Source organism: Cynocephalus volans, chromosome 10, assembly GCF_027409185.1.
Source record: "Cynocephalus volans isolate mCynVol1 chromosome 10, mCynVol1.pri, whole genome shotgun sequence".
Taxonomy (NCBI): Eukaryota; Metazoa; Chordata; class Mammalia; order Dermoptera; family Cynocephalidae; genus Cynocephalus; species Cynocephalus volans.
The window spans coordinates 102370887-102429079 of NC_084469.1; the positions used below are offsets into that span (position 1 = coordinate 102370887).

The 58193-nt window shown below is 41.3% G+C and overlaps 1 protein-coding gene across 5 annotated transcripts; it reads right to left on the reverse strand.

Moving 5' to 3' along the window:
• Window positions 1–13537: 13537 nt before the first annotated feature.
• LOC134388499 (zinc finger protein 778-like) lies at window positions 13538–44652 on the reverse strand. Of its 5 annotated transcripts, XM_063111581.1 has the most exons (11): window positions 44604–44652; window positions 44250–44364; window positions 30974–31054; window positions 21775–21857; window positions 21300–21391; window positions 20577–20703; window positions 19900–19980; window positions 19343–19419; window positions 17139–18834; window positions 16071–16183; window positions 13538–15831 (listed from the first exon to the last, which is right to left on the reverse strand). In XM_063111581.1, the coding sequence occupies exons 4-11, from the start codon at window positions 21797–21799 to the stop codon at window positions 15652–15654; spliced, it is 2391 nt and encodes a 796-aa protein (XP_062967651.1). In that variant the 5' UTR covers window positions 21800–21857; window positions 30974–31054; window positions 44250–44364; window positions 44604–44652; the 3' UTR covers window positions 13538–15651. The 5 variants fall into 5 exon arrangements, with proteins under 5 accessions (XP_062967651.1, XP_062967652.1, XP_062967649.1 ...); XM_063111582.1 differs by having other exon boundaries at window positions 15748–16183; XM_063111579.1 differs by lacking the exon at window positions 13538–15831 and having other exon boundaries at window positions 16092–18834.
• Window positions 44653–58193: the final 13541 nt, after the last annotated feature.

Genomic DNA, 58193 nt, shown 5'->3' on the forward strand with positions numbered 1-58193 from the left:
AGGCACAGACATTTTTGAAGAATCAAATAAACAAATGTAGAATTATAGCTGTGAAGGGACAAATTAGAGGACAATGGTATTTTGAGTATTTGCAATAAGGAGATTTTGACTTAGGTAGGACTGGAGAGGTTTTGGACTGAAAATATTGGACTGAACCTTGGTGCAAGATCTGATGCCTTTTACAAAGAAGGGAGGGAAACACTCAAAGCAGAGGAAATAATGTGTGCAGAGGCTGAAGAATATCTGAGGAGTTTGAGCTAAGGACACTTAATCTCTAATCCTAGAAAAAACAGCTTTATTGAGATATAAGGGTACTTTAAAAAGTTCATGGAAAAATGGAATTAAAAGATAATACAAATCTTTCCGTGAACTTTTTGAAGACCTCGTATAATTCATTTACCATATACTTAACCCATTTAAAGTGTACAAGTCAATGATTTTTTTGGTATATTACATTATTGACTTTTTAGGATTTTGGTAAACTATACATAGGTTCTGGCCAGTTAGCTTAGTTGGTTATGGCGTGGTGCTGATAACAAGGTCCAGGGCTCAATCCATTTTGGCCAGCTGCCAAAATGAAATATAATGAAATATATGTAGCATAAATATTGTCATTGTAACTATTTTTAAGGGAACAATTCAGTGGCATTAATTTACATTCTTAACGTTGTGCAGCCAACACCACTATCTCCAAAACTTTTTCATCACCCCAAACAGAAATTTTGTAACCATCAAGCAAGCAACAATTTCCTATTCTTCTCCCCCAAGCCCGTGGCAACCTCTAATCTACTTTGTCTGTTTCAACCATTTTACATTGGGTGAGGTATGGAGAGGACAGACACAGATCAAGAGACACATCTGCAGCAGAGGGCTGAGCCATGCCTAAAGGGAGGATGGGACTGGGTAAGAGCTAGACCCAATAGAGGGTCCAGACAGCAGACTGATGATGTAAGACTGCTGCAAGTGTTCCCCCTGCCCCCAAAGAATGGAAGTCTTGTATTTAGTCCTTAGGAAGGATGAGGACACATAGGCACTGATGATGCAAGTAATTTACCCAAGTTCACTGAGACAAGTAAAAAGGCATCTCTGGGGCCGGCCCGTGGCTCACTCGGGAGAGTGTGGTGCTGATAACACCAAGGCCCCGGGTTCGGATCCCATATACGAATGGCCGGTTCGCTCACTGGCTGAGCGTGGTGCTGACAACACCAAGTCAAGGGTTAAGATCCCCTTACCGGTCATCTTTAAAAAAAAAAAAAAAAAAAAAAAAAAAAAAGGCATCTCTGGAACTAGACTATATAGTTTGATGCCTTATAGTGTTCTCTTAGAGGCAAAGGAAAAAATAAGGTCTAGCTGGTTAGCTCAGTTGGTTAGAGTGCAACCTGATGACACGAAGGTCTTGGGTTCAGATCCCCTTACCGGCCAGCCACTGGGAAAAAAAATACATATATACAGAAAAATGTGAAAGTCCTTTCATGCTATGGTTGTTGTTACGTTGTGACACCCAAACCAGGGACTTTTTACATCTCAAAAATCCCCCCTATGGGACTGGCCTGTGGCTCACTTGGGAGAGTGTGATGCTGATGACACCAAGTCAAGGGTTAAGATCCCCTTACTGGTCATCTTTAAAAAAAAAAAAAAGTGAATGGGTATAAACATAGAATTACCATATGACAGCAATTCCATTTCTGAGTATATACCCAACAGCAACGAAAGCAGGAATATGAACACATATTTGCACACTCACATTCATAGCAGCGTTATTCACAATATTCAAGAGGTAGAAGCAACTGAAGTATTCATGCACAGATAAATGGATAAGCAAAAGGTGGCATACATACAATGGAATGTTATTCAGTTTTAAAAAGGAAGAAATTTCTGACACATGCTACAGTATGGATGAAACTTAAGAACATTATGCTCAGTGAAATAAGCCAGTCACAAAAAGACAAATACTGTATACACATATGAAATATCTATAGCAGTGAGATTAATAGAGACAGGAAATAAAAGGGTCGTTGCTGGGGCCTGGGTGGAGTGGGGAAAGGGAATTAGTGTTTAAAGGGTACAGAGTTTCTGTTTTAGGAAGGTGGAAAAGTTCTGGAGATGGATAGTGATGTTTGCACAACAATGTGAGTGTACAATAATGCCACTGAACTATACACTTAAAATGATAAATTTTATGTATATTTAACCACAGTAAAAAATACACGTAGTGGGAACTGTCATTAGTTTTAATTAATGAAGATGCCCAGATCCAGAGTAAGAGAAATTCAAAACCAGCTTTGCTCATCGAAAAACCGCCAAGACCAGGGTAGGAGGAAAAGGCTTTATTACTTGCAAGTAAGGAGAACACTGGGGATCACTCCCAAAGGAGTGTCTCCCCAAACAAGGGAAAGGGGTCATCTTATATAGCTAAAATTCCTGCCTAATTTCCCTCCCAAGTTCTCATTTAGGTCCTCTTGTAAACGAAGGACACAAGCTTGTTCAATTTGGATTGGCTGACTATGGGATATAGTTCACTGGTTAGTTCTGAAGCCAGATTTCTATTTGGACACCGGAAGGAATGTGACGTTTGGACAACAGCAGGACCTCAGGAATTTGTCACATGGGATAAACCTTGAGCCCTCAGCTAATACAGGTTACAGTCCATACGTGGCTAAGTGAGACTTCCCATTGTGGCTGACCTATGACATAAAACAGGGACAGGTAGGTGTGGAGATCCCAGCTCCTTCTTGGGCAAAGATTCACAAGTTTACCTCTGAAGGGACCGAATTTCATTTTCAGCTGATATATTGAGGGCAGTCTAGTATTTCATGGTTCATGACTTCCTGCTGCCTCCTGCAACAACAGAAACTCAGAACAAAGAGTTACGACCAGTTCACTTTCTGTTTCAGACTTTTTAGCTGCTAGGCATTTAGGGCACCCTGGACCCTAGGTTACACTCACAGAGAACCTACTCAATAAAATGCTCACCCATAAATAGAAGGACCTTAGGGTTTTATTAAGAGTAAATTTATACATTAAACTGTGCGCTTATAACATATTTTCAATCAATTGGAAAAATAAGAAGTTAGAGTTTAAAAGAGCTAAATTTTTAAATTACTACTAAATTCAGATCATGCACAGAGGAATTTACCGTGTTGAAAGAATAAAAAGGAAAAACAAAACCGCTCAGCCGACCTTTCACAAAATAAAACTCAATAAAACACCAAGCACAAAACACTTTAAAATGCCCACGTCCTGGGTCACACCTGCAGGTTCCAAGCACCGGGCAGATCTCTGTGGTCTAGGAGGCTCTGGAAGGCGGACCAAACAGCTACAGCTGCAGACAGACGTCAGCGTGGGCCAATAGCTGCTGGGGGAAGGCGGGCATTGGCACAAATTAGCCAACAGGAAATTCTTCAAAGAATAAAGATTCGCACGAGAAGATGTTCTGTCTTCCCATTGCTGGCAAGACCTGGAGCTCCAGGACTCGAGCTTGCAGAGATTTCGCCTCCGATCTGCGTGGCCTGGGGAGCAGTCACATGGCCATCCAGGCCTGCCCTGGGACCATGTACTCCAAGTCACCATGAGATGAACACAGCCCCAAACCGGAGAAGGGTGTGGTTGTCTAAATACGTTTATTGACCAAGGACTCTGTGCTTCACTCTAGAGACCAAGTCGAGATATGTTGAGGCAGAAGCCCCCACAGTCCCCTTCACGTTGCCATCACCTCTGCACCAGGCACCGTGGATTCATTATAACCCTTACAGCCACTTGTGTTCAGAGGAAATGTCCCTTTGGCACGATTAAGGGTGCAGAGACAGGCTGCTGGTCATTGGAATACTGCCCGAGAAAAGGATGATGAATTTGATTCCACTGATGGAATCCATTTCATTTTTAATTGATGGAGGCTGGGGAAAAGAGTTACATTCCAGTAGATCAGAATTCAAGTAAGGGGCTGCTGGTTGCTCAGTTGGTTAGAGCGTGGTGCTGATAATACCAAGGTCCAGGGTTCCATCCCTGTACCCGCCAGCTGCCAAAAACAAAGAAATAGTTCAGCAGGTCAAAGAGTGAGTTTCCTCTGTAGTGAGTGCTTAAATTTTTTTTTTTTTTTTGTCTTTTTCGTGACCGGCACTCAGCCAGTGAGTGCACTGGCCATTCCTATATAGGATCAGAACCCGCAGCGGGAGCGTCGCTGCACTCCCAGCGCCGCACTCTCCTGAGTGCGCCACGGGCTCGGCCCAGTGCTTAAAATTGTATGTTGCCTCAGCATCCATTTTTATGTATATTTAATTTTCTCATATCAGAAGCAGGGCTCAGTCACCCTTGACCCAGTTTCCAATACTATACCCCCACTCAAATGGTTCCAGCTGGTGGCCAGAGCTAAAGACTTACAGGCATCTCTCCAGCCTAGCAAGCTGGGCCCCTTGTTTCCTGAAGTTCTTTAAACTGACTATTCAAAAAAAAAAAAAAAAAAAGATTAACTGACTATTTGGACATGTCAAAGAACAAAATTACAACAAATTTAGATGAAATTCTCAAGTGGTTTTATTGTGATTCTAGGATCACACAACACAGTACTCCATAGGACAGAATAAGTGTTCCAATGAGCCAAGCACAGGAGGTCGGTTTTACAGACAGAAAAAAATGCTAAAGAAAGCAGACACAAAGAATAAAAAGTGGATTGGTCATTTCAAAGTTACTTTCCTTGTAAGGTGGAGACAGGAAGACAGAATAATAGAAAAATAACAGGTCATTTCAGGCTATCTCTTTTGTGTAAGGATTAAAGCAGAGGAAACTTCATTATCATTACTATTGAAGATTTAAACTGGCCTGTTATCTTTCTCATGACTTCTCTGAAGGTCAGACCATAGCATAAATGACATGGAACTCAGGGGTGACTCCATTTTGATTTTTAGTCTGGACTTTTGGGACATAGAGCAGAAACTTAGTCCAAAACAGCAGTCTCCTATAATTTTTATTTAACAGACATTTGCCCTCAAACTTAAAGTGACCTTTCAGTCACAGCGTGACCTCCCGGAACTAGTGCCAGCTTGCTTCAAACCCACCAATTAAAGCTCTCCACAGGAAATGTTTGGACAACACCCTGGACTTAGTAAAGGTCCACAGGTCCCCTTGCTCTCTCTGCCTGTGCTCCCTGACCTCATGTATGTGGCCCCCTCCCTCTTCCAGGCATGCCATGTACCCCCCAGGGTCTCTAAGTACTGAAAACGTTCACATTGTGGTTGTGTCATTGAAGCTGTGCCTACTATCTGACCACTGAAGGTGGGTGATATAGATTGAATTGTGTCCCCCATCTTTTATGTATCAGAAGCTTGATCCCCACTGTGACTGTTAAAAGGGTGGGAAATCTTATTATGGTCATTGAAAGGTGGAGCTTTCAAGAGGTGATTGGATTGTGAGGGCTGTACCCTTATGAATGGATTGGTCCATTCTTGGAATAATGGGAGTGGTTCTGGTGGCTTTAAAGGGAGAGTAACTGAGGAGGTTAGTCTCTTTCTACTTCACCATCTTCTACCATGTGAGACCCCTGTGTTGCTGTAAAGCCACCACCAAAGAGACCCACACCAGATGTGTTTCCTGGACTTTGGACTTCCCAGCCTCTGAAACTGTATGCAATAAGTTTTGTTTTTTACAAATCACCAAGTTCAAGGTATTGTGTTATAAGCTACAAAAATGGACCAATACAGTGGGGGAAAGCCCAAAGGGTAGTTCCCTTGCTGGTGCCCTTTGTCCAGGCCTCTCATCTGCTGGGGATAGTAGTTACCAGCTAAGTTGATAGAGTTTCATTCAAAGTGCCCTCTCCTTTCCTTTTTTATTTGCAAACATGACCTGACCCTGCTCTATTCCTTTTTTTTTTTTTTTGAACTTGGTGTTATAACACCACACCCTAACCAACTGAGCTAACTGGCCAGCCCTCTTCACTTCTGATAAAGAACACTGGGCCTCACCTCAAGGCACTTATACACAAGGGTTGCTGCCTTCTGTGAAAGATGCACTTCTGGTGGGCAATAGTTTGCTGTGTCCCCACAGAGGGACCTATAGGCCACCCTTCATGAGAGGAGTGTCAGAGGGGGTGGGGAAGGAGGTAGGATGGGAGGAAGGCTGCTGGCTCTGACAAAGGCAGGTCACGGCTGTAAGTGAAGAGGCCAGAGTGGGATTGAAGGGGTCTGAATAAGCCAATGGCCAATCAGAAGCTCACTGGTGGCACCACTGGGGCTAAGGGCATCAGCTAGGATCAAGGACATCAGGGACAGAAAAGGCCAACATGAAAGCTGTATGCCCCAGGCCAGGCTGTGAAATAGGCCTGTCCCCATCACCATTACTAACCCTTGTTCACAGCAGGGCAAATATGCAGTCTCCCCTGCTGCATCCCCTCCATTTTTATCCTACAGTAGTGCATTCAGTGTGACAGACAATGCCAGGCATTTGCCCACAGAGGTACCCAAATCCCTGTGAGACATATCCTCTCCGAGGAGGGAAAACTCTGCCATGCTCAGGGGAATGGTTCTGGGCTAAGTGGAAGGCAGATAAAATCCTGTACTGTGGCCAAACAGAGAATGCAGTGGGGAAGGGATGGCAGCCTCGTCCCCAGGCCAGTCCATTCTCTGGGTCTTGGGAACTCTGGGAGATATTGGGATCACTATTTTTGGGTGGAGTGAGTCATTCTGGTAGCTTCCAATCCACCCATCCCTCCTCAGCCCCTCCTACAGGTTCAGGGGCCAGTGGAAGGAATCTGAGAGGCTGGAGGTTTCCCTCTAATGGTGGATGGGGAATCACTGAAATAGCTCCTGGGTCTTGGCCTTCCCCTAACCCCTAGCAATCCATCTGCTTCTTGTCCCATCTATAATTGTTCTGCTTAGCCCCCAGTCATACTTACTGCCCTGGAGCCCTAAAGCACAGGAAGATGAGCTCAACTCTTCACTTCTTCATGTCATGTCACAGTCTCCCTGCATGTCTGCTTGCAGAATCCCTCACTGCTAACAAGAGTGAGTCAGAGTCTGGAGTCTCCCCCAATTTGTCACTGAGGTGCCACAGTTTATCAGCTTGTGTGCCACAGGGTATGTGCATCAGACAGCTTCACTGTGTACAAACAACCCCAAAACGTAGTAGCTGAATACGGCAATCTTTTGTCAGCAGAATTGTCTTGAGGACAAATGTGCACAGCTCAGTTCTGCTGGTTTCTAGTGATCAAAGCAATCACAAGACTGGCTCAGACACAAGGGAATGAAAACAGACTCCACCTTCTGATGGAAGGAGTTTCAAATAATTTGTGGTCATTTTTAGTTTATCATGAGATAGTACTGGGTCTGACTGTATCACGAGGCCTGTTCTTTTTGCCTCCTGGGCTTGTTTAGTGGCTTGTCTGATTTTGGGCTTCTTTTCTGAGTATTTCTGCCAATGTCCTGCTCAGGAAATGAATAATGGGAATTACTGTATTCAAAAGTTCTAGTACGTTTTATAAGAGCAAAAAAGTGTTAAGTAAGACCTAAAGGGTAGCAACTAAAATTAAAATAATTGAGTATATAAATTTCAAACATCAAGAATAATATCATTTAGATGAAAAAAATGTGAGAAACACAAAGGAAGGAGAATGTTCATTCAGGACCATCAGATCTTTTAAGTTAAACAAAGGGCAAAATGGTCAAGGACACACAGGAGACTGAAACACAGACTAGAACTATTACCCATTTACAGATACATATTATTATTATTATTATTATTATTTATTTATTTATTTTTTTTTTGTCGTTTTTTCATGACCGGCACTCAGCCAGTGAGTGCACCGGTCAGTCCTATATAGGATCCGAACCCGCGGCGGGAGCGTCGCCGCGCTGCCAGCGCAGCACTCTACCAAGTGCGCCACGGGCTCGGCCCCCAGATACATATTATTTTTAAAGATTTTGTTCAGACTGTGAAAAAGGAGCCTTCTGCTCTATTAAGGTCTTTACCATAAAGTCCAAACTTTGGTTTTCAGCTAAGGAAATGAAACAAACGCTGAATAGGCATAATGTGATGCTTCAGAATTCATAACATTTTAGGGGATACTCAAGTTTTCTATACTCAATTTTTGTATAAAACAGGAGGGCCTCCTACACATGCTGTCCCTCCTCCTTACCCCCAAATAAGAGAAGGCATGTGCTGAGGAAGAGATAGAGGAAGTTGAGGAGAAAATCAGTTCATCTCTGAGTAGGGTCATTTCTGTTACTGCAAAGTATATTTACTGCAAGGGAAAAAGATCATTCCACCATTGCTGTTAATGACTGTAAAGTGGATACCCGTTGGAAACCTAATGAGGAAGCTCATACCCTCCTCTATAAAAATGGGACAGGTCTATCATGGTGCTGATCCACTGGACCCCAACAACCCATAGTTCACTTGTTTTATTTTCTTTTTTTCTTTTTTATAAGATGACCAGTAAGGGGATCTTAACCCTTGACTTGGTGTTGTCAGCACCACGCTCTCCCAAGTGAGCCATGGGCCGGCCCTACCCACAGTTCACTTCTAACCTTGAAGCCACTCAATTGGAGTTGATGAGACCATGGAATTGTTCTCTGGGTCCCACCCTTAGGGCTTCATTTTAACTTAATCACCTCTTTAAAAGTCTTATCTTGAAATATAATTTCATTACAAGGCACTAGGGATAAGGTCTTCAACATATGAATTTGGGGGTTGGGGAACCATAATCCAGGCTATACCACTTATATACATAAGGTTATTCTCCAGCATAAGGTCGCATGGGCATTTAAAGGCTGTGGAATAGAAAATAATTTTCCAAATTTCTTATGTTCTTAGGGTTTCTCTCCAGTGTGAGTTCTGGTGTGTAAGTTATGAGCATTTAATGAAGACGTTACCACCTTTCCTATATACATAAAGTTGTTAGTGAAGTTGTTCCCACATTCCTAACATTAAGAAGGCTACTTTCCAATATGAATTCTTTTATGTTTTGAAGTGAATCAAGCAATTCAGAAATTTCCCACATTCTTTACACTGCTAGAGTAGAGATTCCAAAAGGCACGAGACGAAAAAGTTTCTGAGAACACTAATGCAAGTGCCTGTTCACTTTAAATTGTAAGTAAGTTTTGCAAAATACGTTCTTACCAGACCACAAAAAAAACTAAAAGAAGTCCAATTTATGTGTCATTAATAAGTGTGTCAAATGAATCTCCCTGGGAGATATCCTGTCTGTGGACCTGAAGAAAGGTGCATATCAACACAATCTTATCTGAAAACTTGTGTGATGACAAAGCTGTTGAGACACTCCACAGGTACCTGGGAAAAGTGTATTGTGTCCCTTCAGACACAACACAGAACAAAATATTTACCAGTTGTTGATTGGTTAGAATCAGTAGTTATAATAATATTGGGTACAGAGCCTTGACAAATGGGTCTAGACCATGAAGGTAACTGATCAAGGGGATTCATTCACTCATTTCAATTATTCAATCATTCATTTTCATATTTAACAACAGGTAAAACAGGCATGTCAAATGAAGGAGCAGGAATAATCACACCTATATACATTAGGTTTTACACAATAAGTCGTAGTCATTGAAGGCCCTATTTCAATTTTTGGTTCATATTAATCATTTTAACTAGGGGCTCATGGGGTTTCACATATTAAGCCAAGTTGTAAATATCAAAAACTTACTTTAATTTTAATTTGTTATTTGTTGTATCAGAGCATCTATACCCAATATGAAATATTTCAGGGCAATCATCATTGTGGCTTTGAGAAATTTAAGCAAAGATGCAGTTAAAGTGAAGCAGGCCCATTTTCCCTCCATTGTATTTTATTTATTTATTTATTTATTTATCGAATCATAATTGATTATACATATTTTGGGGGTTCATTGTTGACATATGTTGATCAAATCAATATTACTAGTATATATATTGTTACAAATTGTACTTATTCTTTATGCCCCTTGTCCAATCTCTGCCTCTCCCATCTCACAGATAATCCTAGATTTCTTCTCTCCTTCTGAAAGAGTAATGGTTACTCTGTTGATTTGTTGCCTAGATGATCTGTCCAATGCTAAGTGATGTGTTCAGGTCCCCCAATATTATCACAGAGCACATGTTTCTTCTGTCACTCTAAAATGGGTTTTGTGGAGAGAGACATCCTCTCCTTTTCTCTGGTCTCTGGTGGTGACTCTCCTTGCGTCAATGCATTCCAGCGGCTGGACCATCTGTGTGGTGGTTGTGACATCTAGCCACTTTCGCAGCAGCTGTGGTTACTGTGGTGTCTGTGGTAGGCCACCCACATGGACGTGATGTTTTGGGCATGCTCCATGACACTGGCAGTGTTCCTGGTTGTGGGAGGGGGATCTGGTCCTCAGTTCCATGCTTCAGGTCTCTGGGCAGGCCCCAAGGAGCTGACGGTGTGCCTGATTGTGGGAGGGGGGCTCCGGTCTCCGGCTCCATGCCTCAGACCAGGGTGAGCCCTGAGGTACTGGTCGTGTGCCTGGTTGTGGGCTGGGGGTCCAGTCCCCACTCCATGTCTCGGGTCCACAGGTGGGCCTGGAGGCACTGGTGGTGTGCCTGGTTGTGGGCAGGGGTCCAGTCACCAGCTCCATGCCTCAAGTCCCCTGCTGAGCCCGAGGAGCTGGTGGTGTGCCTGGGCCAGAACTAATTTTTTGTCCTTTGTTTACTTCTAAAATGGGGGAACTTCCTGTGTGAACCAGTACTTGAGCTGTGTGGTTGAGCTAAATTGCTGCTTTGCTGCTGTCTCCCTAGGGAAGGCTTTTTGTACAGCTCAGGGTTTAATGGTTGTCTTTATAGGTATGTCCAGCTCTCCAGAAACCCAGTGCACCTGGGTCGTGTAGAAACTCTGATTTGGGCCTGAGTCTTTTCATCAAACTATACCCCATGCAATTCTATATTCCTGACAAGTCTCCTCTGAGTGGTCCTGTGCTGACTGGGGGGAGGATCGGTTGTCTTTGCTCTGTTCCAGTGTTCTCTCAGTGAGCCCGTCTCCCCCACTGCCTGTGCTCCAAACACTTTCTATGGGATGGGCCATGCGCCAGTCCCTTGTGATAACTCATTGGCCTCTAAAAGGCTTTTTCTCAGTTGTTGTGTGTTGTGTTTTCCTTGCTCCTGTGTGTGTCCATGGGAACCCTATTAGTGGTCTTGCTGTCCTGGAGGCCACCAAGGCCCTCCTCTCCCCTGCTGCCTCCAAGCAACTCCATCCAAAGGACACAGCTGCAGCTTTATTTATTTCTTACAGTTCTGGGGGGTGGGACTGAAAGTTGGGAAGTCCAAGATCAGGGCCCTAGCAAATCTGGTGTCTGTTGAAGACTTGCTCACTGCTTCCAAGATGGGGCCTCTTGCTGAATCATATGACAGAAGGTGAGAAAAAGGATGAACACTGTGTCCTCACAGTGGGGAAGAGATAAAAGGGGTGGAAAGGTCGATGGATGTCTCCTCACATGGCAGAGGAGATGGAAGGCTCTCAGAAGACTCTTACAAGGGTGTTAATCCCATTCATGAGGGTGAAGCTCTCATGACTCAATCACTTCCCCAAATGCCCCACCTCTCATACCGCAATGGAGATTAAGTTCCAACATGAATTTTGGAGGGACACAAACATTTGAACCATAGGAAGCAGCAAGGAATGTAGGAGAGAAGGAGCCACTGCCCTGGCAGCTTTGCCCCATAAGAGGCATCATGAAGGGATCCACAAGGAAGGGGAAAACCCCCAGTGTGAAAAGGGAGGAGAATTCTTTCTCCCAAGTGCCATTCAATGAGACCTGTATCAGTTTCTGGACCCTCCTTTGCCAGTAATATACTTATTTATGCCAATATCAATACCACCCTCCTTGATTCCAACAGTATTATATCAAATGTTAATACTACATACTAAAAATATAATGTTAGCTAATGTATATTGCATCTTACTACTCTAGGTACTCCATCAATACTTAATTTTTCACGGACATGATACAGGTACTTTCATTTTTTTGTTTGCTTTTTGGAACAGCTTTTTTGAGGTATGATTCACATAACATACAATCAATCCATTTATAACTATACAATTTAATCTTTTTTAGTATATTCAGAGTTGTGCAACTATCTGGAAACTTTTCATCACCCCAAAAAGAACACTTGGGCTATCACAACCTCCAGTTCCCCCCTTCCCTAACCTCTAGGCAACCACAAATCTACTCTTTCTCTGTAGATTTGCCTTTTGCAGACATCTCACGAGTGAAATCATACAATCCTTTGTGAATAATTTCTTCCACTGAGCATATTTTTCAAGGTTCCTCCCTGCTGCAACGTATGTAACTCTGTGATATGGATATATTTTATTTATCTATTCATCAGTTAATGAAGATATAGGTTTACACTTTTGTGATATTATGAGTAATGCTGCTATGGAAATTCAAATTTATCTTTTTGTGTATATAGATCTTTATTTTTATTTATTTATTTATTTTTTAAAGATGACCGGTAAGAGGATCTTAACCCTTGACTTGGTGTTGTCAGCACCACGCCCTCCCAAGTGAGCTAACCGGCCATCCCTATATAGGGATCCAAACCCGTGGCCTTGGTGTTATCAGCACCACATTCTCCCAAGTAAGCCACCAGCTGGCCCTTATACAGGTCTTTATTTATCTTCGGTATATGCTGAGGAGTAGAAATGCTGGGTTAATAAGTATCTCTATGTTTAACATTTTGAAGAACTACCAGACTGTTTCGCAAAGGGGATTTACCATGTTACATTCCCACCCAAAATGTCTGAGAGTTCCAATTTCTTCACCACCTTGCTAACACTTGCTATTTTCATCTTTTCCATATTAGCAATCCCAGTGTTATGAAGTGATATTCTGACTTCATAAAGGTGACTTGGTGACTACATGGAGAGGTTCATGTCATTAAAAGAAAAGTTTATTACTCACAGTATCAATAAAGGAGGATGCCACGCCATGCAAGGAGACATGGAGGAAAAGACTTGGTCAGGAGGCAGAACAATGAGCAAGGGGAAAGCACAGGCCACAGTTTTTATTGCGGTTTCCACCAGAAAGGTAAGGCAGGGCAGAATAAAACGTTTCGTATTGGCTAGTGTGAATAATGTTGGCAGGCACAGGGACATAGATGTACATAATTATCTAGTGCCTTGCCCTGGACAAGGGAAATATTGGCTTGGTATGTTGAAGTTGGATAGAGGAAGTAATTGGGTACAGAGGCTTTGAATTGGTTGGTATATATGAATGGGTGATTCCAAGCAAGTTGTTCGCTATAATTAGGAATTACCCAACCCTGGTAGGGGCACTCCTCCCCCAGCTAGCAAGACCCCCAGGATGTCTTTGTATCCTAAAATACAGAAAATTAAAACCATGATTAATATAATTGGTCCTCCAATGGTTTGATATCACACTAGGAACATTGGTACAATGAGAGTAAAGATTTTCAGACTGTAGAGCATATGTTGCCCTAAACATCACAGAAAACAGTTTAAAAATAAAGTGAAAAATAAGTGAAATATAAGTATTCCTGCCCATAATCAAGTTTTCCATTATATGAGGGTACTTCAAAAACTTTGTGGAAAAATAGAATTAAAAGATAATATGGGGCCAGCCTTGTGGCTCACTCAGGAGAGTGCGGCACTGGTAGCGCCGAGGCCGCGGGTTCGGATCCTATACAGGGATGGCCGGTGCGCTCACTGGCTGAGCCTGGTGCAGACCACACTGTGCCAAGGGTTGCGATCCCCTTACCAGTCAAAAAAAAAGATAATATGAATCTTTCCATGAACTTTTTGAAATTCCCTCATATATGGCATTGCTCAAGAAAATAAATTTGAAATTTTGAAAGTGTCAATAATCTCATATGTTTTTTGTTTTTGTTTTTGTTTGGGAGAGGTTGGCCAGTATAGGCATCTGAACCCTTGACCTTGGTGATATCAGCACCATGCTCTAACCTACTGAGCAAACCAGCCAGCCCCGTAAAAAAATTTATTTATTTATTTATTTTTTTGGTGGCTGGCTGGTATGGGGACCTGAGCCCTTTGGATTGGTGTTATCAGCACTAAACTCTGCTAGATGAACTAACTGGCCAACCCTTGAAAGGTCAGTAATATCTCTGTGGAGTTGTAAAGTATGTTAAAAGTATGAGTTTGACAATAATTAAGGTTGCATGTCTGGAGTTATGTTGTTGGAGAGTATGAACTGATAAATTAGTAAAACATGCAAAGGTTAGTGGTTTTCTGTGCAAACAAGGAGACAGAGTAAGGAGATCAAGATAAAAAGTGTAGGGGGGTAGTAAGCACCAGGAAGACCCCTCAGGGGGTCACGGGTTGACTGATATGAGGCAGGTGCCTCCTGGGGAATCCAAAGATCTTTTATCAGTTTTCAAAACAGCACAGATAGGAGTAACCTCTAACAGATTTCCTATAGGCATGGGGTGTATTGCTGAATGTTTCAGCTGAAATTTCCCAGGATCATAGGTTGAAACAACACCTAGCTCAGGCACGTATCAGATTCTCAAATGTCAAACAAAGGAAATCAAAAATGTTTTGTGTCAAATTTGTGTCTTAGGAGCCCCAGTCTATGGGCATCAAGACAGCCAAGGTTCAGGGGAATTGGGTGAATTCATCTCCAATGGTGTGGTCTTGGGCTGGGGTGATGTCTTGGCCAGCAGTGAGCTCCTGGGGCAGGGTCATATCTGGGTGGTGAGACTGAGATATCACTTATTAATGATACTAACACTAGGAGTCCAAGCACATATATGAAATCAACCTGTGTTACGGATGTCACCCATGACCCAGAAGGGCCCAGACTCAAACTGTGAACAAGTTTCAAGGGGATCCTATAGGACTTATTTCAGACAATCATGATGACATCTAAGACCAGACTATGAGCCATCTCAAACCACACGAGGCAGACAACACTAATTGATTTTTACAGGATTATTGCTGACAATTCAAGGTGGGAACAGATAAGCTACAAGAAACACTCCTACCCACAAGAGAACCATTCAACGACCCACTCCTCTCCAAGTACAAACATATAACACAAAGATACATTCAAGATTTATTGTTTAGCTTGTTTTGTATAACCATAATGATGGCTGGATTAAGTGCCACAGAGTCATAAGGCAGTTGTAGCTATGATGGTCATACACGGTATAACCCAAGGTTGCCTAAGCATCAAAAGTATATAAATTTGGATCACTCCAAGTGAAATCTGGTTGGGTTGGTCTATGTGTCTGTACCCAAGGGCCACAGTAAAGCACCAGTGATGGTGTCAAGCACAGGGGACCATCATGATTAGTCATGTTGACAGGAGTTTTTCTGATTTCACAGCACATGGACGGAATGACAAACACAGAGGCAGGTCATGTTCCTAGCTCCAACTATTGCTTGACTCAGGCATATGACATGATTGTTCTGCCAAGCTGTGAAGTGGACCTAGGGGTTAAAGAGAACATTCAGGGTTCTCAACCCCTCCTTTCACTGCCTGACAATACCAAACTTCCCACCCTCCCCAGATGCAAGGGCTATGGCTCTCCCTCCATGGTTATGAATTTGGGGTACCTCACATTACTAGCTATTACTTCACCCTTTCTCCACCGAGCCAATTTTTTCATGCTGCCTTTTTATCTGAAAGGATAAGGTGTGAGAGAGGAACACAAGAAGTTTTACAACATTTACAGCAGTATTAGATCCCTACCTTGGCTGGTATGAACTACTGTAGGTGGACCATGTATAAGACCATGAAAAGCCAACCAGAGAATATAGTGGTAAAATAGGATTAAGTCTGAATCCTGAAGGCCCACTTTGCCAGTTTCCAACCTGGAACATGAAGCAACTAGAAAAGACTGGTGTTGCTGGAGAAAAAAGAAAGATATATTACTCCAGGAAGGATCAGGACAGACTCACAAATGCTCAGAATAAATCTCCAGAACCACCCAGAAAGCCCTGTCTCTGTCAGCATGTAAGATGGCATCACACAGAAAAGCAATTCCTATATTCCATACATTCATGGTTTCTCTTCAGGTGAATCACCATGTTTAGTAAAGTTTAAGCAATAAGCTGATGTAAAAAATGACTTTCCAACATTTCTTACCTTTATGAAGTTCTTTTCCACTGTGAGATCATGAGTGAGCATCAAGCTACTTAAGAGAACTACAACTTTTCCACGTCTTACATCACTAGGTTTTCTCTCCAAATCAGTAAGACCTGAGAAAAAGAGTGAAGGCTCTCTGTGTTTCCTACATTGTATGACTCGTACATGCTGGACTGTGATCAGATTTCAATGGTATTCCCACATTCCTTAAATTCATGGGGCACCTTAAGAATTTTATCATGTCTTCTAAATGTAGTGGCATAATTGAGAGCTTTCTCAAATTTCCTGTATTAATAAGGTTTCTCGCCAGCGTGAGTTCAAATGTCATAACTAACGTATAAGGAAGTATTACAGGATTCTCCCCATTCCTTGCATTCAAAGGGTTTCTCTTCAGCATGAATTTTAAAATGTTCAGTTAGTGAATGAAACCTATTGTAGGCTTTCCCACATTCCTTACATTTATAGGGTTTCTCTCCAGTGTGAGTTCTTATATGTACAATAAGGTATGAGGACGTAGTAAAGGATTTTCCACATTCCTTACATTTATAAGGCTTCTCTCCAGTGTGAGTTTTTTTTTTTGTTTTGTTTTGTTTTAAAAAAGATGACCGGTAAGGGGATCTTAACCCCTGACTTGGTGTTGTCAGCACCATGCTCACCCAATGAGCAAACCGGCCATCCCTATATGGGATCCGAACCCGGGGCCTTGGTGTTATCAGCACCGCACTCTCCCGAGTGAGCCACGGGCCGGCCCAGTGTGAGTTCTTAAATGTTTAGTTAGGCTTGAAGAAACGGTAAAGGCTTTTCCACATTCCTTACATTTATACGGTTTCTCTCCAGTATGAATTCTTATATGTTTATGCAGGTGTGAGGAAGCACGGAAGGCTTTCCCACATTCCTTACATATATAGGGTTTCTCTCCAGTGTGAGTTCTTATATGTTCGACAAGGTGGGAGGATGAAGCAAAGGCTTTCCCACACTCATTACACTTATATGGTTTCTCTCCAGTGTGAGTTCTTATATGCATATTAAGGTGTGAGGATGTAGCAAAGGATTTTCCACATTCCTTACATTCATAAGGCTTCTCTCCTGTGTGAGTTCTTAAATGTTCAGTTAGGCTTGAAGAAACAGTGAAGGCTTTCCCACATTCCTTGCATTCATAGGGTTTCTCTCCAGAGTGCATTCGAACATGCTTATTAAGGCATGAGGAATTTCTGAAGGATTTTCCACATACCTTGCATTCAAAGGGCTTTTCCTCCATGTGATGTTTCAAATGTTCATTTAGTAAATAAAACCTCCTGTAGGCTTTCCCACATTCCTTACATACATAGGGCTTCTCTCCAGTGTGTGTTCGTACATGTTTAGTAAGCCCTGAGCGTGCAGTGAAAGCTTTTCCACACTCCTTACATTCATAGGGCTTCTCTCCAGTATGAATTCTTATATGTTCGGTTAGGCTTGAGGAAACAGTGAAGGATTTCCCACAATCTTTACACTCAAAAGGCCTTTCTCCAGTGTGAATTCTTATATGTTCAATAAGACCTGAGAATGTACTGAAGGCTTTCCCACATTCCTTACATTCATAGGGCTTCTCTCCAGTGTGAGTTCTTGTATGTCTTGTAAGGTCGGAGCGCCAAGTGAAGGTTTTGCCACAGTCCTTACACTCATAGGGCTTTATTCCAGTGTGAACTCGACTGTGACGATTAAGGGATAAGGAATTTCTAAAGGATTTCCCACATACCTTACATCCAAAGGTCTCCTCCCCTGTGTGAGTACTTAAATGTTCAGTTAGTCGGTAATACACAGTAAAGGCTTTTCCACATTCCTTACACTCATAGGGCTTCTCTCCAGTGTGTGTTCGTTCATGATTAATAAGTCCTGAGTGCCCAGTGAAGGCTTTCCCACAGTCCTTACATTTATAGGGCTTCTCTCCAATGTGAGTTTGTACATGTGTAATAAAGACAGAGTGCCAAATGAAAGTTTCCCCACAGTCCATACATATATAGGGCTTTACTCCAGCATGAATTTGACAATTATGATAAAGACATGAGGAGTTTCTAAATAATTTTCTGCATATCTTACATTCAAAGAGATTTTCCTCTGTGTGAGTTTTTAAATGTTCAGATACTAGATAAAACTTATTGTAGTCACTCCCACTTTCCATATATTCACAGGGCTTCTCTCCAGCATGAATTCTTACATGTTCAGTTAAGCTTGAAGAAACAGTGAAGGATCTCCCACATTCCTGACATTCATAGGGTTTTCCCCCAGTATGGTTTTGCCTGTGATTATTAAGATATGCAGAATATCTAAAGACTTTGCCACATTCATTACATTCGGGGGATTTTTTTACAGTATGCATTTGAATAGGCACAGCATGGCTTGTGGTCTGAGTAAAAGCTCTCCCACACTGATTCCATTTGTAGACTTTTTCTCCAGTGTGAGATCTCCTGTGTACCTGAAGGTGTGATGAATTAAAGAATGCTTCCCCACAGTCACTGCATTCAAAGGACTTGTCTTGGGGGCATGTTCTCTGGGAAACGATATTTGGAGTCAGGCTAAGGGCTTTTCCACAGTGATTCAGCACAGAAAGTTCCACTCCAGTAGAGGTTTTCTTATGCAGAGTAAGAAAGTCCTTCCCATACTGATTATAGTCATAAGTGTTCTGTGTATTTTGAGTTCCCATGTGTGTCTTAAAGCATAAGTGCTCACTGAACATTTCTCCACATTGCTTCCAGTCACAGAATTCCCCTCCACTGTGACTTCCTGCCTGTTGATCAAGGGATAAACAATGATTAAAGCATTTGTGAGACATATTATTTGATTTTACCCATATGAAGATGAAAACATTATAATGATAATTATGATTCTTCCCATATTCATTGCATGCATACAGTTCCTATGCTGTGGAGCTATTTGAAGTTGAATGAAAGAACTGTACTGCAAGAATTCTGTGTCATCTGCTCTAACCTTCAACTGATTCATATATTTTCATGCAATTATTTTGACTATGTGAATACCTAGTTACATATGTGGTAATGTGTACTTGTGGAAATTCTGAAGCACCAAGTTTTGATCTAGGAATAGAATATCACCAAATATATCATATTCACAGTATCCTTCTAAAGAAATTCCTCCTGCTTGGGTGAATGCTACTTCTCTCAAGTATCACTCATTTGTGCTGATTTTCTATAATGGAATTCCTAATATTTTCTAAGTGTGGTCAAAAAAAAAACAAACAAACAAACAAACAAACAAAAAAACTCCCTTAATCTTACCGTTTGTATCCCATTTGATGTTTTTAACCAAAAAATGTCCTGCTCAAGGGCTGACCCTTTTGTTCTCAACTGTGATTCTGAAGTAAAACAAAAAATACATATAAGGGTTTGCAGAACAAAACGGTGGGTTAAATAAGTTAAAAACGATAAAGCTCATTCCTATTTATTTTTATATTAAACATGTGAAAGAAATAAAGTAAAAACAGATTTGAGCGGTTTAGCTATGCCTGAAATTTGGCAATCATAAGAACTTAGGGTCAAAATTTGGTCATTTTTTCAATGGTTTATTCTACAAAAATTAAATGTGATGGTGAAACAATATTATCAGGGAAGAAAAACAGAAAAGAGCTGGACAAAGATCATACATTAAAACCATAAATTCAAAGAACAAAACATAAGAGTGAACAGTAAATAAAGGAGCATGGGAGGTGGAAGATATCCCTAAACTTCTAACATCCTCACCTTCTGGACAAAGTACATCTTAAAAAGTTTCCTCATTACACTTCCAAACATACTTAACTTCTCTTTAACCATGGATGTTTTCCACCAACACTTACCTTGGAAAACTCCTGACTGCACTGTCCTCAGCTCTTTTTCTTCCAGCCAAGAGATCAAGCTAGGTTTGAACAGCTGACATCCTGTACATGGGAAAAGACACATCAATGGAAGAGGCTTACCCATGACACAACAAACCTACCCATCAAACAGGAACTAGATTTCTAGAGAAAGCAGTGGAAATATTTCAAAAGAGCTCAAAATGCAAATGTCCCATCTTTCTGTGCTCTAAGAGATTGGTCATCTCTGACCCCAGACACACATATTGAGGCTTAAATACACACTAAGACTTTCATTCAAGAAGGAAATGATATTAGTGCAAAAAGAGATCTTAATTCTCACAGGAAACTAATATCTTGTAATTATCAACCTCAGAGTGAATCAGATTGACTTCGAGGGCTTGTTAAAACACAGCTGACAGGGCTCCAGCTCAAGAGGTTCTGATTCAGTAGGGCAAAGGTGGAGTCTGACAATGTGCTTTTCAAATGAAGTGACAGTGATTCCACTGATCCTAGGACCACATTTTGAAAACTACAATGCTGGATATAAAACTCATTAGTACTGTGACTTTCTATTATTTCCCATTGCATTCAGAGCTGACATCACCGTTACTGGAACACAGTAAACACACACTATACATAAATTCCACAGCAGGCTACAAGGCATGATCCAGTCTTACCCACTGTGGCCAGGTTCTTGTAGTTCTCCAGCATCACATCTCTGTATAGGTTTCTCTGAGTTTGATCCAATAAAATCCATTCTTCGTGGCTAAACTCCACAGCCACATCGTCAAAGGTCACTGAGTCCTAAATCATCACAAACATGCTGGTTTGAGTCACACAGCATGTCCATAAATGTTCACAGAGATTGAGAAAGGAGAACCCAATGCCAGTACAGGACTCTGAAGGCTCCCATTGTCCACGCCAGCATTCAGTGTTTCTAGACACTCTTCTCACACTCACACACGGTCCATCTCCTCCAGTCATACGGCTTAGAAGGCACCTCTTACACGTGATCTTATCTCACCACAACTAGACTTCTCATCTTATATCCCTCCACTGCAGCTCACTCCTGAGCACACTGCAATCACTCGATAAACACTGAGGCATAAATAAATTCCCTGAGAAAAGGACACTTGCACCTTCTTTACAATCTGTGAGAGCACTCAGCAAAATAAGAAACATGCATTTGGCACAATGAGGGTCAAAATAATAAATAATTTTAAAATACTGGGATAATTTTCAAGGCAATACCTAAGCAATATAGAGGCTCCACTCCCTGCATAAATTCAATTAGAAATATTTGCTTTTAGAAACTGTGGAGGCAAGTCTGCCCAGAAGGAAATGTGTCAACTGGTGGATGCAAGTATGTCATTTTTTGGAAAAATATGCACTTGGCATACCTGATTATTATTCATTAGACAGTCAGCCACCATCTTTGCTGTCTGTATCTTTCCTTCACGAAGGCAGATTACATCCCTAGAAACACATCCTCCTGGAAAAGAAAGAAGGTATGAGAACCAGAGCCAATCATAATTCCCACATTCATATGCTGGGAAATTATTCCGTCCTAGTGTGAAATTCTCTTATAATCCTGCACACTCAAGAAAACACACACATATACACACTGCTGCCATGCAATGCTAGAGCAGACTGTCTCACCTGGAGCTAATAAAAAGGGATGGTAAGCTATGCTGCCCGTCAGGAAAAAAGGTAATAACGTCATTTCACAGTAAGGAAACTTAAGCCCTGGGAAATGTGAGTCTTTATTTGCCCATTATGATAATTCTCATGAAGGACATTATACAACACCTCTTCACAAAGCACACGTACCAGGGGCTGAATGAAAAAACAGCATTCTGTGTCACACTTCAGTACCTCCAAAATGAACCTGGAACATCATTGCTCAGGCCTGGATCACAGGACTGTATATCATGTAGGAAAATTCTAAAGCAGAATCTCTGAAAAAAAAGAGCACAAACAGAGCACTTACCATGGGACAAATCAATGGCTGCCATGCTGTGAGGCTGATGATGAAATCTGCCCAAATGCTCCTTTCCTTGATGCCAAGACCACTTCAGGGCAGCTTGCAAATCTGAATGGATGGTGCCATCTCCATGCCTCTCGATACAGGGATACCTGGTGTCCTATTTCATGTCAATCATTAATCAACAAATATGACTTATCAGTCATCAAATATCATACATTAGCTTTCTCTCTCCAGATGATATATGTGAAAGCCACTAAAACCAGTATACTCCATGAATGTTAATAACATTTACTGTCATTTACAAGAGGCAGAAGTCTCAGAATGAGCCTTACATGTTAGCTCACTTAATTATCATAACAACCCTTCACAATAGATACTACCTCTATTTAATAGTTTTAAAAAACAAAAAAAACCACAAAAATTTAAACCCCCAGATTCAGATAACACTAAGTGCTCCAATATCATCCACTTAAGTAGTGGTGAGTCAGAACTCAAATACAGGTTACTTTGCTCACTGGCTGAGTGTGGTGCTGACAAATACAGGTTACTTTGGTTTAGAAGCCTAAACATCTAAGTTTGTTGTTACTCCCCAACAAGACAAAGAGTAGGTCTAAAACCACACTGTTCAAACAGTAGCCACTAGCCACATGTGCTACTGAGCTCTTGATATAAAGCCAGGATGACTGAATGATAGGATTTGTTATTTTATTTAGTTTAGTTAAAATTTTAGAAACGGGCCATGGACAGTTAGCTCAGCTGGTTAGAGGGCAGCCTTATTACACAAAGGTCCCGGATTCAGATCCCTGTACCAGCCACCCACAAAAAAAAATTTTTTAAATAAAACTTTAAAAAGGATACTTGATTCAGTTATTGGAAAACTTTTAAATATGTTTGGAAAACTTAAATGTTTGAATCTACCTTGTCTACTCTTATTTTGATGGTGTCTAAATACAAATCTTGTATATCTGATCAAAATTTAGAGTCCAATGAATTGAAGACTTAGCAATTTTTTATATACATTACATGGTGAAATAATATGTTAGATATATGGCATTAAATAAAATATATTAAAAATATACCACACTTGTTTCTGTTTTGTTTATTGTAAGTACTGAAAATCTTTAGGATATATGAAGGTACTTCAAAAAGTTCGTGGAAAGATTCACACTATCTTTCAATTCTATTTTTCCACTCACCTTCTGAAGTAGCCTCATACATGACCTATGTGTTATATTTGTTAGACAGAATTGGTCTAGTTTGCTGCAGCATGATGAAAAGTAAAAAACTGAATGTTTTATTTTGTTGACTCCCTGGAGCTTCCCATGATGGAGGCTGGAGCAGCCTGGAGCAGCTTGGAGCTCTGTGTCTTCTCTGACTTTTCAGTTCTGGCCTACTGCTTCATTCATTCAACTTATAAATTAAAAGTTTTGACCCTGTGCCAGGCATCAAGCAAAGAGCAGTGAAATACACAGAAAAATGTCTTAGACTTCAATAAATTCAATGTTCCTACGGGAAAAAATAAGCAATAAATTTGATATAGCGGCCCTCTATATCAGCAGATTCAACCAATCTTAGATCAAAAAGAATTTTTAAAAATCACAATAAAACATAATACAAATTTAAAAATACAGTATAACGGCTGGCCCATGACTCAACTGGGAGAGTGTGGTGCTGATATCACAAAGGCCACAGGTTTGGATCCCTATATAGGGATGGCTGGTTAGCTCATTTGGGAGAGCGCGGTGCTGACAACACCAAGTCAAGGGTTAAGATCCCAGGGCCAGCCCATGGCTCACTTGGGAGAGTGTGGTGCTGATAACACCCAGGCCACGGGTTCGGATCCCTCTATAGGGATGGCCGGTTGCTCACTCTGGGGAGTGTGGTGCTGACAACACCAAGTCAAGGGATAAGATCCCCTTACTGGTCATCTTTTAAAACACAGTATAACAAGTGTTTACATGGTATTTACATTGTATTAGGTGTTATAAGTAATCCAGAGGTGAGTTAAAAATATGTGAGGGAATATGCGTAAATTACATGCAAATATGATGCCATTTTACATATGGGAGTTTAGCATCTGTGGGTTACATCATGAGAATTAGTTATCTCTGAAAGTGGGCAGTTATAAACCGAGGTTCCTCCTCATGCTGGGAAAAAATCAAGCAGATGAGAAAATAAAGACTGCCCTACACACATATATACATGCTCTGAAACACAAATATTCTAAATTGGTTCTTGGGCAAGATTATGGCAGAAAAAGGAAATAACCATTGGCTATTTCAACTTTGACCCTAAAAGATTAAAAAAGAATTGACAAGGTTTTTACAAGAAATTTAGAATACATTGCAAGTACTAGGCATCCTCAACAGGGTCTGGAAACACTCAAATTGAACTGGTCTCCCCCACGCATTGGCAGAGGGGCAGTGCCAAATCAGACTGTGCCAAACACTTGTCTCTTTTACGGATATTCTCACAGAACCATCTTCTCATAGTATTCATCAGTTCTATTTTTCACCTGGTTTTTCTTTTACTTCATTTCTTTCTCAGATTCCTTCCTGTTTATTAATCCCACTATTACATAAGGTTGATTCTGATGAAGTGCCGACTGACGTGCTTGCCTTGACAGTCTAAGTGAATGATGCTCTTTACTGTTACAAGCACTAACGATGACGATAAGAGCTATGGATGAGGTAAGGGATAAGATCTTTTGAATATATTTGTAAAGAAAATGATAAGCTCAGATCTCCTACTCTGCAGATCAAGTCAAAGTCTAAGACCAGAGAGCTTATTTAAGACATCCCTTGAGGAAAGGTATGTCTTGTGGCCAGAGGGCTGAAATTGTTGAAAATTAAACAAAAAAATTTAATCATACAGGTTAAATTACAAACACAGTTAAAGTTGCAAACTCTTAATCTGTTATCTGTTGCTTATAACAGAATATGTGAAACTAGAAAATTTATAAAGAAATGAAACTTATTTCTTACATCTGGAGGCTGGGAAGTCCAAGGTCAAGAGGCCGCATCTGGTGAGGGCCTTTTTACTGGTGGAGACTCTCTACACAATCCCAAGGTGGCGCAGGGCATCACATAGTAAGGAGACTCAGAAGAGACAGCCAAACAGGCTTTTATAACAGACCCAATTTCTTTTTTTTTTTTGACCGGTAAGGGGATCACAACCCTTGGCACGGTGTTGTCTGCGCCATGCTCAGCCAGTGAGCGCACTGGACATCCCTATATAGGATCCAAACCCGCGGCCTCAGCGCTACCAGCGCCACACTCTCCCGAGTGAGCCACGGGGCCGGCCCCAGACCCAATTTCTTGATAACTAATGCATTCCCTGGATAGCCATTAATCTGTTAATCCACGAATAATTAATCCATTCAGGAGGTTACAGCCCTCATAACACAATCACCTCCCAAGCATCCCACCTCTTAATACTGTTACATTGGGGATTATGTTTCAACATGAGTTTTCGAAGGGACATATATTCAAACTAGAGCATAGGCTCACACCTAGATTTTCATGTGAAAATGAGGGCATGAAATTTGAGCAGAACTCAAAAGTTATCTTTCTACATTCCTTGATGAGGAGCCATTGGAATGGCATTTTGCTGAGCTACTGCTCTGCCTGCTGTAGGACCCCCTAGCTTAAATTACTGCCTGTGATTCTACTAATTGGCTCCAAGGTGCACACAAGGCAGCTCTACAGGCTAAGGTATGTGTGCTTGCCCACAACCTTACGGGGGCCCCAACTAACCTAACCATCCCCAGTCTGACTGCACCTCCCATTTGAGCTGACTGAGTTCTGTGTTCTTTTGGGCTGGAGCCATTTCAACCTTTGCTGGGGTAGTTATTTTTTTCCACCATTGCCCCACTTACCACACCACCTACTACCTCACCACTTTTCCCCTCTATCTTAGACACACCTTTACCTTAGACTCCCCAAACATGGAATCATCCATAACATTGGGGACAAGTGCCACTCAAAGCCTTTCTACCACTACCTCGCCTTATGAGCCCAAAAGTCACAACATTTTTTTGTGGTAGACTAAAATCAGAGCCAGGCTCCTAGAAGATGTAATTGTTGAGCCCGTTACCATATCACAACAAAGCTTCTCCATGAGTTATAGGCTTACTCAGCACCACACATATCTGCCCTGCTAATAAAAGGCCCTAAATTAGAGCCCAGCTGCTTGCCTGCCCCTCCAGATACCTAAGCAAAGTTCATGTCTTTATGTATCTGCCCCAGATTTTCTACAACTTGGTGACAGTTGAGAGCTCCATACCACTCTGCCTCTCAGGCCTGGGGGTAACACAGCTCACCTTTGGTTCCCTAATGTATCCTTGGAGATATACTGTGGTCCTATGGAACATGGGACTCATTATATTCACTTCTCATTCCCACAGCCCCACTCTTGCCTCCCTTGATGCGAGGGCAGCCACAAGGCCCAGACTCATGTCTACAACTTCAAATGCATCCTATTGTCTTTGGGCTTTATCTTGCATTTAACCAGTCAAGATGCTCATTCTCAGTTCCCAGCCAGCCCACACCCACCACTGCAAAGGTGAGCTGTTTTCACTCCCATATTGTTGAGCAGGTTGTTACTTTCATGAGAAGGAACATATGTGCTGTTGCTCTGTCCATGCAACAACAGGTCATTCAAGCCAATACAAATTTGTCGGCTGCACTGGCCAAACACAAAAATCTTTTACGTCACAGCCTTGTTCTAATCCCAACAGTCACATGGTCCAGATGGTATCAGATAATCGCCTTGCCCTAAGTTACCTCCTGGTCAAAGGGGTGGAGGGGGTCAGCACATTGTCAGGAACAACCTGCTACACGTACATAAACAACTCAGGCCAAATGCAAGCAAATCTGGGGCTGGCCGGTTAGCTCAGTTGGTTAGAGTGCCATCTTATAACACCAAGGTCATGGGTTTGTATCCCCTTATCAGTCAGGCGCCAAATGCAAGCAAATCTTAAAGCTGTGGCTAGACAAGTACAGGTATTTCATAACCTCACCAAGGTTTACAGTGATATTCCTACCCTGACTCTGGATATAGAATTCAATCTGATCATTTGGTTCAAACCTACACAGTGGGGTAAATGGCCACACACAGGATTTCAGATCACAGTGGGTGCCTTCATATTGTCTTGTCTGTTTAAATATGTTCATCGAATGCCTTACTTGCCTGGCCCAGAATTCTCTGGTAGCCTTTAATACTTCCACCATTCCGACAGTACCCATCATTATGCACAGGGTCTAATGACTAGACACCATAGGATAAATTGCAATGGGTATGACACAGCAAAGGCTGCTGCCTAGGCTTTAGGCACAATGCCTAGTGTAGAACACCACACTCAATATGCCTGATCACTACTTAATAGTGCAGCCTAAAAATATGTTAGGAGCGAGGAGCCAAAGGCAGCTCCCTCCAACCAGAAGAAGTCAAGAAACAGAGCAGGTCCAGGGTCCCAGGCAGGAGCTGAGGGCAGCATCCCCTGCCTAGAAGCACACAAGGAGCATGCCAAAAACACCACTTCCATGTAGTTGACCCACCATAGCCATGGCTGCTGCAAAAGTGGCTCGATGGCACAGCAGTAGCCACAGCTGCGATGCAGGTGACCCACCAGATACCCAACTGAAGTGACACAAGGAGAGTCACCAGCAGAGACTGGAAAAAGAAGAGGATGTCTCTCTTCTCAAAGCCCACTCCAGCATAATAGGAGCAACTGCTCTACCATGCCCCAGTTTTATTTCTTTTTGTTTGTTTGTTTTTAAAGATGACTGGTAAGGGGCTCTTAACCCTTGACTTGGTGTTATCAACATGCTCTCCGAAGTGAGTGAACCGGCCATCCCTATATAGGGATCTGAACCTGTGGCCTTCGTGTTATCAGCACCACACTCTCCCAAGTGAGCCACAGGCCGGCCCTTTTATTTCTGATTTTAGTAATTTCTGTCTTTTTTTTCTTGATCAGTCTAGATAAAGATTTGCAAATTTTGCTAATCTTAAAAACAAAAATGCTAGAAGTTTGTTACTGAGATCAAAAGGCCCATTGCTTCTCCCTAGAATCAGAGCTTTCATTCCTCCCATTGATGCTGACCCCTTCCGCACCAACGTCAACTTGGAATCTCTGGAAATAGAAGGACCAAATTTTAAACGCGTTGACTTGGGGCCACCAGAACTTTATATGGTAAACACCCCAAAGGTGAAAATGGTTGAGGACATACAGGAGACAGTAACACAGACTAGAACTAGTACCTATTTAGGAACAGACTACTGAAAAAGATTTTGTTCAAGGAGACCATGAGAAAAGGGCCTGTTGACTTTTTGGGTCTTTACCATGGAGTCCAAGCTTTGGCTTTTGGGTAAGGAAATAAGACACTGAGCAGGCATAACCTGACACTCCAAAATTTATAATATCTTACAGGACTCTCAAGCTCTGCATAATCAATTTTTGTATAAGACAGGAGGGCCTCCTGCACATGCTGCCCCATCCCCTCCCTCCCAAATAAGAGAAGGCATGTGCTGAGGATGAGATAAAGAAAGTTGAGGAGGAAACCAATTCATCTCTGAGTAGGGTCTCGGAGCCATTTCTGTTATTGCAAAGTATACTTACGGCAAGAGAAAGGGCTCGTCTCACCATTGCTGTTAATGACCGTAAGGTGGATGCCTGTTGGAAACCTAATGAGGAAGCTCTATAAAAGTGGGATGGGACAATAGGTCTACCATGGTGCTGAGCCCTTAGACCCCAATGACCCATTTCTAACCTAGAAGCCACTCGACTGGAATCACTGTGACCATGGAATTGTTCTTTGAATCCCACCCGAAGGGCCTCAGTTTAACTTCACCAGTGCTTTAAAAACTGCACTTTGAATTATGGTTACATTCTGAGGTACCTTGGGTTAGGCCTTCAACATATGAATTGCGGGGATGGGAGCCTATCATCCAGGTCAAACACACAAATTACAATCAGAATATAAGTTATAGGGCCGGCCTGTGGCTCACTTGGGAGAGTGTGGTGCTGATAACACCAAGGCCACGGGTTTGGATCCCATATAGGGATGGCCGGTTTGCTCACTGGGTGAGCTTGGTGCTGACAACACCAAGTCAAGGGTTAAGATTCCCTTACCGGTCATCTTTAAAAAAAAAAAAAAAAAAAAAATATGTTATAAATATGAACGTATATTCATAAGGTTATTTTCCAGCATGAGGTTGCATGAGCTTATCAAGGCTTGTGGAATGCAGAGTTTCCCCACTATCTACATTCACAGGGTTTCTCTCCAGAGAATTTAATGAAGGTTTCCCCACATTTCCTATATACAGGATTTCTCCACTGTGAATTTGTACATGTACATTAAGACCAGAGTTACTAGTGAAGTTGTTCCCACATTCCTAACCTTCATGCGGTTTGTGTTTTGAAGTAAATGGAATAACTGAGAACTTTTCCACATTCCTTACATTGATCGAGTTTCTCTCCCTTGTGAGATTTTTAATGATATTAAAAAGAACTGAAAGACTTGAAGGATTTATCACATTCCTTACATTCACTGGGTTTCTCTTCAGTGTGAGTTCTTTCAGGTACTTGAACTGGAATAACTGAAGGCTTTCCCATATTGTCTACTTCACAAGAATTTTCTCCAGTGTGAGTTGCATGTGAAGATTAAGATTTGTGGGATATTTCAAACTGTTCTCACAATCTTTATTTGTGCATAATTTTATTGTACTGTGAGTGTGCATGTGTATTAAGGCATGAGTAATATGTAAATGCTTTCCCACATTTTTTACACTCAAAGGACTTCTGTACACAGTGTGAACTGTCACATGCTCATTCATGTTTGAAGAATTGGTGAAGGCTTTCCCATTTGCTGACAAAGAAGCCTGCACTTTGGTTTCTGCAGAGAAAAGCCTGCCTCTGCTTAAAAACCCTGTGACAATCTTAACATAGGGCGGATACCTTGGAAGGGAATGCACATTCTCCTCAAGACCCACCACAACCATCTGCTGTTGCCACTATGGTGATAGCTAGTGAAAATCCAGGGGGACAAATATACAACATAATGCAAGAAAAAAAAGCTCATACAACAAAGTAATTCCCTTTCTGGTAATAAGTATCAGAATAAAACAGTGGAACACATACGGGAATAGTTTCTAAGGATGTTAGAACAAGGACAGTGGAATGTAACATGGAACCATTTATTAGACATTCTGGATTTCATGGACCTGATATGACTCTTAACAGCTAAATTGGTTGGATGACTAGAACTTGGACTCAATGGTGACCTAAAGTTAATGAGTTTGATATGCCAGCACTTCCCTGACATAACGTGAGGGAGGGAATCCAGAGAAATAAAAACGTTGCACTGAATTTGTCATGTGTGATTTGCAGAGCCCCCCCACCCTGCCTGTGGTAAGGGCCCAGAAGACACTATTTTCACGAAGATATTTTAAAAAGATTAGTGAAGAAAGAACCTCCATCCTTAAAAGGCCCTCTGGTTTTCATACTTTTATGCCAGGTATGAGTGCAAGAGATACCACCAAGATGAGTTCCCTGATTCCAGTGGGGTAACCAGAACCCAGAGTAGCAGAAATCAAGTGAGTTGTGCTTAACCATCAACAACCACAAGGTCACATTAACTGTCTTTCTGCTAGTTATGTTTCTCCTGGTACAAACATCTGTGCAACTATAGCATTCAAGCAGCACTGTTTCTAGTCCAGGAACCCATTTCAGTGCAAGAAGTCCAACTATGGCAACATATTCTCACAATCAACTGGTCTTATCACACACCCCCATCCCTCAGAAGTAGCTGATCTACATGAATGGTGGAATGCCTTCCTGAAAACCCTGTTACAGGGCCAGTTGTGAGACAACCCTATGACAGGATGGGATCTGTCTGACAGGACTCAGCACATGCTTTGAATCAGAGAGTCCTACATGGTATGGTCTTCCCATAGCCAGAATATACAGGCCCTGGAAGAGACAGGTAAAGGTGGATATGGCTCCCCTACAGAATTTTTTCTTCCAGTTCCAGCGACTTAAGAGTACTGCAAGTTTGGAGATCTTAGTCCCTAATGGGAAATACTTACCTCAGGAGGCGCAATTATGGTCCCAATATACTGGAAGACAAGAGAGGCACCTGGCCATTTGGGGCTTCTTATACCACAACACTAAAAGGCAAAGAAAGGGGAGGGGGATTAACTTACTGTCTAAACTGAGAGATCTCAATTAGCAAAGGGAAATTGGGGTACTGCTATACAACTGAGGCAAGGAGGATGAAATCTAGAACCTACTAGGACTTCCATGCTCCACAGAAAATGTTAACAGAAAAATTACAACAACTAAAAAAAGCCCAACCAATGGAGGATTTAAATTCTTTGGAAATAAAAATATGGGTCACTACACCAGGTACAGAACCCAGACGTTTTGGCTGAGGGCAAGGGAAATATGAAAATGGTCACTGAAATAGTAAACCGTGAATATTAAGTACAATCTTAACAATAATTAAGAGGCAAGAACAAGAATAGTTTTGCATGTTCTTCCTTTGCATGTACACACACGAGGGTACTCCAAAAAGTTTGTGGAAAAACAGAATTACAAGATAATACGAATCTTTCCATAAACTTCTGAAGTACCCTCATATATTATAATGTGTTTATATACACGTGTTTATATATATATAAACTAACCACTCAGTTCTACACATTTCACATTCTTATTTCACATACAACCTATTAGAGGTTAATTTATAATTTAGTCCTTAGGTAACAGAATATCCACTGAGAATATCACTAAATTTAAGAATAAATTCATATGGCCTCTAATGGGGTGGGGGCCTATGCACCTTCTCACTTTGGGGAAGAGTGAGAACTTCTCTTGCATTTTGTTAAGTAGAAATATACAGCTGTTTTATTATGGTAAGGGATTTCACATGTGTGCACAGGTGCACATTAAGGCAAGTACCCAAAGCGGGGACTGTGCCAGTTATCAACTTATTCATCTCAGCTTCAAACTGACCTTCAGCACCTGCTATGAAATAATGGACTGGACTCTTTAAGTATTTATCTTTTACACTAAAAACATTAAGCTTAGTCAGTACAGGGGGAAATGGAGGGACACTGCAAAAGAAAGACAACTTCTCATGTTGGATCCAGCTGGTATATGGTGGATCAGTGATGCAGGGGTAAGGACATCTTGTGGGTACTCTGTCCATGCCACGTGCCCCCAACACACAGTCCCTAAAGGATCTTGCTCCTAGCCCAGGTACCACCCTTCCACAGGCCTCCTAACATGGACACCAAACACTCAAAGAACTCTACTAGGAGAGGAACTATTAGCAAATGCACCAACCAGCTTGATGGCTTATTTCCAATGTCCCTCATGAAACTACACTGTGCATTCCAGGATACGTGCTGAGTGTTGGCTCAACTCCCTCTGTACAGCTTGTGCCCCAGAGGTTTCTTTCCCACAGCCCTCCAGATGGGAACACTGAGGGTCCCAAGCCATGTGACTGCAGTGGCCCCCAAACTGCCACTGTGTACCTGTCCACCATCTTCAGTTTGCCTGTGCCTTGGAGATATATTTGTCACAAGTCTCCCAAAGCAGACACCATGAATTCAAGGCTTCTGGTTTCCAGCGGTGCCCCAACTCCTGCATGCTGCCCACCAACTAGCACTCCCCCATATCTCTGAGCACTGCTTTGTGCTTGACTGCTGACTGTAGACCAGCTCAGGCCCAGAGGAACCCTGCAAACATCACCACATTCCAATGGGCTACAGCTGTGGCCAACAGACCCTAATATGACCCCAGTGATCTCCACCTTCTGGTATTCATGCCCCTAAATAATCCACTCTCTTTGCATACATGCAAGACCTCTAACTTGTTTCTAGACAACAGTATATGACAAACATGAAGGGATTTTGCAAATGTAATTTAGGCCCCAAATCACTTAGTTTTGAGTTCAGTGGTCCTGACTTAATCAGGTGAAAGTGTTTTAAAGAGCATCTAGGTCTTCCTTGAGGTTCAGACACTCTGCCGGCTGACTGAAGTAAGTGGCATTTGGCAAGAACTGCAGGTAGCCTCTAGGAGCTGAGGCAAGCCTCCAGCTGACAGCGAGCAGTAAGTCCTATAGCTGCTAGAAAATGGATTTTAGCAATTACCTGGATGAGTGTGGAAACAGATTCTTCCTTCATTATGCATGCCTAGTAAAGCCCGATGAGAATGCAAACTAACCAATACCTTGATACCATCTGGTGAGATCATGAGCAGAGAACCTACTACATAAGCCATATCTGGACTCCTGACCCAAACAAACTGTGAATATGTGTTTTTTTGTTTGTTTGTTTGTTTTTGTCTTTTTGTGACCAGTAAGGGGATCGCAACCCTTGGCGTGGCGTCGCCCGCACCGCGCTCAGCCAGTGAGCGCACCGGCCATTCCTATATAGGATCCGAACCCGCTGCGCTCCCAAGCGCTGCACTCTCCCGAGTGCGCCACAGGACCAGCCCTGAATATGTGCTTTAAGCCACTAAATTTATCATAATCTGAGTTAGGAAGCAATAGATAACAAAGACACACATCTTCTTGAATTAGGTTTGTATTAACTGCCTTGTAGAGAAGTAAGCATTCTTTTCTCTCTGGCTGTTTTTGCTTAAAATTATGGTTGTAAAGTTAATTCACATTATTCACCTACATTTGATTTATTCCTTCTATTTGGTGCAGACAATTTCAATAGCATAAGTACACTGCAATTGACCCCATTCATCTGATGATCCACATTTGGGTTGTTTCTAATTTAGGACGCTTTCAAATAATACTGCTGTGAAAAGTATTTACTTTCATCCTGATACACACGTATACATATTGCTGCTGTTATACAGCCTGTGTATGCACAAATTAAGATGACGCTGCCAATAGTTTTTTAAATGGTTTTTCTAATAAACTCCCCAACCAGCAGTATATGCACATCCTTACCAATATTCTCTTCAGAACCCTCATCAATTGTTTGCCATATACAGCTAGTTCACTGGGACCCCTAAGTGGCAAATTGAGAATGTAACTTGGATATTTCCAAGGCATGTGGCCCCTTCAGAGCTTTCTGACAGTGTGCATTGACAGGACAGTTTTCTGGTCATTTACTGATGGAGAGATTCCAACTCCCTAGATGTGTGTCTATAAGGAGTTCCACAAGAAAGTTTACTCTGGTCATTCCTTCAGGAAATCAAGGGACTCAGAGTCACAGTTTGGATAGGAGAATGAACCCCAGTAGACCACAAAACCACTCAAAGAGGTTTTGACTCTCTATTGAAGGACACAAACATTTAAGATTGATAATTAACTTAACTGAATATTTATAAAAAACTTATTTTCCAATGCTCAGCCAGTGATTCTAATTAATTCCTTGAATTAATTTCCTGGTCATGAAATTAAAACATACATGTTTTCTCTTATTTTCCCTTAATTTACATCATTTAAACAGATATCACTTATTTTTCCTGTCAGTTAAATACTGAAGAATAGATTGTTCCCAGCCACAGAAAATAAGTCTAATGTGAAACCTAGGAGAAACTCCTGAAGCACTTCCTCTCACCGCCTAAAATGGAATCAGCCAATTCATAGAACCCTTTCCCCACCTTTCCTTTCAACATGGCTAACTCCTAGGCCTTCTCTTGGGTCTCAGCTTAAAAGTCATGCTTTTTTCTTACCTTCACCTACTGCCATATAAAGATAGAGAAAATAATACTGTCCTCTACTTGGCTTCCTGACTCTCTTCAATGTGTAATAACACACTTATTTTCTTGGTTAGGTGATAGTCTGCTTCACTAGCTAACAAGTTCCCTAAGAAGAGCCCTAGGTTAAATTTTTTCACTATGCCTTAATGAACCATTCAAGCATTCATTAAGTGTGCTATATCCTCTAGTGAGTGAAGAGATGAGGCAATGATTTTATTCTCTCCATTTTACCTTCTTCAGAACTCTCGAAACATTTCATTCATTTTCTGTTCCACAATACTGACCTAAATCTAGGTTATCACAATCATGTTTTAAACTTATTCATCATTAAATTCTATCTTGACCCCATGCCTTCATGCTCACATTTCCTAAACTCTATTCTCAAACTAGGAGTTAGTTCATTCAATTTAAGTTGAAAACAGATTCAAATCACCCCTCTGCTTAAAACATTTCAGAAGGTTCCCATAGCCTCAGAATATAATCCACAGTCTGACATTCCTCTGGTCCTAACCCCACTCTCCACTCTACCTTTCACTACTCTCTCTTCCCTCTGCTTCAACCAACCCCCCTTTCCTCTGTGCAAGAAATACACTAGTTTCTCAACTGCAATGGGATTTTGTTCATGAAGTCTCCTACTCCTGAAATGCTCTCATCTACTCTATACCTCCTCACCTTACCTCAAAGACCTGACTAGCTAAATCCTACACGTTTCATTCTCAACTTAAATATCAGTCCCTCCCAATACATACCCCCCCCCTTATTAATGCATTCTTAAGTCCACACAACAAACTTGCCAGTATTCATTTAAATCTGTCTTCTCTGGGCCGGCCCATGGCTCACTTGGGAGAGTGTGGTGCTGGTAACACCAAGGCCACGAGTTCAGATCCCCATATAGGGATGGCCAGTTAGCTCACTTGGGAAAGCGTGATGCTGACAACACCGAGTCAAGGATCCCCTTACCGGTCACCTTTAAAAAAAAAAAAAAAAATCTGTCTTCTCTGACAGACTGTAAATCCCGTGGTTGCAGTCCTATGTCTGATTTGATGGTCATTGTTTCCTGTTGCTGGCAGAGAGGCTCATTAAAGGAATTCAATGATCACTTGTACAGTGAGAAAATTGCCCTTCCCCAGAAAAATGTTACAGTATAGCTAAGAATGAATAGAAAGGACTCAGAAATAGAATTACAATGCAAAAATTAAGTAAGACTTACACAAAAATGTCTGTTCACAATACAAAATAAGCTGAAACACTATACTTCAGAAAATATATTTGGGTGTTCTTACTCAGGATGAAAGTGGACTGGATATTGACTTTTTATTTCAAAAGAACAGCCTGGCAGTTAAAACTAAATCTGTTCCTTATTTTTCTCCAGAATACTTTTTAAACAAGTTTTAACAAAATAGATTCAGAAACTGCCAAATGGTACAAGACCTGTGGAAGAAAAAAATTAAATGTACAGCAAAATTAAATGTACATTTGCCCTTTGACCTAGACATCCAATCTTAAAAGCTTACCTTGAAAATATACTCCCACAAAATGGGAAAAAACATACAGAGGAGTTTATTCACTGCAGGTTACTCAGGGATGCTCAAATAATTGGGAAGAAAGGTTCCTGGAGAACCAGATATTCAAATATCAACCCACAAACTACTTTCTTATTTAAAAGAAAAAGTCAGCCTTTAAAATAAAATGCTCTGATGATGACTACCTTAAGCAAGTATCAAACTTAGCATCACTAACAGTGGGACAAAATAAAATGTCTTCCAGATAAAATGCATCTGGAAGAACACAACCTCACCTAGAAAATATTTTATGAATGATCTTTTGAATTCTCTACACCAAGAGTTGGCAAACTATGGCTCACTGGCTTTTTGGTTTTTTTGGGTTTTTTTTTTGTAAATTTAGGTTTACTGGGACAAAGGAACCTGTTAACTATACTATACGGCTGCTTGACCACCATAAACACAGTTCCGTTATTAGAGACATTTTGGCTAGCAAAGCATCAAGTACTGAATATCTGGACATCTTCAGACAAAACCTGCTACCCTCTGCTATGAACCCAATTATCGGGTAAGGAAATAAGAGAAATGAAGGACTCATTTAAACACACCAAAAGAAAACAATTATAAATATCAGATGGTTGACTGTATAAAAGAATGTGTGACTCTTCAAAAGTCCAAGTAATGGAGAAATAACAGGGACTAATCTAGGTTCAAAGAGACTAAAAGAGGTAAACAAATCCAATAGAGGGCTGGCCGCTAAGGCTCAGCTGGTTGGAGCATGGTGCTGATAACACCAGTGATTCAATCCCTGATCCTTTTACTGGCCAGCTACCAAAAAAAAAATTTTTTTTTAATTAAAATTAAAATTAAAAATGCAATAGAGAAACCTTGAAATGATCTGAGGCAAAAACACCCAAAACCCTACTTTGGAACAACGTGGAGAATTTTAGCTTTTTACAAAGAATAGATTTTAGAGAATGTAAGAACCCAAATGCCCCAAGGGATCACACCCTGATCACATAAGTCCTTCTCGGCCACACCCCATCATGGCGCTGGTTGCCCTTCTCTTCCGTACTCTCTCCCCCACCGGCGCGAATCGCACACCAATCAGCTCACCCCAAACCCCATGCGGTCCCTATATATGTGTGTGCCGCCTAATAAACGAGCTCTCTCCGGTGGATCGTCAACTGGTGTCGACTCGTCCTTTCATTTGGTGCCGAAACCCGGGACGGAGTTTCTCTCGAGCGGCGACACTTTTCAGATCGCAGCGGCAACACTTTCTGAGCCGCCCCTCGGGGCTCCCTCAAGCTGTAACACTTTTCGAGTCGCCCCTCGGGAACTCCGTCCTGCCAGGACCGGCCTCCCTTCCATCGCTCACCACTGACGGTCCACTCTCGTCCATTCTTTTCGGTGCTGGCTCCTTCCACTCACCACCGTCTCATCATTAGGTAAGCCCCCTTTCCTAAACGGCACCAGCCCTTTTTCAGGCTACCACAGGGAGTCTAGCCGTGATCGTCCAGTAGCCCCTAACGCCCATACCCCACCCCACCACGGTCTTCACAACCACCATAAATTCCCAAACTATAACAGGTTTCAAAGCCCTGGTAAACTTTTACTTTCACTTTTGGAGGCTAAAAGCCCCATTCTGTTCTCTCCTTCTCTCTTTCACCCTCCTGTCCACCACTCTCTTCTCTCCACTTCCCGGGTCCGGGACCCGACCAGAAAATGCTGGCGCTAGGTTCCTTCAGGCACCGGGCTTTTGCCCTAGAGAAGTGGAGGTCTGAGTGACAACCCACACCTCCCTTCTCTCCTGGTTTGTACCTGAACCTGCTGGGACTGACGTGACCTACTGGGGACACCCTCTAGGATCCCGCCTTTCCGAAGGATCTGTCCTATCACTAAATCTCTGTCCGATTTCTGTCTAAATTCCCATTAAGAAACAAGAATGGGCGCTTCCTCCTCCTCCCTAAGGGACTCTCCACTTCAATGCCTTCTGAAAAACCTCACCAACCTTTCCCTCAGGCCGGATATTGAGCCCAAACTCCTCACCAAATTCTGTACAAAAGATTGGCCTTATTATCCTTTAGATAATCAAAACACATGGCCCCCTGAGGGCACACTAGATCCTAACATTCTATGAGACCTCTTTAACTACTGCCAGCGCCTAAAAAAATGGAAGGAGATCCCCTACATCGAGGCTTTTCGCCTCTTGGCTCAGAACCCCACCCTCTGCTCCTCCTGTGCTCCCACTCAAGTTCTTTTAGCCTGTAAACCATCTTCACAGTCACCCCTCGGTTCTTCCACCTTCGACCCTGCTGATGAACCCCCACCCTACCGACCTCCTCCTCCCCCAGTGCCTCCAGCGCCTGCTCCTCCTCCCCCGTCATCCACGTCACCTTCTGCACCTCCTGCGCCATCCACTCCTCCGTCTTTACCCTCCCCTACTCCTGACCCACTAAGCCCCCCTTTCACCCGTTCCCAAGGACCACCTCCCACCCCTTTAACCATCGCCCCACTATGCAAGGTAGCTGGGGCTGAAGGAGTAGTTAGGGTCCATGTTCCCTTTTCCCTAGCTGACCTTACAGAATTAGAAAAAAGACTAGGCTCTTTCTCTACCGACCCTACCACCTACATTAAACAATACCAAGGGATCCTGCAGGCCTACAGCCTCACACACCATGACATCTTCATGCTCCTAGCCAATACCCTCCTCCCCAAGGAACGCTGCAGGGTCTGGGATACAGCCCAAACCCATGCCACTGACACCCATCGTACCAATCCGGATCACCCGCCAGGCCCCCAAGCAGTCCCAGAACAGGAACCTAATTGGGATTATAACACAGCCCAGGGAATCCAGGCTCGAGACCGTTTTGCCTCTTGCTTAATAATTGGCCTCAAAAAATCGGCTCGCAAGGTCGTCAATTTCGAATAAATTCAAGAAATTGTCCCCAACTCAGAAGATGGCCGGCATGTCCTTATGACCTATTTCCTGGCCCAATTCCAGCCCGACATTAAAACTAAACTTACAAAATTAGAGCGGGGTCCTGCAACCCCTCAGACCGAAATCCTGTCAGTGGCCTTCAAGGTTTTTCATAATCGGGAGGAGGAAAAGGAATGTCGAAAACAAAAGGCCGATGTTGGCCCGGCTTATCAAACCCCCTGGGCGCCCTCCCACAGCCTCCACCTCTAAGCCTCCACCTGGAGCCTGCTTTAAATGTGGAAAGGAAGGGCATTGGGCAAAGGCTTGCCCCACCCCCAGGCCACCCACCACTCTTTGTCCAAAATGCAAAAAGAAGGGACATTGGGGATCTGATTGCCCCCTTGCCCGAAGGGGTGAGGGACCAACTGCCCCACAGTCCCCTGAACCGTGGACACCACCTATGGTGGGCCTCGCTGAGGAGGACTGAAGGAGCCTTGGGCCCTTCCCGACTATCTCTATAACAAAGCAAGAGCCCAGGGTATCCATGGTTGTGGACGGCCACCCAATATCTTTCCTCCTGGACACTGGAGCCACCTTTTCGGTCTTAAGGGAATATAAAGGCCCCACCACCTCCAGCAGCTCTCCTATAGTCGGGGTAGGAGGTAAACAAATCTTTCCCCCCAAAACCCCTCTTTTAACCTGCTGCCTTCAAGGCACTCAATCTGTAACTTTCTAGTCATGCCACAATGCCCCGTCCCCTTGTTGGGTCAGGACATTCTATCACGGCTTCAAGTCTCCATTACTTTGCCCCTGTCCTCTTCCTCTTCCCCCGTTTCCTTCCTCCTAGCGCTAGTTCAAGCCCAAGATCCTACTAATTCCACCCCTCCAAAGAAGTCCTTACCCATGCTAACGCACCCTGTTAACCCCACAGTTTGGGACACTGCCAGCCCCGCTCTGGCGCAGCGTTCCCCTGTACACATAAAACTAAAAGACCCCTCCAAATATATTTGTCAGGCTCAGTATCCATTAACCACAACAGCCCTCCTCGGGTTAAGCCCATCATTCAGGACCTATTAAAAAAGGGGTATCTCCGTCCCACTCGCTCCCCTTTCAATACTCCCATACTCGCTGTAAAAAAACCTAATGGCGCCTTTCGTCTCTATAATATGAGTAAGGGTCCTCCTGAAGAACCTTTGCTCTCCTCACCTCAGCGCCCTTTTCTCAAGCTTCGATAGGCCCTTCTAACAGCCCCTGCACTTCATCTCCCTGATCTAACTAAACCCTTTTTCCTCTATGTTCATGAAAATACGGGACAAGCTCTGGGCATTCTAGGACAGAATTATGGCCCCTCCTTTGCCCCTGTAGCATACCTATCAAAACAATTGGGCCCCACTGTACAAGGCTGGGCACCCTGTTTAAGAGCCCTGGCAGTGGGGCAGTTACTGCATAAGGAGGTATCCAAATTAACATTTGGGGCACCTCTCACCATTCTCTCATCACATCACCTTAAAGACCTCCTTACCTATAAGGCTCTCCAATCCCTCCCACCTTCCAGAATCCTAACCCTCCTATCCTCGTTTCTGGAAAATCCTGCCCTATCCTTCAATACCTGCCCACCCCTAAACCCGGCTACCCTACTGCCTATACCAGATTCCCCCAACACCACTTTGCACAGCTGCGTAGAAAGCCTTCAGAATTTCATACCTTACCGCTCTTCCATCACTGAGGGGCCCCTGTCTCCCGCTGATCTCGCATGGCTCACGGATGGGTCCTCATTCAAGGAAGGAAACACTCATTACGCAGGGTATGCCATAGTTTCCCTTGATTCGGTTATGCCCAACCTTTACCCAAGGGTACTACCAACCAGCAGGCTGAACTTATCGCTGCCACGCGAGCCTGCGTTCTAGCTGAAGGAAAAACTCTTAACTTATACACTGACTCCAAATATGTCTTTCATATACTTCTCTCTCATGCCACCATATGGAAAGAACGCGGTCTGCTTAACACCAAGGGTAACACAATCACCAACTCAGCTTTAATCTCCACATTAATTGAGGCATCCCATTTACCTTGTGAATTAGGAGTCATTCATTGCAGAGCCCACCAGAGGGACAATTCCCCAATCACTCGCGGGAATTGTAAGGCTGACCTCGCCGCACGCACTGCGGCACGGCACCCACAGACAGAAAACCAACTTCCCATTCTTCCATACGGCTCCCAAAGTTCACAGACACCCTCTCAGCCTCAACCGCCTAATGATGATAAGTCCTCTCTCTTTCGCTTGCTCCATGACCTGTTTCACCCTAGCCCCCAAGCTTTATCCCAGTTTTTACAAGCCTTCTTCTCAGTCATCCCATCTGACAAAGCCCTCTTACAAAAAATTTCCTCCTCATGCACAATCTGCCAGCGTACCAATCCTAACACCCCTCTCAAACCTGGGCCATACCCCTCCCACCAGGCCAGAGGTCTCACACCCGCAGCAGACTGGCAAGTCGATTTTACACACATGCCTTCCGTCCGAGGCCTCAAATACCTCTTTTCAGGATGGGTAGAGGCATTCCCATCATCCAATAAAAAGGCCTCCACCGTAGCCCAGACTCTCCTTTCCCAAATCATCCCACGATTTGGGATGCCCACTTCCATTCAATCTGACAATGGACCTGAATTTACCGCCCAGGTAATACAGAAACTCTCCCAAGTCACTCTCTCTCCCTGGCACTTACATTGCCCTTACTGACCTCAGGCATCCGGAAAGGTAGAGAGAACCAACAGAACCTTAAAGGACATACTAAACTTAACACACCATTCCTTTAAGTGTATCTCCACCTATCCCGGACCTCAGCCCTACCCCCAATTCCGGAGACATGAACCTTCTCCTTGGCCTTCTCCTGTTCCTTTCACTTCACCCAGGGAGCCTTCAGACCCCTTCCTCAACCACACCTCACCGGCTCTCTCTCCCGGAAATTATTTTCTTTGCGCCTCTCTCATGCGACCGCTCCTGGCAGCCGTCCCCTTAAATGCTTCCCTTCCTCTTGATGTTACCTCCTCCCCACCATCAGAACCCCTTAACCTTCCGGAGTCCCTCTCTGGGAGCCCGACAACAAACACAATAACACTTTGTTGCCCCGTCACTGTTTCATTGGAAACTCTTCCTCCTTAACTTTTCCTCCGTCTTATTGTAATCTTAACACAACCATTCATACCCACACCGTCGCCCCACCAGGCTCTTTCTTCTGGTGCAATGGAACCTTCTCTACCTCCATCCAGCCTAATCTTACTGCCCCATGCCTTCTTGTCACCATCATCCCTCAACTCACTCTGTACACCAGTTCAGAACTGTTCCATCTTCTTCATTCCGCCTCAAGGCAAAAAAAGGGCCGCCTTCCTCCCGATCATGGTTGGTATTTCCCTAACAACATCAGCCGGCCTGTCGGGAGGAGCCTTAGGACACAGTTCATGGGCGGTCGAAGACATAAAATGCTAAACTTGAAGGGGCTCTGACCTCCACTGCCGAATCTCTTTCCTCTCTACAGAGACAAATTACCTCTTTAGCTCAGGTCACCCTCCAAAACCGTAGAGCACTAGACCTCCTCACCGCAGAAAAAGGAGGTACTTGCATCTGCCTTGGGGAAGAATGCTGTTATTATATCAATGAATCCGGTCTAGTAGAAACAAACATCATCAAACTCACCGACTTAGCTTCCAGCCTACGGACCACATCCAGTTCTAACCCCTTTTCTTCTTTTATCTTAAACCCTATCCTAACTTGGATTTGGCCCATTTGGGGACCTCTAATCATTATCCTCATAACCTGCCTTTTCTTGCCCTGCATCATTAGGTTTCTTCAAACCCAAGTGGGAAAAATCTCTAATCAGGCCTATAACCAGCTTTTGCTTAGAAACTACCAGCTTCTAGGTACCGATGAACCCCCCGCCTCATCTCGTGAGCACCTCAGCCGATGCTGAAGAGACACCACCTTACAGAGGAAATGCATTCCTACACGCCCTTGCCACCAACGCCTGGCTGCTCCCTCCAGTCTCCAACTACGAACAATGGAACTGGGGCATATTCGACTTGTGGCTTCAAGGACTTTTCCCCTTTTGAAATTACTTGTTTCTCCACCCTCCTTTGGGGTTTCATAATGGGTATTTATGTACCTTCCTCCCTTTGCCCCCCCCCACAACGCCCCAGTTCAGCAGGAAGTAGCTCGATGACTTCAACGTCCCCTTTCCTAAAACAAGAAAAAGGGAGGAATGTAAGAACCCAAATGCCCCAAGCGATCACAGCGAAGAATGTAAGAACCCAAATGCCCCAAGGGATCACACCCTGATCACATAAGTCCTTCTCAGCCACACCCCATCATGGCGCTGGTTGCCCTTCTCTTCGTACTCTCCTTCCCGCCGGCGCGAATCGCACACCAATCAGCTCACCCCAAGCCCCATGCGTTCCCTATATATATGTGTGTGTGCCACCTAACTGGTGTCAACTCGTCCTTTCAGAGAATACTACTGTTTTTCATATTCTTGATTGCAATAATAGCACTGTAGTTTTAATAGGACATTTTGCTTATTTTTAAGAGATGAATTACCAAGTATTTATGTTTTGTTTTGGGTTTTTTTTTTTGGTTGTTGGCCATTTTGGAGATCTGAACCTGTGACCTTGGTATTACAAGGCTGCGCTCTAACCAACTGAGCTAACTCAAATGGTTCTCCACAAAATGTATTTAACTATCCGGGGAGCGAACAAACATCCTAGACGTTAAAAATGCGGTGAATCTACTACAATGAGTATACATTGTATGCGATGCTGAAATAACCAGTAAATATGATTAACAGATGTGGGGGGAAATATACTTAGTCCAACCATCCTGTTACTGGTAAGTTAAATTATTCTACTATTAGTGTAATAAAGCCTCCATCCTTTCTTCCTGGAGACCCCGGTTTTGAAGCTCTGTGGTGGTGTAAAGCCCTGGGAAGTTTAGATAAAAACAACAGCTGAGTATTCTTGTTTTTGTACAGAAAGAAGACTTGGAGTCTACAAACGTTTATATTCATGTACACAAATATGCACACCCTATACACCTAAGAAAATATCTATCTTTCCTACGAAAAGTAACTTGACAAAAAACTACATGATGCGCAAAGAAAACGGCAAATTCTCAGGTGAGAAAAGGAAGAAGAGGTCCTCTAGAACCATCTGTCACTCAGTGCTCACCAGAATGCGCTGGAATCGCCAGGCGGGAGGACGCTGGGGACAGAGTTAACGTGACTGGAACGGCGGAAGTTCTTTTCCTTCGGGAAAACATTCACAAAGGTTGCTTTGGAGGTTTCTGAAGAGGAAAGCACACAGTGTGTAAACACCAGCGGAGGCGCCCTTACTGTACTTCCCGACCCGGCTCCTGCAGGGGACCGGGCGGCCTCTCGGCCCAGGCCGCGCCGGGAAGACCCGCAGCCTCGGCGGACGAAAGCAGAGAGGGCCGGGGCTCTGCACCGAGGCGGCGGTCTGGACCAGGCCCATCCTTCAACGCTCCGCTCCAACTAGGGGTGGTACCTTTCACCGGGAACTCACCACAGCCCGGAGGAACACCGCAACTAAGAAGACGAGGACTAGGGCGGGCGCGCGCGGAAATCGCGTCGTCAGCGAGGGCGGCGGCCGGTGACGTCACTTCCGCCTCTAGCCGCGGGCCTGGGGGAGGAACCTCAGGGGCTCCGGCCTGAGCTATGTTGAAACACTGCAGGCAGAGAAATTCTAATTTACTCCCCCGAGTGTGCGACGGGCTCCCGGTCGGCTCAGCGCCAGCCAGGCCTGCAGGCAGCGATAAATACACGGCACAAACGAGGGTAGAATTAGGCCGGTGGGCGGGGCCGCCGGCGGTGGGCGGGGCTAAACGTGAGACCAGCTTCAGCGGCTGGGTTAAGAGCAGGAAATAGACAGAAAGGCTGGTGGGGTACCCAGGGAATACTGGGCAGAATCTTCTCTACCTGTCTCCGCCCACATTCTGAGAGCCCTTAAGTGATTCTCCCATGTTGATAAATTTGCCACTCCTTGAAATGGTCTGTTCCGTTCAGTATAATCGTTAGGTCTTTATTTCCTCTTATTTCTTTTTATTTATTGGCACACCATGCTGAAGTCTATAGGTCTTTTTCTTTGCGTTTTCAATGTTATAATTTTTTGGAAAGCTTGAATTGTTTTTTCTTCTTTGAATATGCATTTGTTTTTATTTTTCAGTTCTTACCAAATGATCCAGGGCCTCCCATACTACGTTGTAAGATAGGACTGATACTAAATATTCTTCAGATATTCAGTAAGGATTCTAAAGTTTATGTGGCAGTCGCATTTGTTGTGGTTTTCAGTGTGTAGCCTTTGTGGAAGATAATAGGTATTTTTAAACCCTGATTTACAAGCACATTTTATAAAGAATTCTTCATGCACATTATCAAATGTGTTAACGCTTCTAGAATTGATCACTGTTTTGCTATGTTTATAATTCAGCTTTTGATATAATAAATATTTAATGTTTATGTAGCTAAAGGAATTTTAGAAAAATAATTTCTGAGTTTCCTACCTTGCTTTTAAAAGTCTCCTTAAACTCTAGATAATATACAGATTTCCAATTTTTTCTTTTTTTTTTGGAAGCTGGCCAGTATGGCGATCCCAACCCTTGACCTTGGTGTTACAAGGCTATGCTCTAACCAACTGACCTAACCGGCCAGCTCCCAAATTTCCAAATTTTGAAATGTATTACTTTTTAAAATTTTTATATCTTTTAATAGAATGTATTTTGGCATGGTGTGGGATAATGGATCCAACTTTTTTACTCCAAAAAATGGTCAATTATTGTAGCACCACTTATTGAGAAACTATCCTTTATCTACTGATTTGAAATTCCACCTTTATTAAACAATAATTGCTAAGTATACCTGTATCCATTTCTAGACTCTTATGTGCCAGTAATGTATTTACTCATGTCGAGATCAACATCATACTCCTTTAATTCTGATGGTTTCATATCAAGTTTTAATATTTAGTAGTAAAAATATAATGGTAGCTAATGCTTGTTGCCTGTTAATACACTACATGCTTTATAAACATTAAGTTTTTCATGGTTATAATGACGTTGGTACTACCATAATTTTCTCTTTTGTTAAGTTTATAGGGACAGCTTTATTGAGGTATCATTTGCATATTATACAATTAATCCATTTAAAACTATACAATTTAATTTTTTTTAGACTACTCACAGAGTTGTGGAAATATCACAATTTTAGAGACTTTTCATTACCCTATAAGAACACTTTGACTATCACAGCACCCATTTTCCCAACCTCTAGGCAACCAAGAATCTTTTTGTCTGTATACATTTGCCTTTGGTGGACATTTTATATGAATGAAATAATATAATCCTTTGTTAATAGCTTCTTTCACATAGCATGTTTTTCAAGGTTCATCTGTGTTGTAGCATATATTACTCCATAATGCTGAATGATACTCCTTTGTATGGGTATAGTACATTTTATTTAACTGTTCATCAGTTAAGGGACATATAGGTTGTTTACACTTTTGGAGTATCATGAGTAATGCTGCTGTGGAAATTCACCTACATCTTTTTGTGTATACAGGTTTTTATTTCTCTTGGAATATACTGAGGAGTGGAATCGCTGACTCCATGAGTATTTTTATGTTTATCATTTTGAAAGATTACCAGACTCTTGGCAAAGGGGCTATACTTTGTCACATTCCAACCTGAAATGTTTGAGGATTCCAGTTTCTCCGTGACCTTGCTAACACTTTTTATTTTCTTTTTCATTTTTGCCATCCTTGTTGCCTTGGATTTAGTGTCCCCCCAAAACTTGACCCCTACTGTGACAGTGTTAAGAGGGTGGGAAATCCTATTATGGTAATTGAAAGGTGGGGCCTTGAAAAGATGATTAGATTGTAGGACCATGCTGTAGTGAATGGATTAAAAATGGTAGTCATGGGCATGCTTTGGAGGGCTTTAAAAAAGAGAGTGTAGGCCCGGCCCGTGGCTCACTCGGGAGAGTGCGGTGCTGATAACACCAAGGCTACGGGTTCGGATCCCTATATAGGGATGGCCAGTTGCTCACTTCGGAGAGCGTGGTGCTGACAACACCAAGTCAAAGGTTGAGATCCCCTTACCGGTCATCTTTTAAAAAATAAATAAATAAAATAAATAAAAATAAAAAAGAGAGTGATTGAGGAGGTTAGTCTCTCTCTATTGCTTCTGCCATCTTGCAAGTGGTACCTGACATCACTGAAGTCACCAAAGAAAGCCTTCACCAAATGTGTTCCCTGGACTTTAAGCAATAAATTTCGTTTTCTTACAAATTACCCAATTCTGTGTATTTTGTTATAAGCAACAGAAACAGACTAATACACTAGTGCTGTGAAGTGATATTATGATTTTCATTTGTGTTTCCCTAATGACTAGTGATATGGCTATCTTTTCATGTGCTTGTTGCCCAACTGTATGTATTCTTTTGGGAAATGTCTGTTCAAATTCTTTTTTCCCTTTTTAAAATTGGATCATTTGTCTTTTTATTGTTGAGTTCTAAGTGTTCTTTCTATATTCTGTATGCAAGTCCCTTATCACAAATATGATTTGAAAATCATTTCTCCATTCCATGGGTTGTCATTGACTCCTGATATTATACTTTGGAGTACAAAATTACTTAATGTTCATGAGTGTCCTACAAAGCACAAAAGGTTTTAATTTTCATGAAGTCCAATTTATATCTGTATACAATTCTACCATTTTACTTTCATTTATATGTTTGGTCTTTTTTACTATTTTGTTTCCCCTTCATCACTATTCTTTTGGGTTACTTATCCATTTTTTAGTAGTCTATTTTTACATAGCTATTATTTTTTTTACTATATCTCATTATATAATTCTTTAGTGATTAAGATATACATACTTAATATTGCAGTCTACTTGGAGTGATATTTTGCCATTGAAATGGAATATAGTACCTTAACATCATACAGGTCACAGTGCCCCCTCATCTTCATGTTGTAGTTGTTTTATGTATCATATCTACATAAATTGAAATCCCCATATTATAGTTTTTGTATTCAACAATCATATATATTTTAAAGAACTAAAGAATAGAACACTCTATTATGTTTACCTAGATATTTCTAGTCCCTTCTGTGCCAGTAATATATTCACTTAAGCCAATACCAATATTATACTCTTTTGATTCCAGTAGTTTTACATCAAGTTTTAATATTTAGTGATAAAAATATAATGGTAACTAATATTTGTTGGTATCTTAACTACTCTAGGTGCTTCATTGACATTAAATTTTTTATATTCCCAAATACGTAAGTAATATGATTTTCTCTTTTATTTGTATTTTGGACCACCTTTACTTAGGTGTAATTTGCATACTATACAATCAACCCACTTAAAACTATACAATGTAATCTTTTCACTGCATTCACATGGTTGTGCAACTATCACTATTTTATTTTATTTATTTTTATTTTTTTATTTTTTTAAAAAGATGACTGGTAAGGGGATCTTAACCCTTGACTTGGTGTTGTCAGCACCACACTCACCCAGTGAGCTAACTGGCCATCCATATACGGGATCCGAACCCGTGGCCTTGGTGTTATCAGCACCACACTCTCCTGAGTGAGCCACAGGCCAGCCCTAACTATCACTATTTTAGAAACATTTCATTGCCAAGAAGAATCCTTTGGCACTCATATCTCCAATTTCCCTTCTCCTTTAACCTTTAGGCAACCACGAACCTGCTTTCTGTCTCTATAGATTAACCTTTGGAAGACATTTTCTGTGAATGTAATCATACAGTCTTTTGTGAGTAGCTTCTTTCACTTAGCATGGTTTTCAAGGTTCATCTCTGTTATAGCGTGTATCATTCCTTTTCATTGCTGAATGATTCTGTTTCATGGATATACTACATTTTATTTATCTGACATTTGGGTTATTTCCACTTTGGGGGTATTACTAGTAATGCTGCTATAAAAATTCACCTATATATTTTTGTGTTTTCAGGTTTTTATTTCTCTTGGGTGTATAATAATGGGTGGAATTACTGGGTAAATTAGTAACTATCTGTTTAACAATTTGAAGGACTATTATCCTGTTTTGCAAAGGGACTGTGCTCAAAATTCTTTTTACATTTTTTCAGGAAGGAAAGATTTTAATTAAGACTTTAAAACCATAAATGTTTTGGGTCATGGAGTACATAAATTACAGACATCAAGAGGAAAAGCGATCAATTCAATGAAAAAAAAAGATTTGATAAATAGTAAGCATAAAATAAGTATATTTGTTCAACTCTTTAAGAGATGAATAAAAAAATATATACAACACATTTATTTCTGCATATTCATTTTTTTACGTACCCAATAGCATTCTTTCATAAATTGGATTTGCATTAAATAATACATTTCTCAATGGATAGGTTATTGGCTTATTTTACTTTCTTCTTTGATTAACAAATAAACTTTAGCTTGTTTTGTTTTGTTTTTTGTTTGTTCTTCTTTACCAGAAAATAAATCTTCATAAAAGCCCTTGTCAAAAAGTCTTATTTGAACACATGTATTTTACGGAAGTTCTCATAGTATGAAGTTTCATAATTATATACCAAATCTACATCCTTTTTGGACTGCACAGGGTGCAAGAACTCTAGCTTTAGACTGTGTTATTTTTTAAACAAATTAGCGATATGTCACCCTTTAGGAGACTTTAGAGATTACACTACCATTCCACCTTTCCTGTGAGAAAAACTTAATCCACCACAAATCACTAGATATAGATAGATAGAGCCAGGCTAACATTGAATCTTAGACCTAAGCCTTTATTGTTCCTCATTGTGGGGGACAACTGCCAACCAGCCTCTCAGTATTTTTAAATATTATTTTATGTTTTTTCAACTTTTTATTGTTTCAGAAAAAATACTTTGAAATCATATCAACACTCAAATTACATTAGCTGGATTCACTGTTCCTTACTGATAGTTGTGTTTTTAAATATCTAACACATCTTGTTAATGTATACACCATCTACATCATCTTCTCCAGACTAATTAATTATTGTATATTCCTCAAGCCTACAATAATAAATATAAAGATTGTCAGGTGTACTCTTTTCATCTTCCCAAAATTATTTCATTGAAATGTTTTGTGTGTATAGTGATATTTATTTATTTCCATGATAAATTATTTATAATTATGGTGAAAAATAAAATTATAAGGAAATTTTTTAAAAGTAGTAAGCATAAAATAAGATGCCTGAATTAAATCCAAACTTATCAATAATTACATTCCATATAAATGGGCTAAATGCTTCCATTAAACAAAGATTATTAGTGTGGATTTTAAAAATATTAAGATTAATGCAATGTTCTGAATTAAACATTGTGATTCTTTATTGAATCATGGCCCAATTAATGGACTATTATGAGAAAATATGAAAGATATCTAAAAAGTAATAACACCCTAAGTTTGAGAACTAAAGGAAAAACAATATGATATATAGCTACATTAAAATCTGACAAGACAGTTTCTAAAGGAATGAGGATTCTTACAGATAAAAAGATTGCTAATAATATTAAAAGGTCCAACTCACCTAAAAGCTATAGCAATTCTTAAATGGTACATACCTTGGGCTGGCCAATTAGTTCAATTTGTAGAGCATGATGCTGATAACACCAAGGTAAAGGGTTTGGATCTCCATACCAGCCACCTGCAAAAAACAAAATAAAAATAAAGTGGTATGTACTTAAAAACACAGCCTCCAAAACAGTGGACACAAAAATGAACCAAATGAAAAGAGAATTACAAAAGCAACTATTACAGTGGAATATTTTAATACATCTCTCTCTGGAGTAGATAGAACAGAAGGACAAAAATTCAGTAGTCATCAAAGACTTGAACAAAACAATTAAGAAGCTGGACCCACAGACATACAGCTCTGCTGCCTGCAATCATCAAATACACAATCTTTTCTTTTCCTTTTTTTTTTTTTTTTTTAAATTTGGTGGCTGGCTGGTACAGGGATCAAAGTCCAGTCCTTGGTGTATACCAACACCACGCTCTAACCAACTGAGCTAACCAGCTGGCCCAAATACATATTCTTTCACAATCTTGTGGAACACTGATGAAAATTGGCCACATACAGGGCTAGAAAGCATATCTCATATATTTTAAAATATTAATATAATTTCTAAACATAATGCAATTAGGTTTGTAACCAATTACAAGAATATAATAAAAACACCGTATTCTGGAAATTTTGAAACAACCCACATGTCAAAATAAACCATTGTGATTTTGACTTACTAGTATTTTGTTGACAATTTTTGCTTTTACATTCATCAGAAGTATAAGTTTGTAATTTTCTATTCTCGTATTGTCCTTCTCTGGCTTTGGTATCCAGGTAATACTGGCCTCCTAAAGGAGTTTGGAAGTGTTCCCTCTTCTCAAATTTTCTGGAAGAGCTTGAGAACGATTGGCATTAATTTCTCTTGAAATCTTTGGTAGAATTCACCAGTGGAAGTAATCTGGTCCTGTAGTTTTCTGATTTGGAAATTTAATCTCTTTACTCATTATTGGTTGGTTCGTATTTTCTGTTTCTTCATGATTCAGTCTTGATAGGTTTTATGCTTATTCAGTCTTGATAAGTAGTGTGCTTCTAGAAATTTATCCATTTCTTCTAGGTTACCCAATTTGTTGGTGTATTATTGTTCATAGTAGTCTCTTGTAACCTGTTGTGTTTCTGTGGTATCAGTTGTAATATCTCCTCTTCCATTCTGTGTTTGTTTGAGACTCTCTTTTTTCTTAGCTAGTCTAGCTAAAGCTTTGTCAATCTTGTTTACCTTTTTTAAAAAACAAACTCTCACTTTTGTTGCAAACTTTTTTTTTTGGCAGCTGCCCAGTACAGGGATTGAACTCTGGATCTTGGTGTTATCAACACCACACTCCAACCAACTGAGCAAACCAGCTAGCCGCACCAGTCGCAGTTTTAATGATCCCTGCTATTATTTATCTAGTTTTTTTTTCCACTTACTTCTGCTATGATTTTTGTTCCTTCCTTCCTTTTACTAATTTTGGGCTTAGTTTGTTATTTTTTAGGTGTAAAGTTAGGTTGTTTGTTTGAAATTTTTCTTTTTTTTAATTAATTTGGTATTTATAAAATTCTATATTAGAACCTCTTTTGCTATAGTCCATAAGTTTTGGTATATTTTTGTTTTCATTTGTCTCGGTATTATTTGATTCCCTTTTAACTTTGTCTCTGACCAGTTTGTTGTTCAGGAGGGTGTTGTTTAATTTCCACTTATTTGTGAATTTTCCAGTTTTCATCCAGTTATTTATTTTTAGGTTCATATGACTGTGGTCAGAAAAAATGCTTGATATGATTTCAACCTTGTTAAATTTGTTAAGACTTGTTCTGTGGCTGAATATATAATCGATCCTGGAGAATGTTCCATGTGCATATGAAAAGAATGTGTATTCACATGCTTTTGGATAGAATGTCTGTATACGTCTGTTAGGTCCATTTGGGCTAAAGAGTAGTTCAAGTCCTATGTTTCCTTATTGATTTTCTGTCTGGATGATCTATCCATTATTGAAAGTGGGATGTTGAAGTCCTCTACTATTATTGTATTTCTATTTCTCCCTTCAGATGTGTTAACATTTGCTTTATAAATTTAGGTGTTTGATGTTGGGTGTATATATATTTATGCTTGTTATATCTTCTTGATAAAGTTACCCCTGTATTATTATATAATGACCTCCTTTTTACTTGTTGCACATTTTGACTTAAAGTTCATTTTTTTCCAGATATAAGGATAGCTACCCTTTCTCTCTTTTGGTTTCCATTTACAAGGATATATTTTTCCATCAGTTTATTTTCATTCTATGTGTATTCTTAAATGTGAAGTGAGTCGTTTATAGGCAACATACAATTTGTCTTCTTTTCATATCCATTAACCTACTCAGTTTTTAATTGACAAGTTTAGTCTCTTTCCATTTAAAGTAGTTATTTAAAAGATCACATACTATGATCAAGTGGGATTTATCCCTGAGATGCAAAGATGGTTCAACATACACAGATCAATAAATGTGATATACCATGTTAATAAGATGAAGGAAAAAATCATGTATGATCATCTCAATATGTGCATAAACAGCATTTGTAAATATTCAGCATCCTTTCATAATAAAGACTCTCAACAAATTAGTTATAGAAGAAGCCCTACAAAGGTATGGAATGTGGGAAAGCCTTCACTAGGTTTGGCCAACTAACTGAACATTTAAATACTCACACAGAGAAGCCCTTTAGATGTAAGGTATGTGGAAAATCCTTTAGTAATTCTTCATCCCTTAATCATCACAGTCAAATTCACACTGGAATAAAACCTTTTTAATGTGACTTGTTAATGTGTCTTATTAGTATGATTGTGAGAAAACCTACACTTGGTGCTCTGAACTTATTAGACATAGAGGAACTCACACCGGAGAGAAGCCCTATGAGTTTAAGGAATCTGGTAAAGCCTTCACTTTACACTTCTGCCTTATTAAACATCTACAAACACACACTGGATACAGCCAGAAATATACGTAAGGAATATGGGAAAGTGTACCATCAAGTGAAAGACATTAATATCCAGAATACACGAGGAACTCAACAGGAAAAAAAAAAAAAAAAACCAACTCTGATTTAAAAATGGGCAAATGACCTGAATAAACATTTCTCAAAAGAAAACATACAAACACATACCAGGTATATGAAAAAATACTTTACATCACTAATCATCAGGGAAATGCAAATGAATTGAGACGTTGTGGCCCAGGAAATAGAAACAGAATTAAGATTGGTGTCCATGAATCTAAGGGAAGGAGCATGGTCTATACCTAACACTGACTGGATAAGGTAAATGAAGTACCGGATTTGATTGTGAAAGTCACTGGAGACCATACCAAAAGTTTATTTTTGGGGGGCGGGGTAGCCAAAAGTCTTAACTGCAGTAGATTCCAGAGAAAAGGGGACAAGCATTGGAGACAATAAAAATAGTAACTCCTCTCTGGTTTTATGAGGGTACTTGAAAAAGTTAGTAGAAAAGTGGAACTGAAAGATAATCTGAATCTTTCCATGAGCTCTTTGGAGACCTCTCATATAATCTAAATATAAATATTCCAGTTTTACATTTTGTGGTAATTTTCTGTTGCTGCTGTAAAAAATTACCATTAACACAAACATCATGCATAAAGCAACCCACATTTATATCTTACAGTATAGGAGACCAGAAGTCTGAACCGGGTTTCAATGTGGAAAATGAAAGCGCCAGTAGGACTGTGTTCCTTTTTGAAGGCTCTTGAGGAGAATTATTTTTCTTTTATTTTTGTCTTACAGGTGCCTCCTGCTTTCCTTGATTCAGAGCCCTTTCTTCCCTCTGCAAACCAGTAAAAACAGTCCAAGTCCTCACTCTGCCATCTGTTTAACTTCCTCTACCTCCCCCTTAAAAGTAAGGCATTTACACTGGGACCAGCTGCATAATCCAGGATAATCTTATTTTAAGGTCACGTTTAGCCGCCTTAATTCCCTTTTTATTTAAAAAAGATGACCGGTAAGGGGATCTTAACCCTTGACTTGGTGTTGTCAGCACCACGCTCACCCAGTGAGCTAACCGGCCATCCCTATATAGGGATCCAAACTCGCAGCCTTGGTGTTATCAGCACCACACTCTCCCTAGTGAGCCACGGGCCGGCCCTTGATTCTCTTTGCCTTGTAACAAAACATTTTGTTTTATAGGTACCTGGGATTTGATTTAATCAGGTGTGGTAAGACAGACAGACATGGCAATGACTCATGAAGGAAAGACTTTATCATACAGTTTCACAGAAACAGAAAGCACAGCATGTCATACAGTGAGGGCCACTTGGAGAGGCACCAGGATAGCTCAGGAGCCACCAGGAACAAAGTGGCAATGGGAGCAAGAGCCGTTATTGTGGTTTCCGTGGGAAGTAACAGTGGGGGAAGTAGGTTTGGATTTGCCAGTTTGAATATTTTCATCCTTCTTTAGCAAGTAGGGACTTTACCTGGTTTTCTGCTATTTGGCCCTAGGGTGATGAGGGCAGGTTGATAGTGGCCCAGAGTATGAGAGCAGAATGCAGGAGGAGGTTGGGGGTATGGGATGCAAATTGATTTGTGTACATATGAAAGGTACATTTCTGGGAGAGTTGTTACTATCTCCAAGAGTTGGCTAACCCTGGGAGAGGCAGTCCCTGAAGGGTCAGCAAGGCCCCCAAGATTTTAAAGCATTGGAAGGCATTAAATTATAGATACGATTAATACACATATTCACAGGTTCCAGATGTTAGGACATGGATATCTTTTGGAGGCCATTATTCCACCTGCCACAAAGCATTCATATTGTGTGATTTATTAATACTTTTATTATAATAAAATGCTTTTATTTTATTTTATTTATTTATTTATTTTTTTTTTCGGTAAGGGGATCTCAACCCTTGGCTTGGTGTTGTCAGCACCACGCTCAGCCAGTGAGCTAACCAGCCATCCCTATATAGGATCTGAACCCGTGGCCTTGGTGTTATTAGCACCGCACTCTCCCAAGTGAGCCACAGGCCGGCCCATAAAATGCTTTTCTTTTATTAAAGACCAATTTAAAATGTCAGCTACAGTTTATTTTAGATTTGTTCTGATTACTAATGCAATGGGGGTTTTGTTTGTTTGTTTGGTTGGTTGGTTTTGGTTTTTATGAACATGTGTTCCAAAGAATTTTTTTTTGGTGGCTGGCTGGTACAGGGATCCAACCCTTGACCTTGGTATTATAACACCACACTCTAACCAAGTGAGCTAAACAGCCAGCCTTTTATCTCTTTCATCTTATTTTTATTCTTGTTTTCTATGGTTTTGTCCTAGTCTCAAATTTATTCTTAAATAAATGGACCTCCAAATGGGTCTCTATCTTGCTTCAAGGCTTAGCCTATCTTTATACTTTTTCCATCTTTCCACCTACCCATAGACGCTGGAGGCCAGAATGAGGGTGCATACTTTCCTGGGCCTGTTGACACAAATTGTCCCACAGGCAAGGCAGCTACTCATCTGATATGTGGCCTGAGACCAAACTTCCCCCCACAAGACAGAAGCTAACAAACGCAGCTGCACAGTATTCTATTGTGTTTTTTATTTTTCTCTTCTTTTCTATTGTCTTTTGAATATTGAACAGTGTTCTATTAAAGATCTGGGTACTTGGGCTGGCCTGTGGCTCACTTGGGAGAGTGTGGTGCTAATAACACCAAGGCCACGGGTTTGGATCCCATATAGGGATGGCCGGCTAGCTCACTGGCTGAGCATTGTGCTGACAATACCAAGTCAAGAGTTAAGATCCCCTTACCGGTTATCTTTATATGGGGGTGGGGAGATCTGGGTGCTTTCATTAGTTTACAATCTGGACAGCCAGACACTCTCCATGTAAACCATTGTTTCCACTAATCATGGCAAAAGCTGAGATCCACAGCAACCTACATGGGTATCCACTGTAAAAAGGATACCCCTCTCCCACATCCTGCACGACATCACCCTAGCCCAGAGTGCATTGCTGGCGATGACATCAAGAGACAACATTGCTTCAGCCCTCAAGACCTCACAACTGATGATGAATTCACTCCCAGGATTGGAGATGACATCACCCTGTTCACTAGATCTTCCACCCCAGTGTTGCTAATGGACTGCCTCTTATAAGGCACAAACTGGACATAGGACATTTTTGCCTTTCTTCCTTTGATATTAGAGACAATTATGTTTCTGTCTTTGCTGTTTAGCCCATGATCCTGGTACACACCTTGCTCTGCCAGAACATACATCCCTACACTCCTATGCCTACAAAGAAATCTGATTGATGACTACTTTCTGTGCTATTCTAAAAATTAATATTTTTTTTTATTTCCCCAGGTAGCACCTGCCTCACATCAGTCAAGCCCTTGACCCCTGGGAGTGGGACCACTGTTTTCCCAGTGCCATCTCCTATCACCCCCCAACAGGTTTTCTATCTTTGGTTGAGTACCTAAAAAGAAGTTTGTATGTATATATATATATGTACACACGTTATATCTACATATGTATATATACATATATTACGTAAAGCACATATGTATACATAATGTGTGTGTGTACATATATGGGTAGGAGGGGTGGCTGGCCAGTACAAGGATCAAATTCTGGACTTTGGCGTTATCAGCACCACACTCTAACCACCTGAACTAACCAGCCAGCCCAAGAGGTATATATTTCAAGGGTATCACATACAGAGAAGCCCATGATGTCCTTTGTCCCACCATTGGTCATGTTAATTTTGATCACTTAGTTTAAAGTGGTGCACGTGTGTGGCTTTTGAATTATGCAGATCCTATTTTTGTGTAAGTAATAAGTTGTGGGGAGATGCATACATATTTTTGTATCAGCCTGTTAGGTTCCTCCAATAATACTTGGTCTACTTTTGAATAGACATTTGATAAATCTCTAAATCATTTTAAGAAGAATTAGAATGTATTCCTTATTGGACTTTCAAATCCAACAAGAAGGTGCTTGTCTCTAAGCCGTCTTCAAAGGAGTTCAGTATTTTATCATTTTCTCCAAAGAGGCTCTGCTTTTTTTATGTTTAAGTAATGAACTAATTAATTAATTCATTTTGGGAGGCAGCTGGCTAGTATGAGGAACAGAACACTTCCACAGTCTAACCAAGTGAACTAACTGGCCAGCCCTTTTCATTTATTTTTAAGAATTTCATAATTTTTGCACTTATGTTGTATTTTTTAAATTTAATTTTTCTGACTGTCAATATATAAAATGAAGTTAGCCTTTGTATGTTGAATTTGATCTACTAGACTTGCTAAACGTTCTTTAAAATTCTAATTTTCATCCATTCTTTTTGGCTTTTCCACACAACCATATCATCAGTAACTAATGACAATTTTATTTTCTGTTTGAATCCTAACATTATTTATATACTTTTTCTTGCCTTACCAACTGTAGTGGATTGAATTATGTCCCCCCAAAACTCATTGAAGCTTGAATTGTGTGCCCCAAGTTTCATGTATTAGAAACTTGGCCCCCACTCTATTAAGAGGGTGGGAAAATCCTAT

Bases quoted from the DNA above. Each gene is read 5' to 3' on its own strand.
- LOC134388499 (XM_063111580.1), bottom strand. From the start codon at position 21,754: ATGCTGTTTTTTCATTCAGCCCCTG. The intron at 21,392-21,729 runs GTACGTGTGCTT...TTTCTTTTCCAG, and splicing joins GTTTTTTCATTCAGCCCCTG to GAGGATGTGTTTCTAGGGAT. The intron at 20,704-21,299 runs GTATGCCAAGTG...GTGATGATTTAG, and splicing joins GTCTAATGAATAATAATCAG to GACTCAGTGACCTTTGACGA.